The 71,509-nt window shown below is 37.5% G+C and overlaps 5 protein-coding genes across 5 annotated transcripts; 3 read left to right on the top strand and 2 right to left on the bottom strand.

The window, feature by feature from the left end:
• Window positions 1-2,789: 2,789 nt before the first annotated feature.
• Window positions 2,790-18,317, bottom strand: LOC120416485 (forkhead box protein I2-like). The gene is made up of 3 exons (XM_039578204.2): window positions 17,502-18,317; window positions 9,593-9,920; window positions 2,790-4,284 (listed from the first exon to the last, which is right to left on the bottom strand). Exons 1-3 carry the CDS (start codon window positions 17,807-17,809, stop codon window positions 3,547-3,549), a joined length of 1,374 nt encoding a protein of 457 aa, XP_039434138.1. The 5' UTR covers window positions 17,810-18,317; the 3' UTR covers window positions 2,790-3,546.
• Window positions 18,318-46,487: 28,170 nt separating this feature from the next.
• On the top strand, window positions 46,488-47,231 carry LOC120416532 (importin subunit alpha-3-like). The gene has a single exon (XM_039578249.2). The coding sequence runs from the start codon at window positions 46,488-46,490 to the stop codon at window positions 47,229-47,231; it is 744 nt and encodes a 247-aa protein (XP_039434183.1).
• A 68-nt stretch (window positions 47,232-47,299) lies between these two features.
• Window positions 47,300-49,136, bottom strand: LOC120416530 (uncharacterized). Its single transcript, XM_039578247.2, has 4 exons — window positions 48,969-49,136; window positions 48,031-48,909; window positions 47,590-47,970; window positions 47,300-47,532 (listed from the first exon to the last, which is right to left on the bottom strand). Exons 1-4 carry the CDS (start codon window positions 48,996-48,998, stop codon window positions 47,335-47,337), a joined length of 1,488 nt encoding a protein of 495 aa, XP_039434181.1. The 5' UTR covers window positions 48,999-49,136; the 3' UTR covers window positions 47,300-47,334.
• LOC120416531 (uncharacterized) lies at window positions 49,133-51,033 on the top strand. The gene is made up of 4 exons (XM_039578248.2): window positions 49,133-49,286; window positions 49,344-50,225; window positions 50,300-50,641; window positions 50,697-51,033. Exons 1-4 carry the CDS (start codon window positions 49,257-49,259, stop codon window positions 50,886-50,888), a joined length of 1,446 nt encoding a protein of 481 aa, XP_039434182.1. The 5' UTR covers window positions 49,133-49,256; the 3' UTR covers window positions 50,889-51,033.
• Window positions 51,034-56,856: 5,823 nt separating this feature from the next.
• On the top strand, window positions 56,857-59,139 carry LOC120416510 (F-box only protein 9). The gene is made up of 2 exons (XM_039578227.2): window positions 56,857-58,240; window positions 58,297-59,139. Exons 1-2 carry the CDS (start codon window positions 57,225-57,227, stop codon window positions 58,601-58,603), a joined length of 1,323 nt encoding a protein of 440 aa, XP_039434161.1. The 5' UTR covers window positions 56,857-57,224; the 3' UTR covers window positions 58,604-59,139.
• The last annotated feature ends 12,370 nt before the right edge of the window (window positions 59,140-71,509 follow it).

Here is a 71,509-nt window from a genome sequence, read left to right as displayed (position 1 = left end):
ACTTCACTAGCTGGGGTGTTGAGATGGAGCTGAAGTTGAACAAAAAAAAGCTCAGAACAAAAAATCGCGGAAAATCGATTGCTTAGAACCACGGGGGAGTGAAACATGCAGCAGGATTTTTTAGCTTCACAGAAAAAAGTGCTCTATTTTTTTATTATCACAGCGAAGCGATGGTAAAATCCCATGCAAAAGCATGCACATCACCTTCGTCAAAAAAGACACATGTACAATTTTCATAAACACAAAAAAAAAGTTGTAACCGACGGGATTCAAGCCCAGCATAAACAGTAAGGACTGGCGCCTTAGCCCTCTCGGTCATGAGACCCATGAAAAATGGAAAAAAATAAACGCACGATATTGCGCGTATTCCCGAGAACGACACGCGGCAAACCAGCCTCGAAACGACGCGCCGCACTTTCGGCATCGAATCGCCTGGAATTGTTGCCAGGTATGTTTTATATTGCACCAAAAGTGCAGAAAATCGCTGGCCACAATGTCTATGGCATATTCTGAAATGCCGCGCGGCGTCTACCTTTGAAAGAAACGGAAAATATGAGCTTGACATTTCGGTCAAGTAGGTTTCCCATACTGATGGGCTACATATTTCAGGGTGTAATATTACATAAAATCCAATGCTTTTCCAGAAATTCCGCAAAGACACCCCCTTTTTGAAAATTTGGAACGATGTTTTTGATTGCAAAAAATAAAGATTTTCGAGTTCCGAATAGTTGTAGGATCATCTGGACATCCTTACCATTCACTAAATAAAAGAACCGTCCCGATTGGTTGAGTCATGGCCGAAAACTAGCGATTTGAAGTTACCGTTCAAAAAATTTTGAGAGTTTGGGAGTTGGATATTTTGCAGATTGGTTAAAGATATTATTACAAAAATATGTTCACGAATTTCTTCAGCTCGAAATTGTGTTAACATGAACTGTTTGTTAGGCTGTTTGATTTATTCAAGATTACACCCTTTTGAAAGTTGCAGGCCAAGGATTGATACCAAAGAGCATGCAATGGCACTGATCTTGTTGCGTGCTCTTTGGTTGACGTCCAGGTAAGGAACATTCTTCAAGGAGCGCAACTAATTACATCCGTAGTTCTGTTAGATCATCCGAATTATCTTGATCAGAACAGTATAGCTCTGGTTCCTTGCAAGTGTCCTATTTTCTTACCTCCACGTTGGCTTGGTTTTCACATGATGACCTAGCTGGTGGCCTGTGGAAACGGATCGTAAACCTTTGACCACCGCGGGTCAGAGTCGAGACGGCTGAAAGAAAGGGGCGCGACAATGTGGGAAAGGGAAGTAATTTGTGATTGTAGACGGTATTGTTTTGATTCGCAGTATGTTGAGTCAACTGCTGTGGATGTACCTAAAACATCGCACAACGGGGTTTCTCTTCTCTTCATTCTCAGCTACCACCTATCTCCTATTTTTATTTTGCTCTACTGATTCTCACTTCTTCACTGATTCTTCTATTTAATATCCATCATTTAATTTTGATTCCACTAACTATTGATTCTCTTATCTCTCAAAGCTTTTCCACTCTTTTTTACCAATATTTACTGCTGTAACAAACTTAGTTTTTTCCTTAAAAATATACTTTTCCTTAATGTACTAGTAATATCAAGTCTATTTATCATTTGTCTAATCTTTTTGATTTATTGCGAATTTATTTATTTGAATAATTCTTTATCTGTCCTATAAATTATCATTACCATAATCTAAGCTTGTTTTGTATCTCTATTTATTAACTATTGTCTAATTTTACATCTAATACATCCAGCTTCTCGTTTTTATTCTTTAAAATACACTCATCATTCTCTTACTATTGTTTCTTGATTTTTATAAAATAAAGTCTCTTTTACTGTCTATTGTTTTCAATGTTCACCCTTATTTCAAACAAGTGAGGTTTTAGCCCGTACTCAATTTATGGAACGGTTAAAAGATTAACACAAATATTACTATTGTACTTTTGGTAAACTTTTATAACATGCTTAGGACCAAAAATTGTAACAAAACACCGCGACAAAGGAAATAGCAACATATAAACTCGACTCAACACTACGAAAGATTTCAGGAGAAAACAATACTCAGTAAAATAACAACTAGTGTTTGAATTCAAACTATAAATAAAACAGTTTTTGCTTTAATGAAAGTTGATAGGTACACTTTAAATGGTTAGGCGCTTATACCCTACGGCGTAGGGCTTACGCAATGTACCACCCCCGGCCGAGTTAAAATGCGTAACCGGAAAAGAAGGTGTGCATGCCTGGTACGAACACTCAAAGCGTGTTCTAGCGTGTTGCTCGTACTGACTCAGAGCACGGATGAGATGTAGGTGTAAGGGCAGTGCGTGTTCGTCGGGAACCAAGTGCATAAGATCGGTCTTACACTGAAAATTGCGAATGGATTACCCGACGGGTAAAAAAATCTCATAGATGGCGCTGTTCGTTTGGTGGTAAAAAATTCAAATTTGTTCTGGGAAATTCAGTTTTTTGCTAATAACTCAGCAAATACACATCGCAGCCGGATAAAATTTGACCTGCTGGTCTTAAAAAAAATAAGCTTTCACCAGGTCAAATTTTATGACTCTACATTGCTTAACTTGGAAAATATTGAATTTAAACTGGTTCCCCCCATACATTTTTTGAATCGCTTACTACCAACGTGACAGCTGCCGCCATCATCGTTTTTCTCTTTCTCGCCTCGCTAACTATTGTCTAATTTTACATCTACTACATCCAGCTTCTCATTTATATTTTTTTAAATACGCTCATCATTCTCTTACTGTTGATTCTTGATTTTTATTTATAAAATATATTCTCTTTTACTGTCTATTGTTTTCAATCTTCACCCTTTTTTCAAACAAGTGAGGTTTGAGCCCGTACTCAATTTATGGAACGGTTAAAAGATTAACACAAATATTACTATTGTACTTTTGGTAAACTTTTATAACATGCTTAGGACCAAAAATTGTAACAAAACACCGCGACAAAAGAAATAGCAACATATAAACACGACTCAACACTAGGAAAGATTTCAGGAGAAAACAATACACAGTAAAATAACAACTAGTTTTTGAATTCAAACTAAAAATAAAACAGTTTTTGCTTTAATGAATGTTGATAGGCACACTATAGATGGTTAGACGCTTATACTTACATCAAACCCTACGCAATGTACCACCCCCGGCCGAGTTAAAATGCGTAACCGGAAAAGAAGGTGTGCATGCCGGGCACGAACACTCAAAGCGTGTTCTAGCGTGTTGCTCGTACTGACTCAGAGCAAGGGTGAGATTTAGGTGTAAGGGCAGTGCGTGTTCGTCGGGAACCAAGTGCATAAAATCGGTCTTACACTGAAAATTGCGAATTGCGGTTACACCCTGTTGAAAAGTTACTACGGAATAAAAAAAGGCCATTGGTTTCATATAATACAGTTTTTATTCATGGAATCGACTAGCTTCAACTATTTACAAATCACTCATGGTAAAAAAAAATAGTCTCCTTTAAAAATGCACTCCCCAATGAACCCAACTTACACCACTACTTTCGCATAATACTCTCGATCGTAAAACTGCTCGACCTTAAACCGCCAGTAGCACTCTTGCCCGACCGAAAACCACCTGCTGGAACCCGCAGGCAAGTACTTCCCGTGGTGTTGATACCACTTCCATCACGTTGCAGATCTGCCTGACTCGTGGTGCCACTCTGCACCGCATTCAGCTCACCAAGAAACGCGTCCAGCGAGGGAAAATTCGATTGAAAATTATCTAAATAATTATCAGCCACCGCAGCAGTGGCCTGGTGCCCCATGTCAACTCCCGGAAGGCCCGTTAGGGCACCTTCACCGGGGGCGCCACTATCGGTGGCTTCATCAAAATCTCGTTTTACGATTCCATTTGCCAAAATTGGCGGACCACCTGAAGCTTCGAACTGCTCCGCCGGTGAAGAGCTCGTCGACGGACACGGTGACAGCGGCACTTGGCCAGGACGGTGCCCAGGTAATGAAGTCGTCCGTTGGCCGGAACTGGCCGCGGGGAACGATGGCAGCAGCGACATCGAGTGATAGCAGTTTGATACGACGCCGTCCAAATTGTGGCCGCCTATCAGATGATGAAAATCGTCCGGAATGCCGCTGGAGTTGGAGCTGATGGAACTGCCGCCGGTGGCCTGGGACGTTGTTTTAATAAATTCTGCCGTCGCGAGGGCCGCCGCCGCGGCTGCTGCGGCCACCGACGTCGGGGGGAAGGCCATTCCGAAGGGCGGTGGGGGTGGCGCGGACTGTGGAAGAGAGGAGGGGAAATGTATGTTTAGTAGCGTCGTCGTCGTCGTTGTCGCAAATGAAAGGAACCCAGGAAGAGATATGTTCCGCGGGGGAAGATGAAATTGGCAGGACTGATGGTCCACTAAGATTGGGATCTAAAATTGGAAATAATTTGCGCCATGAAGTTGGAGACGCGCGCGGAGAAGATCTGGATGGCGGCAAAAGTTGGAGGAAGAGAGCAAAAATTTAGGAATGTAAGAAAAAAATAGAAACTCACAAAAAATTCATGATATTGTAAATTCCCGGGATTTCCCGAAAAATAATATTTCCCGTTTCCCGGGAAATTTTTCAATTTCCCGGGAATTCCCGAAATTCAAGCGGAAGTATACATTTTCCTGACTTTTTGGTCCTAATTTTTTTTAATTTGCAAAAAATATAATGAGAGAACCTAACTTAATTTTATTCATTTTAATCTACTGTGCATATTGAACTTATAAGAAAAACGGGGTATCAATGATAGGATTTCATTGTGTTTTTATATTTTTTTTCCAACTGGTAAGGTTTGTCTCAAGATTATTATGTTGTAAAACATGTACTGGGGTAGGCCACACATGGTCCATGCACTATTGTTGGAAAATAAAAAGTCAACATTTTGCCTGAAAATCCTTAAAATGAGTTTTGTTGATAAAATTACGGTCTAAAACAAGTTATTTGCCATGAAAAACATAATTTCTGCATGCTTTTATTTTTTTTGTTTTATGTGTCAACGTTATTCTTAAACATATTCTTTTGAAATGGTAACAGAGACAAATTTAAAAGCAATTTTATGGTTAAGAAGCATGGATTTTACTCACTGATTCAATATTTTATTTAAAAAAATAATACTTCTTAACAAAAAAAAATCAATTAATATAATAATTTTTTTTATTTAATTTTAACTAAGTTGTATGATTTTTAAAACCAGTCATGCCATTAATTGACCCCTACACTCATTTTGAACATTAAAGTTGCAGTTTTATACAATTTTGTTGCAAAATATCAATCAGAAGCAGGATAAGATCAATTTTCGATAAATTTCAAATTTCCCGGGAATTCCCGGGATTTCCCGGGAAATTTGTTAAAAATTTCCCGTTTCCTGGGAATTTTGTAACCCCGGGAATTTGGACGCTCTCCGGGCTAGTATACCAGCGGGAAAATTTTAAAACTTGATTTAATAGCGAAATAAATGTTGTAACCATTTTTCCAAAGCTTATCATATCCCGAAAATGGGATAAATTTCGTGGAATGCAACTGAGTAGATCGAAATTGGTAAATTTTTCGCAAAGATACAGCTAATTCTCAATTCTGTGACGTTACAACGCAAGCAGAAACCCCTTTTTGTAAAAGTCTGCGTTGTAACGTAACGGAATGTAAAGCAGGTGCTAAAAAACAGCATAACTTTTTTCAAAAATTAATGACTGCATTCGATTCAGCAGTCAATTTTACGTTTAAAAAACATGAAACATGTCTAGTTTATGTTGATTATCAGAGCAGAATCACAGCCTTTTCTAAAAAATATTGAAGGAACAAAAATCTCCAACGTCACGCTAGATATTCGCTCGCAGAACACTGGGTGCTGAAAAGACAGAATGCGTAACACGATTTCTGAATGATCAAGCACGGACGACGTGGTTCAAGCTCAAGCGTGACATATTTTTGGCTGCTTAAGTGACTTGTTTTGAAACATTTTTGATCAGTTGATTTTAAAGTCCAGTGTTGAAATTCGAGCGAGAAGAAGGAAAGCATTTCTCGCTCGCGAACGAGAGAGAGAGAACTTGTAGTACTTTTCTCTTCTCGCTCGCGCTCGTATTTTTGTTCGCGTTCTCGCTCTCGCCACGAGCGCTCGCGAGCGCCTCGTGCTAGCCGTTCGTCCCAAGCTAGCAATTTGTTTATCAGTTCGTTGTTTTTTTGTTCGTTTCTAACACGTTCAACTTCTCGCGAACGGGTAATTCTGGCTCGCGAGAAAGCCCGATCGCGAGCGAAGGAGAGCACGGGCAATCGGTGAGTTTCTCTCGGCAGCACGAGACTCGTGGCGAGAACTCGAGAGAGAGGAATTTTTCTCGCGAGAGCGCAAAAGTACCAACACTGTTTTGAATTTTTTGCTGATAATTTAAGTGCTTTGTGCTTTTTTTGTTCGTATACTAAACTATGGGCGGCCAAAAGAGTCCATCTTTGCTTTCCACGTGACGAACAATTGCATCAGAAGTTGGTGGAATTTTACACCCAGAACTGGGCATCGGCATACGAGAGGATAAAGAGCACGATTCGGTAGTAAAATGGTAATGTACCGGTACCGAGACTCGAACCCAAGACCTTCGGCATATTGAACCGTGCCTTTGCCGTATGGGCCACCATGGTTCGGTGACTAAATGGCGGTCGTTTGTCCATATAAGCCACTCAATAGGATGAACTGTTCCAATGAACGAATGAACACGCGAGAGGACTGTACTCTCGCAATATAGCACTTTCCTCACGTTTCTTTTCGTGAGGACTATCCCCTCGTTCTTTAACTTTGGGTGTATGAATCTGAAGAGCAACCGAATGGAAGTTCCGTGATTTTGTAGCATTGAAGCACAGTGATAATATCGGAGTAAGTTTATTCAACATTATTAAGCTTCGAATACCTCAAAAGCTCGGCGCCCTCGACTTTTTTTATTCCTGACAAAATAAATCATAGATTGATTACAATACTTGCCCCTTCTTGGTATCATTTTTCAAACAGTTAATTGGTTCCGCTTTGACAGTTCTAAATGAGGCCGCTTTGCGGACCACTATTCTGCACCCAGGTAGAACAGCAACCAAAACTTTATCATTATTTTTAGTATCAACAAATGTGCCTGTAATTTTTAACTGACGAAATCTCGGAAACTTTTGATTCGATGTTCAATGTTAAAAAAATGAACTTTTGTTTATTGTTCTGTTAACTATTTACAAATAAATATTTTTTTCTCAAATTCAGAATTCTTCAATGATTATGATCAGAAATTTCACCAATAGTTCAATTTTCAACATCGAAAATCTTTTTAAAAATACAGGCTAATTAGGTGACACTTGGACAAAAATTCTCAGGATTGGCTCAACATAAAAGTGACTATTACTCCAAAACGCTGCACTTTATGAAAAATGTAGGGTTATTTTTCAGAGTGTAATATATATTCTGAATATATATTCAGAATAGTTGTAGAGCAGACAATCAAAAAAAATGTAGATGTGATTTTATAAAAATAACCTTGTAAAATTCCAAAAAAACATCCAAATTTAAAATGATTCTTTTTGTTTTTTAACCTAAATAGAATAAGACCTCTGGGTTACTGCAGATTAGGGTGACAGGAAAATTTGAAAATTTTGGAAAATCTTAAGAGATACCCCCTAGGGCTTCATCCATAAAGTACGTCACGCTAAAATCAGCCAAAATTTACCCCCCTCCCCCCCCCCCCCCACTTGTCACGCTTTCCCTATACTTATAACACGCAATGTCACACTTTCTCAGACTCCCCTCCCCCCTAGAGCGTGACATACTTTATGGATGACGCCTAGCTCGAGCAACTTTTGTTCTCTTGTTTTATGTTTTTCATGTTTAATTTTCAGTATTTATATTTGCATTTATCTTGTTTTGTTTATGTTTTTTCTGATAGTATTAGGCTAATTCTACCACCTCCTATCATTATTTTTTTCTATATAGTTTTTTTTTTCATATTTTTACAGCATTTTTTCCATTTTTTTGCTTGTTTTCACATTGCTTACTATAAAAAGATACCATTATCGTTGAAATTGTTTAAAAATACTTAGAGGCACAGTCTTGGACAATACAAAAGTTAAAAAACGAAACTATTGGCACTACGCCCCCCGGGGCATGGCCTTCCTCTAACGTGGGATTTCTGCTCCAGCGCCTCTGACGAGACAGGAGAAACCGGGACCGACGTTTTACTTCACCATCCGATAGAAGCTCAGTGGATAAGGCGGGAATCGAACCCGCGTCTCATAGCATCATCGGGATCGGCAGCCGAAGCCGCTACCCCTGCGCCACGAGACCCACTCTCAAAAGTTATTGTTTGCTTATTTTTGCCTAAATTTAGGAAATATTTTTAAAAAATACAGCCAAAGTTGACCCCAGAAAAAAAGACTCATTGGCTAAGCAACATAAAACAAACCCAATTTTTTTTTTAATTTTAAGAGTTTTCTGATTAGTTTTCAAAAGCCGTAAGAGCCAATGGTAAACAAAGCTTTTTTGCCTCGGTATTCTATATTCTTACGAAAACCCAATTTAAAAAATGCTTAAGATTGTTCATCTATACGCCTTTCAAGTGTCTCAAACTAAAAACAAATGAAATTGTATTTACTATTTGGAGAAAACGAATATTTGTGTCGGAGGTCACGGTGGCTCTTACGGCTTTTTCAAAACTCATCCGAGCAGTTCTTCTTTCCAATGCTTTTTGTCGTATGGAAAATTGGATGCAAATTAATTTTTTGGTGAATTTTCAAATGGAAGTCCGCCTAGAGGCGGAGTTGGGTTGTAGAGGGTCAAACCTAAACCGATTTGGCTAAAAATTGCGAAAGTTACTTAATTTTGCCTAAAGAATCAAGCAGAGGGTATCGTTGATGTCGTTTTTTATTGACACTCTACCGCAGATTCGAAAGTACATTAAATTTCCGTAAAATGGCATGTTCCAATTTTTTTAACAGTTGAGTTTTAAAATATAGCAAAGGTTTTAAAACAATTTTTGCGTGTGCCTTTAAAGTAAAAATTAATTTTCCATGAAATTCTTTCGAAATCAAGTTTCCAAATAATCACCTCACCATTATTTAAAAAAAGACGTCTTTTCTCGAATGTATAAAAATAAAAAGGGGTCGTACCGCCCTTTCGTCACGAGATATCGAAAAATGGAACTCACATTCTTGATCAGGAAAAAAATACCCCTTAGAACAAAGTTTCACGCAAAACTAAGAAGGGTTGAGCAACATTTCCAATTTCATGTGAGTTGGCAGATAATGATTCACTCATGATGCAAAATACAAATTTAAAAATCGGTGGATAATTTGTGAAAATCTGAAGAACTACTCTTGATTGATAGTCAAAAATATTTATATAATCATACAGAATTCATTTTAGTATTGGCTTTTTAAAATAGAATCAAAATCCTTCTCTTTTTTCAAAATAATCAAAAGAAAAAAAATTAAAAAAAAATTGCCCTTCTTTCAGTATATTTTAAATTCTTTTACAATTTTTTGTTTTGCCTGAATTAACAAGATAAAAGTTCTAAATATTTGTATTCTCAACAACATTACCTGATGAAAGTGCCCGTTGAGGATCATTTTGGCGCTCCGCTGGCGGCGCGTCCTTCGCCGGCGGTAATTTCCCTGCTCGAACATGTCGTTTGCCGACGGATCCAACATCCAGTAGCTGCCTTTGCCACCACCAGCACCACCACTAGAACCGTTGCTTCCACCGCCATCACTGAGTTCTGCTCCCTCGGTGGAGGTCCTACCGGACGAAGATCCGGACCGCGATGGGGACGACTTGTCACGTGGAACTTTGACGAAACAATCGTTCAGGGATAGATTGTGCCGAATCGAGTTCTGCCAGCCTTGCTTGTTTTCGCGGTAGTACGGGAAGCTGGAAATTGTGAAATGAAAATAATTAGTTTTCAAATAATAGGCTTTCAGTAAACTTAAATTCTGGAAAAAAAATGTCTCGTTTAAGTTGAAGATTTGCACTTCAAATCTGCAATCAATGGCACAGAACTAAACAACTCCATCTTTCAACAAGTTTACTATTTCAATTCGGCTCGAATAGAAACCAGAAAAAAATCCCATCAAAAAGTGCACCACCAACCTCTCCCGAAAGCTCAATCACTTCTCCGTCTGATTACGAACTGTAAATTTTCCAATTCCATTCACACGAACGCCTCTCAAAGAATCATCATCATCATCACCGTCTTCGAGATTGCAGTGTTCAGACACCTACAAACATGCACACTAGGGTGGGTACGTTTTTCAAAAAGTTCAATGATCAAGTTTTAGTATGGTTCCCCTTGTAGGGCATGCCCATAGGGACTTTCATGCCAAATATCAGCTCATTTGGTTGTAAACTGGCTGCGCGCATCAGGGTTAAAGTTTAAATGGGAATTACTATGGGAAAATTGGAAATTTTGTTCAAACGCTCCTACAGGTCTGGGAAAATCACGCGCCAACTTCTGGTATGGTCAGGCCTATGGGGAATGGTCAGGAGAACACTTTTCCTGAAGAGAGCATATGGATTTGTTGTCCCTAGACCTGGCGCATCGGCAAACAATCCGATGTCTCCGAAATCAACGGTTTTCCCCCAAAAAGCATCAAATTTTCCTTTTCCTATGAAAGCTTGATGAACACCGCGACGCCATACGTCAGGCAGCTACCACGTGGTTAAAATATTTGCAAAAAAATACAAATTTGCAATGCAAAGATTCTGAATTCGACTAAATAATATTAGGATTGCTCGAAATGATCATTTTCTAGGTAAAAGAAGGTTTGCAATTGAATATTCCAGCCGTTTCTCACCCACGTGGTAGCTGTCTGACATATGGCGTCGCGGTGTTCATCAAGCTTTCATAGCATGCTAAGGAAAATTTGATGCTTTTTGGGGGAAAACCGTTGATTTCGGAGACATCGGATTGTTTGCCGATGCGCCAGGTCCAGGGACAACAAATCCATATGCTCTCTTCGGGAAAAGTGTTCTCCTGACCATTCTCCATAGGCCTGACCATACCAGAAGTTGGCGCGTTATTTTCCTAGACCTGTAGGAGCGTTTGAACAAAAAGTTCCAATTTCCCATAGTAATTCCCATGTAAACTTTAACCCTGATGCGCGCAGCCAGTTTACAACCAAATGAGCTGATATTTGGCATGAAAGTCCCTATAGGCATGCCCTACAAGGGGAACCATACTAAAACTTGATCCGCGAACTTTTTGAAAAACGTACCCACCCTAATGCACACATATAGACAGACACATTGTTATTTTAGGATGAATTTTCCTTTATTTCACCCGCACCTCTGCAGTCACTCTTCCATAGACTAGTAGTAGATCTATAGTGGGAAATTCAACAGTGAGTGAGAGAGAGTGAAAATATGGAGGGAAAACTCCGGGAAAAAGAGATAACACTGTACTATTTCGACACCAGATTATTTTTCTAAACGATGTGTTCAGTGCTCGCAAAATGGGAAAACTATCGTTTGCTTTCTGCATTGCACTGCTGGTGGGGAAAATAAAGAAAAGTGATTTTTGAAAGGGGTAATTGAGCAAAACTTTGAACAAAACTATTTTTTGCTTTTTTTCTGTTCAATCATACTGTTAGGTGAAACTAACATCTTTAAAAATAAATTTATATCCATAGATGATACCATAAATGAGCAACAACTGTCAATCTACCCAATTTTCAAGTTTGATTTTCTCCTAAACTACTTGCGGTATAGTGACTGCATCAGCCGGAAAGTAGCAGGCCACCCGGAATTGGCCAATAACAGCCGAAGAATGGCTGCGGGCTTTGCCAAACTCGGGGTGCTCATCAAAACGATACTGCTGCCACTCTCTTCCACTGTCCATGACTGGAGGATGACGATCTGATCAGGGCGATTGCTGTGGGCGCGGTGCCAAAATCTCAACAAGTTTCTGCTGCATCGAGCAGTTTCTTCAATTCCGAAGATTGGGATCAGTTGCCCAAAGTTCGGGCACTGTTGAGTTTAGATTGATTTTGAAAGTCTCAGCTTGAAACTTACTTTTCAAATAAATGAAAAAAAATGATTAGGGTTTCAAAACAAATTTGTTACATTCAAGAGATATTGAAAATAACACTTGTTTTTTTATTTCCCCGAGTAGACGGAAATAAATTGAGAAGGTCAGTTTTTGATATTGTGAGAAGATCGGAATATATTATTGGGATGATCGGATTAGTTGTTAAAATAACAAAAATCAATAACAAAGATTTGTTCGAAGAATAACTTAAACCGTTATTATGTTGTTATTGCAATAACAAACCAATAACACAGAAGGAATCATGAAGGAATAACAAGATTTGTTATGTTGTGCGGAGAGGTGGAGCAGCATAATAACAAAAATTTTATTGAACTGGTATGTATCCATAACAAAAAAAGTTATTGTTTTGGTTTATTTGTAATTTGCAAATAAACCTGCAGTTGCCATAACTCCTCTGTACTAGTCAGGGCTGCAGAGTCGGGTACCTCCAAGCAACTTTGAATCCATACTTTGAAGACAACTCCGACTCTGGATGCAGGATATGACGTCAACGATGACTTCTGCTCTCCAAAAATACCCGACTTCACAGATTCCGACTACAAGTAAAAGTTGCTAAAAATTTGCTGAATCCGATGCAGTCTCCGAGGTCTCACTCCAGCTCGAACTTCAATGTCAGCTCCGACTTCCTGGCTCTGTGAAAATAATAACAGTTTTTGTTATCACACTTCAAAAATTCTCAATAAATAAATCAATTCCGTTAGGGAATATAACAAAATTAAAAAAAAATGAAGAATAATTTTAGCTTAAGGACCCCATTTCATGGCCAAAATAATGACCCTGACGAAATTGGTCAAAATTATCCCATAGTTCTAACCATTTTAAACAAAGTCCTTTAAGGGGTATATCAAATAATAAAAAAAAATCAACTGTCAAAATTACAACTTTTTAGAATAATTTTAGCTTAAGGACCCCATTTCATGGCCAAAATAATGACCCCGACGAAATTGGTCAAAATTATCTCATAGTTCTAGCCAATTTTAGCAAAGTCCCTTAGGGGGTATATCAAATAATTAAAAAAATCAACTTCCAAAATTTCAACTTTTTAGAATAATTTTAGCTTAAGGACCCCATTTTATGGCCAAAATAATGACCCCGACGAAATTAGACAAAATTATCCCAAAGATCTAAACATATTTAACAAAAGAAAAAATAATAACAGATTGTGTTATGGACACTTAGAAACTTTCCCATTTGTGCGATTTATGGTAACCCGGGCAGACGGTAATAACAAAATTCATGCCATTTCAATAACAAATACTGTTAAAATATTAGAAATTGTTATGGAATCTTCTTGAAAAATCCATTTTTGCATAAGGGTATAGTAACAGTTTATGTTATCATAACAAAATTTGTTATTGGTCTGATATTGGTTGAAATCCAAAACAACTTTGGAATAACATTTCTTGTTATGGAAGAATATCTCCAAATGTTATTGGGATGATCGGATTAGTTGTTAAAATAACAAAAAATAATAACAAATATTTGTTCGAAGAATAACTAAAAATGTTATTAGTCTGTTATTACAATAACAATCCAATAACAAAAAAATCATAACGACGAATAACAAATCTTGTTATAAATAACATAAAATGTTATTGGCCTAGTATTTTCAAATAACAAAAAATGTTATTCCCACGAATTTTATTTCTAAGTCAGTATACCAAACGAATAACAAATTTTGTTATTAGGAGAGTTTTTGAAATGTATAACATTTCCTCTTATTAGCGTGTTATTAAACATTTTCAATATAATATCACTTCAGTACCAAATTTTGTTATTTTATTAGAAACTGTTATTATTTTTTCTTCTTGAAGTTGAACTTCAGGATAAAATAATAACACTTTTTGTTATTTAAACAGGATTTGTTATTGAAATATTAATCATTTTGTTATTACCGTCTGCCCGGGTCGTGATGATTACAAGCAAACCCCTTTTGTTAATATATCATTTTTTTGTAATTATCTCTACAACTTTGTAGAACATTGTTACACTCTAAAAAATTGCCCTGCAAAGTTAGGAAAAACACGAAATTTTAAAATGAAATTTTTTGTTCTAGATGAAAAAATGTCCCTTCTGGGTCAATGTAGATTCAAAAAGCACATTAAATTTCCCTTTAAATAATATGTGAGCAGTTCTCTCAGATTTCGGTCGTACGATTTTTTTTGTATTTTTAATCCGACTGAAACTTTCGTGAAATTCGTGAAGTTTTCCGATCTTTTCGAAAAAAAATATTTTCAAAATTGTTAAACCAAGACTAATATTTTAAAAGGGCGTAACGTTGGATATTTGGCCCTTTTAAAATGTTAGTCTTGATTTAAAAATTTTGAAAATAGTATTTTCGAAAAGATCGCAAAATTTCACGAATGTTTCATATTTTAACATTGTAAATCGGACTATTAGTTGCTGAGATATCGACGTTAGAAAATGGTGGGTTGTTTGGGTGAGACTTGGAAAACATCAATTTTTATGTTTTTAAACCTTTTCATGGCAATATCTCAACAACTAAGGGTCGTATCAACAAAGTTCAAAAAAGCGAAATATAGAAAAAAAAATCAAAAGTTGGCAAACATGCGCACTAATTTAAAAAAATGAAAAACTGCGACTATATTCAAAAAAGTTACTTAAAAACAGACCGGGAGCATGTTGACAGCTCCCATACAAACTGAGCGTACCCCTTTTTGTGGGCCCACTGGGCCTAAGATGGCGGCCTTTGCTATCATCTAGCCAAACATTTGAAAATGGCGAATAGTTTAAATTAATAAAGTTTTTGTCGTGTTTCGGTTTAAAACGACAAAATAAGTATTCTGGAATCATTTTCTTGAAAAACTTGTTTTAAGATACGCCACGTTAAAATATTAGTCTCGAACAGTTGGAGGGAGCGTGCCGCGAAAGCCGTCACGAAAAAAAAGTTTCCCATGCAAATTTTGAGTTGCGTTTTTAATGGGCGGACTCCGACGAGGTCCACTTGCCATCTGTCGGTGGATACGCGTAACTCACGAAAACTGTCATGTTAGGGGACGGCTGCTTAAAAATGGCCTTAACTTGAAAACGGTGCCTCTTATCAAAATTTCACTACAGTCCTTTTTATTTCAAATTTGATTTTACATCGAAAAATGAAGTTGAAAAATTTGTGCGATCAATATTAATTTTTTTTGAAAAAATCAGTATTGATTAAAATTTTTAACTCGGTCAAAGATTTTTCGCAAAACCTGGAAATTTCTGAAAAGTTGGCATTTGATGTCCTCTAAAACATATTAAAAAAAAAAATTATAAATAGTGTTTTTTTTTGCAAATCAAGTTTTAGTGACAAAAAGTTAAATAAAAAATCAACAAATTTTGTTTTACCGTGTATCATTTTTTTCAGTGTGGTCCATATCCATACCTACAACTTTTCCGAAGACACCAAATCGATCACAAAATTCCTTCAATAGATACAGATTTTTGAATATTCATACATCGTTTTTGTATGGACAGCTGCCAAATTTTAATGGAAAATTATATGGACAAACTAATGATGCAAAATGGCTTCTTTGGGCATACCGAAGGCACCAAAAAAGTTTCAGTCGGATTAAAAAATACAATAAATAAAATTCTAAAAAAGACCGATTTCGTATGCTCATGTTCCAAAAAATGTTTCAGTCGAGTAACGGAAAATGGAAGAATTTTTTAAAAAAAATTTGGTGTTTCTTCAAATTTTTAGTACACTATCAGATCGGGCGTCCAATTTTACATAGAAGTCCCTTTGACACCAAATGTCTATCTCATCACCGTTTCTGGCTGCAAATTATCGAAAAACATCTATTTTTTCGCATGAAATATTTGGAGAGGAGCAAGATGAATTAAATCGAGCCAAACATTTCATTAGGACACAAAACCAAAATGTAAACATTCGAGATTGTTCCACTATTCTTTTATTAGTACATTCTCTTCATGCCCTCCAAGAATCAGATTGGAAGCAAACAATTTCCTGTTGAATAAATGAAAAATTCGTAAGGGCACATAATTATGATTGACCCAAATCACACAAATTGGTTCAGATGTGCCATTTTCTTTTGCGTTGGTTTTTCGAAGTTGAGTAACTCTGAGTGAACTTTTCATGCATTCTTAACACAAATCTAAACACTAATTCACTTCAAACCCAAGTTTGGTTTACTTTTCACCAAGGATTTCTGCAGAAAAAAAAACTTTGTCGAACTACACAATTTTAGTTGCTCCTGCTATTTAGTATACATTTGAAGTACACACCACTCTCTCACAAAACATAACCAATAATAAAAATTACCACTGAATTCCTCATTATTTTCAACTACAGTTCTCTTCTGCTTGCAAGCGCAGCGTAAAATTAACTTTATTAACTCGAATTTCGCTACTTCGAATGTCCGCTAATTGTAATGCTCGCTAATTAAAACATATTCGAATTATAAAGCACTCAAACATCAAAACTGATTTGTCTAACTGATGTTTACATTTCGACCACGCTGTTTCATGCTTTTGACAGCTGTCAGTCGTTCCAATGGAGCACCCGCAGTCGAGCAGTTTTTGACAGTTCGCTCCATAAGATATACATTGTAGAAAAAAGCAAAAACTGCTCGAATGGAAGTGCTCCATTAGCGATTTCGGATTCGCTAATCCCAATGCAGTTCCATTGGTATTAACGAATCCGCTTTGTACTTTCTTTTCCTGTCATTCTTGAATGACGAAACGGCTTATTTACATCGTCAAAAATAAAAGTACTTAAAAGTACTTTTCAGCATTCATTTGAGTGCTGAAAAGTTCAACTTTTTGAGCCTTGTACCAAAAAGTAATTCTTTTCGATAGTGATTTGAAGATTGATAATTATTTAATTTATGTGACCAAATTTCAATGAAAACGTGCACCAACTAAACATGCACATTTCTATTATTTCTTGTAAGAGAGTGTGAATTTTGAAAAAAAAAATCAATGTTTGTCAACTTTAAGCGTAACAGTTTAAAAAAATCTTTCATATATTTTACCATCGGCCGGAACAATGACTGCAGAAGTATATTGTGCAATGAAAGTTCAATAAATGTATATTCTCACTAGGATTTTTTAGCCAAACTTACATTATTTTTTATTTAATTGTTTTGAATGAATCTACAAATTAAAAGAATTGAAAATTATTTGGATTTCAAATAAGAAAAACTTTATTAATTATACAAAATTTACATTACTCGCATTGCTTTTATTATTATTTTGGTTTAAGTAAAAAAAAACTTCTCAACTGTTCATGGACCAACTCACAAGTTTTGAAAAACATAATATTTTAGTTATATTTCATTTCAATGTTAGGCCATGCTTGTTCTCAGTACTGATTCAGATTACAGTAAAAACATGCTCTAATCGCTTTGCCCCGTCGGCACCATCCCCCACTCGATATCACTCACTTGTCCATGATGTACTTGTAGATCCCGCTCAGCGTCAACCGTTGCTTCGGCGCACTGCTGATGGCCATCGCTATCAACGCAATGTACGAAAAGGGTGGCTTTTCCGGCCTGTGGGCAGCCTTCAGGAACGAAAACGGCAACGACCACTGATTCAGGCCCAGATATCCCCCCGGCTGCGGCCCAACAAACCCACCAACACCGACGTCCAACGGAAAGTACCGACCGCCGGAACTCCCCAACAGGCTCAACTCCTGGTTGATGCTGTGAATCTGATCCAGCGCTGCCGCGTACGACGAGTAGGGTAGCATTTTCCAGCTAATTTTCCACTATTCACTAAAGTATTGCCAGTTCTGTTGAAATGTTCACCGACGCATCAACGCGCGATCCACCGCGAGCGACTCTCAATCGACAACTGAGTGAGCGATCTGCTCACTGATCCTGATCGTGTGGAAAATCCACCCAGCGGAGAAAACGCGAAGAGAGACATTTTCTATTTGTTTAACCAAACGGAAAAACAGAAAGCATTTCCCCTTCCGCGCGCACCCTGAACCTCAACTTAACAAAACCAGTTTGAAACACATTTTACCCCGACAAGCGCTACTCACTTTATTTATGTTTTACACTACATTGAGAGTAATAAAAACAAAAAACGGTCCAAATTTTCTCTTCTTGTTTGGGAATCTGCGTGTGCGCGCGCGGCTAAGCGTGAGTGTGCGAGAGAAAGCGAGAATATCGCCTTGTTTTTTCTCTCCTCTTTCCGAAAAGTAGCCTGTTTTCAAACTTTTATTTGTGCGGTTTTACGACTTTTCTCCGTAAATTCGATTTATCCTTTTTGGGCCGCACGATCGTACAATGTCTGCGCCGCGGGGGAAAGTCGTCGTTTGTCACTTCGGGAGGGTTGTTTGAGATTTTTATGACTTTCAGACAACTCAAGTCCCTTGAACTTAACGGAATGTAAATACTTGAGGCCTGGAATGTTGTCTCAACTAATGAACAGTATTTAAACATTTCGTTTTGAGTAATTGTCAGTGTCGTTTTGGTATCCGTAAAACAAATCGATTGTTTAAATTCAATAAGAAACTCACGATAATTTTTGTTTTTTGAAAACTAAAAATAATAAATTAAAAAGCAGAGATGTTCTCCACAAAGTTGCAAAACAAATCCTAATTTTATTTACACGTCTCCATAAAACCTTGAGAACTGCCCATAGTCCACTCACTACTAACATTTCAAAAGAGCTCAAAACAAACATTTCCACTTTTTGGAAAAATTAATCTTGATATGAAATTAATTAAATTAAATCTTAAATTTAATTACTGTTAAGTGAATCGCTCCCATCTGTTCCTGTTCCTCAAAAACCATTCTCCACAACCAAAACTCATAACTTTTACGATTTCCTCCCGAAGATCTGCCAACCCATAAACCAAGGAAAACTCATTCCCACCGATCATGCTCTTCTCTTGCTCTTTCCTTTCTCTCTCAACTCAACCGAAAACCCGCCGCCTGCCACGATCTCCGTCGGCGGCGGCGTCGGCGATCATCTCAAAGAACGCTTGGCTCCGCCCCTTTGTTTATTTTGAAACAAAACTTCATCGACCGAATCCACACAGAGAAAAGCGCCGCAGCAGAAAAAAAGGAAAAGAAAGACAAAAATTTTCCCGCAATGGCGGCACCGCAGCGATCGCGTGGCCCCGAAGAAACGCGAAGATCGTCCCTTCTCGTTTGGCATGTGTTGGTGGTGGTGGCGTCGTCATGAGCTCGTGCGTAAACTGGCGAAAGTCAAGCGGGCGTGACGAGTTTGAAAGGCAAATCTTTGCGCGCTGTTTGATCTTTATGATTTGGTGGGACGGGTGTAGTTGTGGTGGTTTAAAAATATTAAAGAACGATTCAGTCACTGCAATTACTCATAAACAGATCGTTAACTTTTGTCGTAATGTTGAAGGAATTTTCAAATACGGCTTTGCATGGCTGGGATGATGAATTGGTTTACACATTTTGCTCAGGATATAAATCTTGGAAAATTTGTGTTGAAGTTTTTTAATGCATGGTTATAACTTGTTTAGGAAAACCTGCAATACTTTAAAAAATATTGAGTTATGAGAACTTAACATTCCAATAATTAGTGAACAGAAAAGGATGAATTGTTGACTGCACAATTTACCGTTTTCCATCATGTTAATATCGTATTGTATATTTAACACAAGACAGCAAAAAACATAAAAATGCTACCAACAGCTCAATTGATGTGGAAAAATATACAATCAAGGCACCCTTGTATGCAAGCAAACTTAATATTACACGCTGAATGTAAGTGAGATCCGGCTTCAAAAAAGTACATAAATATCACTTTAGTGGTCATATCTCGAGACAGGGTTGCCAGATCTTTGATGTTTTGGACTCGATAGAAAGGCCTAACCAATGGGTCAGACGATGGATCCGGACATACTTTATATACATTTGAGTGAGATCCAGATATATGCAAAACACATTTTTATACATAACTTTTGAACTACTTATCGAAACTTCATAAAAATCAATAGGTACGTATGGGACGCTAAACAGAACGGAATTCCAAATTTTGAGCAAAATCGGTTCAGCCAGTATTGAGAAAATTGAGTAACAATTTTGTCTACTTTATTATGCAATTAATTTTGAAGAAAATAAAATAATGGTTATTTTTCAGAGTGTATTGTTATTATGTTAATTGTATGTAGGTTATTTTATAAATATAGATTTAAGGGGTAAATAAGTCCCTGTACGAAATTTGCTGAAATTTCCGAAAAAAAATACTTACAAATGCACACATTTGAGTTTCAGGGGAAATATTGGTAAAAAAATTTCAAAACCATGAAAATCATAAATCTCATTTTTTTGTACACCCAAAACTGGCAGCGCTAGTCCGAGAGAATGATGGTCTCGAGTCGAGAGAATAGTGGTACCATTCACGGACGCAGAGAACACAGCTCGAGATGGGCGATAGAACTATTCTCTCGAGGTTCATTTGCAAAAAAAAAGTTCATCCGTCAAACAAAAAACCAAAAGTGTCGACAACGGGAATCGAACCAGAGACCTTTGACAAACCAATCCAATGACTTAGCTGCCTCGGCCACCACAGCTTGGTGACCATGGAGAAGTCAAAAGTCGATGTATGACACTTGTTGGAGATTTATTGATTCAACTAACGAATGAACTCATTTGTTATGATGGTGTGAGTTGGTACCATTATTCTATCGATTTTGGCACTGAGCCCTCAATAAATTTTGAGAGAACGATTATCTCGATTCTGAATTTTGGGTGTATGTTCTATAAAATTTGTAGAAAATGATACTCTCTTTTAAAAAAACCTATAAATCTATAAAAAAAAATAAATTGAAAAATGGTGGTTCAGGTAAAAATAATACATTTTTGTGAACATGTCTTCTATGGATAAAAAAAAATCGATGTCGAGTATGCGTATGCCAAATCGGGCGTTCAAATTCCATAATCCTTTTGAAAAACGTCTCTTTATAAAAATCCAGAAAATTAAAGGGGTTTTACTGCCCCACCGTCACGAGATATCGAAAAATCGATCTTGGTTTATTTATGATCAGGAACTAAAATTACGCCTCAGAGAAAAAAAGTCATTTTTCTTATGGGACGGTACCCAAGCAACACACTTTGTCAGATAAACGTATTTCCTAACTGGTTGTATAACCGATTGGCCTCGTTGGCACAACTTGTTCTACAACTCCTGTGCATTGGAAAAAGCGCACTTTTTTCTGTTGTATAACTTGCCAGAATAAGATGCAAGTTATCAGAGTAAGTTGTACAAATGTATTTGACAACACTGTGCTAGCTAACAAGAGATTCAACGAAAAAAAGGGGGCGTGGTTAACGGCTGTGCTGTCAAATCAAAGCGCACACTGAAAAGGAAAGATAGATTGAAAACAGTTGTCTAACCGTTACCCAACTTACATGTAAACAAACAGTTCTTATTAGAATCTCAATCAACGACGAAGCCAATAACTTATTGGCAATAAGAATAGTATCTCTGACTATTTTGGTACGCTTGTTTCTGCCCGATTTATTTAGAAAAAAAAATAGAAATTGCATGAAAAAAAAAACAATCCTTTCGCGCTCTCTAACTGTGATCTTGTGAAACCCTCTTCATGGCTAACTTTTAGATTTTCCTTTTTTGATGAACTTCGTCTTTCCCAAGATTCGATCCGATGACTTCGATGATTTGTTGTTATCTCCACGGCAGGTCCAGGCGCGCTTCCACATCTCTCCACGAGGCTTCATAGTAAACAAGCTGGCCTAAACGTCAATAAGAAGGCTGCTGTCAGCTTTGTTATACAGCAGTGAGCTATACAACTTAACTCCAGAAAAGGCTGTCATTGGAAATTATGTTATATAAGTTTGTTTCAAGTCAGTTTTTATAACTCCAATATACAACTTAGTTATAACAAACCGTTTCAACTGTCATTTCTATTACCGTACCACGGAGCAACATTGAAATCGGTGTGATTTTAATTTGTTATTTTCTCTATCATGAACTCCATAAGCTGACATTTTTGTAGCTTTTACCGGCAATAAGGTTTCAAACCAATCGGTCAACAATTACAATTATTGCAATCTTCGATAAATAAACATTATTGAAACTCTAAATACCTCACGTACAAATTTACACCACCTAACAACACGCAATGTCAAGTTGAATATGTTTGTTGATTATCAGTTATATAACCTATTCTCCAATAACATTTGTGTAACAAAGCGAGAAAACCTAAGGTTATTTATAGAATGGTTGGCCACGCCCATTTTTCAGAAGATGCCGTCACATAACAATGTTAGATAAGCAGTGAAACAAACAGTGCAATATTAGTCTTATTCAACAAACTGTTTTCGAGGAAAAAATTGCAGATGACGGAACAGCATCTTGGCATATCAGCATTTTGACGTTTAATTACAGCTCAAAAAAAGTGTTTTCGAGTGAAATAAAGTGATAAATAACTCAATAGGAAGTGAGCATGCAAGTTTCTATCAAAAGTTTTCCAAAATAAATTGTTTAAACAGTGTAAATCAGCAAATTGGATGGAGTAAGGAGCGAGTTCTAAACCTCCCAAATAGGTGAGAATTTTCCCTATGTTGTGTTTTAAAGTTGGAAAAGAGTGAAGTTGACTGTGTTTTAACACTTTTGTGGCACAAAACACGATAGTTACATAAGCCAGTTATACAAGCAGTGAAACAAACTGTTATTTAAGTTATGTTCAGATTTTTTCTCGTATGTTTATCAAAAACAATTGTCTTACTATTATTCAACAGTCGACAAGTTATGAGTGCTACTTGGGTATATCACCTTTTTAATTTTTTTATTGTTATGAGTCCACGTGGACATAATTTATGGTTCAAATCATATCATTTCTTACAGGAAATTATGCAGGGGACATTTTTTCTGAAGCGATTGGAGCTAGGGGAAAAAGTTATAATGGCTTAATTATTAACAAATTGGTAAATTTTCTGTTAGAAAATCACTACAGAAAAGTGAAATTGGTTGGGTTTATGCTCAACTGTACGTCACTTTTGAAAATTTGATCAATTTTTACTGCTTTTCATGTTACATCTCGTCACTTGTGTGCTATCTTGTGACACGTCTGCTGTAAAAAGATAAGACGTGTCACAAGATAGCACACAAGCGACGATCTGTTAGCCTTTACAGATCCTCAAAATTAGGCATAAGGTTGCACAGCAACCAAGGAAGTTGTTGTCTTCTCACGGCGTGTTTTCTAGAACAAACATTTCAGCAAAAATAGTCATCGCTACTTTCAAATACATCTTATAGGCAATTTTCTCAGCTCTCCAGCTCCAGCTTTTGAAAATTATATTTTAAGTGAGTTTTTTAATATATGGGATTTATTCAAAAATTAAAATTATAAAACCATGCTAAAATATATTTTTTACCAGAATTATTGAACTTTTATAATTTGTTTATGTACAAAGATCACGTGTCTGCTCTGATTTAGCTTGTACAACCGAAATTTTGGCAGGTTTGAGATTTTTATTGGAATCATTGGATTTTAATGAATAAATTTGATATTTTCTAAAGCAAACATTAACCAGGAACATAAATGCAAACAAGATTTAAAATCGAAAATGTTAAATTTTCATGAGTTTAAAATAAAGATAAAATTTTATTAAATGTTCACTGTTGAAAATGAATGCTGGAAACGCTGTCACAAACTTTGTTTCGTTCAAACAAAAATTAAATATAATTTAACAAAAAAAATCCAACAGAACTTCCATTCCATCATTTCATACAAAACTAAAACAATCATTTCATACTCATGAAAAGTATTTCTCCAAAAGCTTGCAACAGTATTTTGCAGTTCAATTTCGAGTATTGCACATGTTTTGTATCCATGCAACTGGTTAAAGTTTGGTTAAGTAAATACGATATTTATTCATTATAATCTAGTAATAACCTATCAATCTCAAACCTGCAAAAAATTCGATTGTATCAACTAATTCCAAGCTAAATAATCTATTTGTTCTTGTAAAAATCATATTTTAATACGGTTTTATGATTTTAATTTCTGAATAAATCCCATAACTTCAACAAATCAGTTAAAACTTCACTTTTAAAATGTTTTGCGGATTGCAACCTACTACAAAGTTGTTTCTTGTCTTATTTTGCACATTTTGATGAGTAAATGACACAAGAAAAACATCATTTGACAAGTTTCCTAGACATTTTTTTTAAAGGATTTTAAAACAAAAAAAAACTAAAATATTGACATCTTTGAAATTTCTCGATGAAACATTTTGCTCTTAGAAGCATTGGAAAGCTGAGTAATCCAGAAAACACGCCGTGCTTCTTGTTCCAAAACTGACAAACATATCGACCCAATCCCGCAACAATCTGATGTAAAAATAGGAAAATTATGTTGTGAATCGCTTAGTAGACAGAACTTTCCCGAGCAGACGGTAATAACTTGGAAATATTTTTTTTTTGATATTTGAAAATACTAGTCCAATAACATTTTATGTTATTTATAACAAGATTTGTTATTCGCCGTTATGATTTTTTTGTTATTGGATTGTTATTGTAATAACAGACAAACAACATTTTAAGTTATTCTTCGAACAAATATTCGTTATTATTTTTTGTTATTTTAACAACTAATCCGATCATCCCAATAACAGCTGGAGTTATTCTTCCATAACAAAAAAATGTTATTCCCAAGTTGTTCTGGCTTTCAACCAATAACAAATTTTGTTATGATAAGATAAACTGTAATTGAACTCTTAGGTAAAAATGGATTTTTCAAGAATATTCCATAACACTTTCTGTTATTTTAACAGCATTTGTTATTGAAATGGCATGAATTTACACCCAAAACTGGCAGCGCTAGTCCGAGAGAATGATGGTCTCGAGTCGAGAGAATAGTGGTACCATTCACGGACGCAGAGAACACAGCTCGAGATGGGCGATAGAACTATTCTCTCGAGGTTCATTTGCAAAAAAAAAGTTCATCCGTCAAACAAAAAACCAAAAGTGTCTTAAACCTTGCGGTTTCGCCAACGGATCCACAGGCGTTTATCGTTCTTTTTGCGACAAGACTCCACCTCCCGGGTCTCCTAAGTGTGAAGGTATGGCATGGGGAGAGGGCACCGGAAACCTATATGTACACTTAGAATTTTTTGCGTCCGCCTCGGGATTCGAACCGGCGACCTCTGGATTGTGAGTCCAGTGCGCGGTCCGATTGATCCACACTGGCTGACATGTTGCCACTCGTGCTGAACTTATGAATTATTCGTTAAATTAAAAATCTGTCTGTAAAAGGATTTTATAGGACGTAATCTTGTAAATCATTTATAAGTTGGTGCACAAATTTCCATACTATTACTACTCAGTCGTTGTGCTAATCAAACAGCTATTCCCTTCAAAAATTTGCAAACTTGTTTGGTTGGTCAGTATATTTTTCATCTCTTAACTACCAAACCACTTTGCTTTAGCGGTTCCGCTTTCTCACGGCCATCGTGGCGCGTCGTGTTTGTTATGATTGATTTTGAGGTGTTTATTTCTTCACCAGAGGGGGGGTCGAAAACACTTTTCGTTACAAAGCGGATCGTTAAAGATGAAAGAACGGGCCCTTTAAACCGCCTCTCCCGTTGAAGATCAAACGGCTCGTTTTAGGTGGAAATTTTGGGCCTCGTTTCGAGTATAGCAGAGTACTACACACTGTTTATTGACTAAACGCGCTAACTGATTGGCCGGTTTGCTCGTTGGTTTGATCTGTGAAAACAAGGATGGGTGATATTTTACAATTTTTAAAGTTTCTTTTTTACAACAAAAGCCAATCCAATTTCTCGCATGCTCAAGTAAGGAAAGCCTTTTTGATTTTCTCGCTCGATAAACATGTCTTAAAGTGATGAATTATTGTTTGTCCCATGTAAGATCCTCAGCTCAGATTGGAAAATCTGTTACAAATCCAGAAGATTGCTGCAGTGATATTTTCAGCTCATGCACGGAGAGACCGGCCAGGGCAAATCTAAGAAATTCTTGGTTAATTTAACTAAAAGTATGGGCTAATTTTTTACACAGCTTTTTTTCAACAATCGATTGTTGATTTTGTTAACCCGAAATTGCTGACCACCAGTAGGTAAAAGTAACAAAAAAATAGTTAGAATTGCCATTTTTGTTGGTTAAATGACCAAAAAAAAATTCTAGCAGTCGACTGCTAGAATATTTTTTTCAGAAAATTAACTATTTTTTTTTGTTTTCAGCTGAATAATTGTTAAATATTCTGTAAAAAACAGGCTGGACAATATTTTTCAACTATTTTTTAACTTTTTTTTTCGTTGTATCAACTGAAATATTTTTGCATGCAGCAAATTATTAGTGGTTTATAACAAAACATTTCTTAATTAAACATAATTTATGTTAGTGTCTATATATATTTTCTTTAATTATTTAACGATACAGGCTGGGCCGAATTTCTAGCTATATTTTTAACTAATGTCTTACTTGAATACAGAAAAATATTCGTACATGTAGTCAGTAATTAGCTGTAGTTAGCAATATTTTTATTTAATTTGCAGTAAATTTTGTAATAATGCCTCACAAATTAACTTGTTGTACTTGTACTTATTTGTATTTTTTTAATTGTTATTATAAAACATGTTATGTTTGATTAATGTTTTAAAAAAATTATAATAAAAAAAGCATTTTACAAATTTTGTTAAACATGTTCAAAAAATATGTTTAATTTCTCGTAAATTCCTTAAAAGTAGAAACCGAGCAAAAATTTCACCAAGTTTTAAGCTTATATTTTTATTATGTTGTATACAATTAGGTGTTGTATTCACTTACCATCACTGAGAAATCATCCGATAAGTCGTCATCATCTACAACGGTCTCATGTTTAGTTATTTTTCTTGAGGTTGGACACAGAATTTACACCAAGGCGAACCTTTTGCTGCAAATAGACATATGAAATTTATTATTAATCTAATAAAAAAATTAATTCCGGCTCTAAAGTGATAAAAGGAACGTAAATAAATGTAATTATAAACAGGAAATATCAATAATGCTACTTACCCAGTTTGCACTAATTAAACAACTACTTTTGGCAACATACTTTCATTGCATTTGATTCAATTTATTTAACGTACTCCGATTCCTGAAAACAATATTTTGAGTTTTACTTACCAGTTTATTGAGCAGTCTTTTTCAACAGCATTTTTAAAATATTAATATCTTTTTTTTTATATCTTTTATATATTTTATTTTTTTAGACATTTCCCACCATCGAATTTTTATTTTGATATAATGTGTACGCATTTCCATGTATTTTATGGTTGATGATTCTGAAATATCCATCGTAAGCACGAAGGTTCCTGGTGATTCAGTTTTCTAATTAAAAACACAATAGATAAATTGTTGTGTAAAATTAAACCCATACTTACATAGATTAACCAACATTTTGTTAAATTTGCCCGTGCAAGTATTGTCGTGCAAGAGTTGGCCCGCCTCTTCCTTCCACTGCCCCTCTCTTTCCTCCAAACATTATCATAAAGTCCCCTCGCATCAGAGGTCCCCATTGCGAATGTCCTCGTTTTGCTCTTCATAGTTTATCACCTGCAAAGAAATCATCAACAAACTTACTCACCAATTCCACCTTAACAGTTGCAGCAGTGTGCACTTCGATTTGCCACTTCAACTTAGCCAAATAGTGTAATTTTCACCTTTCACATCCTCTTACTTCACAATTAACAACACAAACTCAACAAACCGACCGCTCTCGTTCGAATCCTGACTTCAAATGACAGATGTAAACAAACCCAAGTTTATCTTCTAAATATTCAACCAAATGTAAATTATATTCAACCAACAAAATTTTTGATTTTCCTAAAACAAAAGCTAACAGTCGAGCACGTTCATTCGAGTTCGGGAAATCTGTTAGCTTTTTGCCTCTAGCATTTTCAACAAACAGATTATTAAATAAATACTGAATTTTAGTTATTTTAACGGAATATTGGCAGTAACAAGTACGTTTTTGTTAAAATTTACGAAAGTAAAATCAACAATTTTAATTGTTAAAATTTCTGGGCACAGTCTCTCCGTGTGACAATATTTGTTCAAGCTTAACAGGTTTCTCATAGTTCTTCTTGTAGCACACAAGTGTTCCTGGTTGTATGTTATTTAAGTTGAAGAAACTTTATTGAACTAAATAAACATCCTAGTCTATTATTAAAAGTTTCTAGTTGATCAAATTATTCTTCAAATGCTAAAACCTGTGCTAACCTCACCTTCCAAATGTAAAAAAAAATCATCTAAATTCACTTCTGGAATATTTAAAGAAAACGGAAAAAAATTAAAAAAGAAAAGCATCAGTCTGGTTGCAGCACGTGACATTTATGTGGCGAACCGCCGGCGAAGGAAAATATTTTATGTTTGGAACCAAACACTCACTGGCGGGCGCGCTGCAGGCAATGCAATAACAAATTAGTCAGTCGTTGTATTTGTTGTTCTTATGTCTTCCTAATTGTCGTTAATTTCTCAAAAGGGGTACGCATGGTTGCACTTGGCGGTTTCGAGCTCGATACTCGGGTGTTCACGCGGGGATTAAGTGTGGATTAGGTTTTGGGGTTTTGAGAATGTTTTTTTATAGATATTTTTAGAACCGAAGATTAAATAAAGACACTTGTTTCGTTTCTAACAGTTCTATCCAGAAATTATATAAGGAACATGAGATGATTGCATTCTTATAAGTGTTTTAAAATAAATTGAAAAATCACATTCTGACTATACTTAAATAATTATCAATATGGAATTTCCTATACATGAATTAAATTTATTATTTTTGTTTATTATAATAATAATCTGAAATATATTGTATACGTCTAGTGTGGATTCAAACAAGTTCAATCCTAAATATTGAAAGACACAATCATTAAGCAAGTATGAGAAAGTAACAAACTTCCATGTTGCATCCGAAAATGCATCGATTCTGTTTTTGTTTGCCTTCGTAAATGGCCCAAAAACCAGAACAACGAGTAAAATGCACTTTTTCCTTTTCTTCCTCTCAAACCACTTTCACGATGGGATTCTCATTTCGGAACTAAAAAGTCGTGAACGACTCTTTTTTTCGTTTCCGGAATTTTTATCCTCACGACGTGTGGGACCTTTCGCTTGACACTTGGTGACGGCTTTACAAATTTTTGTCTGTAACGTAAGACAAAAAATACAATCGTTTTTTCGCGCTTTCCCAAACATTTGGTTGAGTGACGAAAGCGGAAAATTCCTGATTTTTTTCCTCCTCCTTCCTGAGCGAAAACTGTCTGCGAGTTGTAAAACAAACCGCCAATGTGCCAAAACACAGTATTATAGTACAAAAGCAAAATAAAGAGATACACGACATATATTTATGTAAAAAGAATTCACGTTTGGAAAATGGTTCCATCGCAGAAGAAAAATTCCTCCCGCGTGGCAAGATTAATGGCCCACCGCAGCCGGTTGACGATCGTAGAAAAATAATCGCGCGCCAAAAAAAAGGCCCCACGGCCTATGGGGTTAAGTGGAAGCATGCCGACCACACCAGCAGCAGCAAAAGACTAAAAGTGACGCCGACTGTCACACAGCCTGGGCGGGAAGGAATTTGGCTGTCGTCGTCACAGTTTTGCAGAATTTGGAGAAAAAATAAATCCTTTTGGCATGAGAATCGGACTCTATTTCTGTCATTTTTAGGGAAATATTTGTGGATATTGAAAAAGTTACTTCTGACCTGGGTGCTGAAAAGACAGAATGCGTAACGTGATTTTCGAATGTTCCCTACTGCTCCTCACTACTACAACTGCACCACAGCTGTAAACATAAACAAAGTAGACGGGTATGTTCAAGCTCAAGCGTGACATATTTTTTGCTGCTGAAGTGACTTGTTTTGAAACATTTTGGGTCTGTTGAGTTTTTGCCGAAAAATTAAGTGCTTCGCGCTTTTTTTGTTCGTAGACTAAACGATGGACGGCCAAAAGCGTTCTTTTTTGTTTTACACGTGACGATAAATTGCGTCAGAAGTGGGTGAAATTTTGTGAATCAGAAGAGGAACCGAATGAATGTTCCAAGATTATGTATCTTCGATGCGCAGCGGTAATATCGGAGTAAGATTATTCAATATTATTTGGCAGGTGCCATTAATAATTTTTGAAAATCCGTCGCTTAAATTTTAAAATAATATTGAAATGTTAGCGAAGAATTATGCCAATCTTGATTTCATTCTTCTTCTTAAGATTTGTTGAATTTGGATATCTCAAATATAAATTAATTATAAAATCAAAATAAATTATAGATCGATTACAATACTTCCCACTTCATGGTTTCTTTTTTCGATCAGTAAATTGGTTCCGCTTTGACAGTTCTAAATTGAGGCCGCTTTGCGAACCACTATTCTGCACCCAGCTTCTGACATTTGAAAAATCCATCCACAAACCACTGGCACTTTAGAAGTGATGGGCTTTTTTTGACAATCATCCATTGAACATAGAAATAATTAAATTTTTATTTTCAGATTAAATTATTGATTAATTAATATTTGATAAACGCTAAATTTTAAAATACCATTTAATGATCAAACATTGATAGAGACTTGATTTTTTGTAATTTTTTAGATCGAAATCCGTTAAAAATCGGAATGAGCTTGTAGAGGATCAACAGATTGACAGGAGGAACAGTTTAACGCAATTTTATAATAAATTCTAAAGTTAACTGAAAATAATTTGAAATGTGCAATATTACATCAGGAACTGGTGAATTTTTATCAGGTTCCCATTTAACTCATTTTGTACGTAAAATTCAGGGCTGTGGAGTCGGAGTCGGAGCTGGAGTCGGTGGAGTCGGGTCTTTTTGAGGACCTAGAGTCGGAGTCGGAGTCATCAAAACTCTTATAGATGAAGTCGGAGTCGGCTAAATTGTATAAGCTGGAGTCGGAGTCGGAACCGGAGTCGTAAATTTCCCGGACCCGGAGTCGGAGCTTTCAAAAAAATTATTATAATTTACGAACTTATTTATTGTTCAATATTTGTTATAATTCCCATTTTTGCCTTCCTCACCTTACTGAGGAAAGGCTATAAAATCACTCGAAAACTGAACTTCTCAATTAGACCTCCTAGACCCACTTTCATGTATACCTATCGACTCAGAATCGAATTCTGAGCAAATGTCTGTGTGTGTGTGTGTGTGTAGGGATGTGGGTCTGTGCACCAAAAAATATGCACTCGATTATCTCAGCACTGGCTTAACCGATTTGGACCGTTTTGGTCTCATTCGATTCGTTTTGGGGTCCCATAAGTCCCTATTGAAAATTATGAAGTTTAGTAAAGTACTTCAAAAATCATGCTAAAAAAACGATTTTGACTAAAGTCCGGAAGATTGTAAAAAGGGTGGTTTTTGTAAGAAACCCCAGCATGTTATACATTTTTAGAAAGGTATTTAAAAGACCTTTCCAACGCCACCAATACATTGAAGATCTGACAACCCTATCAAAAGTTATTAGCAATTAAGTGTTATTTATGCACTTTTTGGAAGCCGGATCTCAAATATCACGATGAAAACGTTGTCCGGATCTATCATGCAACCCGTCGTTGAACAGGTAATCAAAAGACCTTTCCAACGCGTCCAAAACATTGAAGATCTGACAACCCTATCAAAAGTTATAAGCACTTAAGAGTTATTTATACACTTTTTGGAGGCTAGTTCTCAGATATTAAGATGAAAACGTATTCCAAATATATCATGCGACCTATCTTTGGATAGGTAATTTAAAGAAGACCTTCCCACGAGCGTGTCTATTTTGGATAGCATTACCCTTTGAATGAGAGGAAGGCACCAACCACCTAAGGGTGGATTAAGTAACGTTTTTATATTTTAAATTTATTTATTGAATTGCGTGCACTGCGCTGAAATTTTTTTGTTTGATTAATTTTTTTGGTTCAAGATATTTATCAGATGCCATGATGTTTTCGAAGCATTTTTATTGTGATTGGAAAGCTCGCTATCAGTATTTAACAAAAATAATCATGTTTTTAAAATATTATATACTATTATATCAATCTTCTACTTGGAACGCAACACGACGCAACATGCTCATTTTGTATGTAAATAAAAACAAATCAAAGTGTCGTGCTAAAAACATTTCAACTGACAAAAATATCGAAAATAAGTTGCAATTAATTTTGAAATACAGTTAAACTGGCGCTCTTATGCATCGCATATGCCACTTTACATATACGAGTCATTGAATTTATTAGATATATCGATTACCCCAATGTTTACAATTTCTCTACAAAACTCTTAAAGTGTTGATCCTTAAATAATATCGTTGAACAAGTCTATTATTTTTAAATGCCTCAAATCGGGGTGATATAATTGATATAATTTAATTTATTTTTCAAATATTGTAATTTTCTCATGATTTGTATGTACTGGGCTGGATCACACAATGTCCATGTACGTCTTCTCAAATAAATTCAATAAAGCTTTAAAAAATAGTTACTTTGAAAATTGTTCAATTCAAAACCAATTCTTTGATAGTTACTGCACACCAATTTCTCATTACTGAATTAAGTTAGATTTACTAAAATCTGCACTACTGAAATTTTCAGTAAATGAAAACTTGCTGAAAAAAAACAATTGAAAATTAGTGTAGCTAGCTTAAAAAATTGAATGTAAACTTAAAGTAGCTAAATTAAATGTTCCAATTTCTCAAACAACAAAATTCAAATTTACTCAGAAAATTGTTGTATTCAAAATGCGTTTTTTTATATTTAAAATGCAGATTAGGTGTCGGAGTCGGCGTCGGAGCCGGAGTCAACAAATTTTCGAAAGCTGGAGTCTGAGTCGGAGTCGGCTAGAGTTGGTAGGCCGGAGTCGGAGTCGGAGCCGGAGTCAACAATTTGTGGAAAGCCGGAGTTGGAGTCGCTTGAAATATGACCCGACTCCGCAGCCCTGGTAAAATTACTCAAAAAAAGGTAATATTCAACCAGCAAAATTTTCAACCTTCCCAAATTCAACTTTTTTTTGCTATTTATAAAATGAAAGTTCAATTATTTTCGTAACTTTTTACATTCTTTTAATCATGATATGGTTTTTAAGTTATTATTTTAATTCTGTTCTGCGAGTTTTTGCATTGCTTTCAACATGATTGATTCCTTTAAAATAGATTGGTTTGTCAAATAATAATTCTAAAACTTACAGTATTCTCACGAACATGACCAAACCAGTAAAAAATAGTTTCATATTCTCTCAATCAGTTTGAATTGTTTGGTAATGTGAAGTTTGTTTATTTCAGATTTTTTTAAATTCCCACATACATTAGCAGTAGTTTGTAAACAAATTGTTTTTTTTTCAATGATTTTGTTGCATTCTTTTCACTATTTCTTCGGAAATAAATTGGTTTTGAAAATAATTTCTACATATGAGTTTTATATTCATTCAACAAGAGCAGTTATAGAAAGAAAAAAAGTTTTGTTTTTAATTAAAACTGTGGGCAGTAAGACATTGCTCTAACGACCTTTTATCACATGCTTTTAAATGAGACGTAAGGCCGTAAGAGCAATGTCGTACCGCCCCTTTCAAATGTTGCTCCAGAAGTGTCAATGGTAAAATCAATATAACGTATTTAGGCTTATTATTATTATAATTACTTTAAAAAAAATCTTTCAACTCGACGTTGTCATGCACCCTAACCAAAAAGCATGATTTTCTGAGTTCAATAGAGCTTTATGACGTTTCGCGTACGCACACTAGCGCACCATTTGATTTTGCTGGCCGGACAAAATTCAACCTCACTTTATGCGCACGTAGAAACCTCTATGTCCAACTTGTTATAAGGCTTTCTATTCATAAATTTACCAACACATTCAAAGTATGTTTACATGACAGCTGGACGTTTGTTTGCATCAGGTTTCCTATCTCTTTCTAGCAAAAGTTTTTTGTCAGGCGACTTCTAGCTGGTTTTTTGACTGACTTCCCGATATGTCAGCCAACATACTTCGCAGGGCTGTGACAGCTACAGCTCGATCATAGAGTTATCTAAGCCCGATCTCACGCACACTAGCTTACCATTTGTTTTTGCTGGCGACCACAAATTTTATCCTAAAAATCCATCGTGTACGTACACGCAATAGAGTTATCTAGTCCCGATCTCACGCACACTAGCACGCCATTTTTTTTGCTGGAGGGTACAAAATTTAACCTCAATCTTTTTCGTGTACGTACACGCAATACATGCGCACGTAGATAGCTCTATTGTTTGCATCAGGACACTGTGACGAGGAGTTCGTCATTTTTGAGTTAAATTATATTTTTTTCACAAATTTTTCAGTTTAACCCATATAACCATTTTTATGGTTGTAGTACCTGAACTCAAATCATGATTTTTGGTAAGGGTGTGCTATCTTGGAGCACGTCGCTTTCGACGTTCCGAGAAAAAAAACGCATTTTAAAGTTTGACCTTGAATAAACAAAAATAGAGCACGCAATGTAAACAAAAGCAAACTCGTTTTGTTTAGTTGACAATTCGGTGCATTTTCCCGATGTTTAGTTGAATTTGGTTGCCGAAGTTCCGAGTTATAATTACAAATGTTTACAGTAGCAAGGCATATACGTGTGTCGAATGCGTTCTGACTAAAATCGCTTTAGCCAGTTGTCGCATTTACAGAAATTTTCAAGGTGTGTCGAGATAGCACGAAAAGATTAGGTTTTTATTGCATATCTCTAGATTGAACAGAATTTTGGGAATCTGTGAAGGTGAGGTGAGGTATTGAGGGCTGCACAAAATTACGTTACTCAATTTGGCTTAAAATGCACGTGCGATTTGTATGGCAAAGATTTTTTATTGATTCAAAACTGGATTCATCCAAATGTTGTAATTTTAATTTGATTCCAAAAAAGTAAAAAATATCTGCAATTTTAAATGCTGATTACAGCATCTAGATATCAAGGATTTTTAAGATAAAAAAATCTAACCTGATCATCACATTTCATCAACACAAACCCGTCCTAATTTAGCATTTTTTTGATTCATTATCATTATTTAGAGTTTTATTTTCTATCAGCCAAACTTGATTCGCTAGACCATACCACACCCCAATAAAGGTACATCAAAGAGTTCTACAACTTTTATTACCTTTCGGAAAACTCGTAACGCACATCCCGATCTCGTTTGTTCTTCAGCCGGAATCTTCAAAACACGGAAAACCGCCGCCGCCGCCGGTGAAAAAAAAATCCCCCGGGCCGAGATAATCTGGGCATAAAAATTGTACAAAACAAACAAACAATCGGTCAAATAAATAGTACAGACCACACAACAAATGCGGGTGGGCCACAACCCCAAAGAAGCCATAATATCGGCCCGAGGTTTGTGGCCACATTTCGGGAAAAGGGAAACTTGAGCTCACGGCCCCGGCACACGGCCACGGTGGAAAAACCTCCCAATGCGAAAAACCTATAAAATTTGGCCGCCGCCTAGTTTCGTTTACGAGCTCACTGACAATGATGTGGTAATTTTGTAAATAAACAGCATCATCGGCGTGGTTGGGGTTTTATAGTAAGTCACCTTTTTTTGGTTTCTTGGTTTTGTGAACAAGGATTGATTCAGAACTGCACTGACAGTGAAGTTCGTTATGGTTGTCTGCACTGTCAAATGTCAAAGATGCCATAATGACGGTTTTTGAAAATGGCTCTATAATTATAGCAGTTGTTTACACCGTTACCTTTTTAAATAATGCTAATCTTCATTTCCAGACATACCCTGACTGAAAAGTCCGTCGGACGTCCGTCGTTTGTCGTCCGTGCAATTGTACGACGTCACACGACAATGTCGTGTGACATTCGCACGAATGTCATACGTTTTTGCACCAAAATGTCGTATTTGTCGTGCGATCGATCATCGAAATTGTTCGACATTGTCGTACGACATTCGACCGACGTCGCACGGTTTTGTTATTTAGGTTGTCGTGCCTTTGTCGTGTGCTTTTTTTCAGGTTTTTAGGTTATGTTGAAGTTAAAAAATAGATATTTGTTTATTTTTAATTTGTTTTATTTTTAATGTAATTTGCACTTTTCCCCGGAGTAAAAAATCAATTAATTCATTATACTTGTTGTGTCGCGGATCTTCACGTACATCTTGGTGTCGTCTTCCGGTTGGTCTTCCAGTTCTCCTCGTTGCTCGGCAGGAATTCGTCAGTCATCTTCTCGAGCGCCGTTGCGAGTCGCTTCTTCCGATGCAGGCGGGGCAGCATCTTGGTCAAGATGGACTGTTGCTCCTCGCTGCTGCCGCAGATGCTGATCAAAGTTGGACTTGGAAACGGTCCTGGTGCTGCCCCACTGTTTTATGTCCGATGGACTGATGGCCACTGAAGTAACGGATAACGTGGGTTTGCGCACTTTGCAAGACTTTCGGCAGGATCAGATAGGAATATTTTCGAATGTCTGAAATAAGATAGGGTGATTCCGTTTAACCATTCATATTTAGAGGTTTTTGCTTACAGGAAAATACAAGATTTTAAAATTACAAGGTAAAAAATACCCAATTTTATTTAAGATTAATCGAATAAAAGATTCTAGAAATAAGATTTTTTAAATCATAGAATTTTAGAATGCTGAAGATTTCAAATATTTTAATTGTATAAATTTAGAAATATGCAACCATTTAAAAAAATAATTTGACGATTTTATAATTTAACAATTTCATAATTTATCAATTCAATAAATTAACAACTTGACAAATCAAGAATTAAATTAATCAAAAATTTCATAATTAACATTGTTACTAATTTTTATTTATTTTATAATTTCTTAATTATACAATACAAAAAATTTATTATTTGAAAATTCAAGAATTTCATAATTTAGGAATTTCATAGTAAACATTATTTTAAATTTCAAGAATTTGATAATTTAAAAATTTTATAATTTTATGATTTTATAAATTTAAAATTTTATAATTATAAAATCATTAAATTATAAAATTCCACAATTTTAAAATTATTAAATTACAAAAATTTTAAAATTATTAAATTACAAAAATTATAAATTTTTAAATTACAAAAATTTTAAATTTTAAAATTTTATAATTTTATAATTTTATAATTTTATAATTTTATAATTTTATAATTTTATAATTTTATAATTTTATAATTTTATAATTTTATAATTTTATAATTTTATAATTTTATAATTTTATAATTTTATAATTTTATAATTTTATAATTTTATAATTTTATAATTTTATAATTTTATAATTTTATAATTTTATAATTTTATAATTTAATAATTTTATAATTTTATAATTTTATAATTTTATAATTTTATAATTTTATAATTTTATAATTTTATAATTTTATAATTTTATAATTTTATAATTTTATAATTTTATAATTTTATAATTTTATAATTTTATAATTTTATAATTTTATAATTTTATAATTTTATAATTTTATAATTTTATAATTTTATAATTTTATAATTTTATAATTTTATAATTTTATAATTTTATAATTTTATAATTTTATAATTTTATAATTTTATAATTTTATAATTTTATAATTTTATAATTTTATAATTTTATAATTTTATTATTTTATAATTTTATTATTTTATAATTTTATAATTTTATAATTTTATAATTTTATAATTTTATAATTTTATAATTTTATAATTTTATAATTTTATAATTTTATAATTTTATAATTTTATAATTTTATAATTTTATAATTTTATAATTTTATAATTTTATAATTTTATAATTTTATAATTTTATAATTTTATAATTTTATAATTTTATAATTTTATAATTTTATAATTTTATAATTTTATAATTTTATAATTTTATAATTTTATAATTTTATAATTTTATAATTTTATAATTTTATAATTTTATAATTTTATAATTTTATAATTTTATAATTTTATAATTTTATAATTTTATAATTTTATAATTTTATAATTTTATAATTTTATAATTTTATAATTTTATAATTTTATAATTTTATAATTTTATAATTTTATAATTTTATAATTTTATAATTTTAAAATTTTATAATTTTATAATTTTATAATTTTATAATTTTATAATTTTATAATTTTATAATTTTATAATTTTATAATTTTATAATTTTATAATTTTATAATTTTATAATTTTATAATTTTATAATTTTATAATTTGATAATTTGATAATTTGATAATTTTATAATTTTATAATTTTATAATTTTATAATTTTATAATTTTATAATTTTATAATTTTATAATTTTATAATTTTATAATTTTATAATTTTATAATTTTATAATTTTATAATTTTATAATTTTATAATTTTATAATTTTATAATTTTATAATTTTATAATTTTATAATTTTATAATTTAGTAATTAATAAATTTTATAATTCAGAAATTTTGAAAAAAAAATTAAAAACAGCAGAAGTCTTAAAATTTTAAAACGTGTAAGATTTTTGGATTTTATATTTTTTTAAATCATAGATTTTTTAAAATTTTATAAATTCAAGAAATTAAAAATTTTTTTTTAAAAAAACTTCAATTTGATTTATGTTTATTTTTTTCAGATATTTTTTTTTGAATTTTTGAATTTTGTTATTTTTGAATTATATTTTTTGTAGTTTTTTTTTGAATTTTCGAGCTTATGAATTTATAAATATTTTTTTTTAAATTCTGAACGTTTGATTTTTTTTTTATTATTTCAAAACTCACCATTGATAATAACTTCTGGCGAATCAGAAACGCCACCGGGAGCGTATTATTCCGTCCTCCTCCGCCTTTTCATTCACCCAGAACAGTGAACAACTCTCTGGGAATTGGAAGTTCCGTTTCCTTATTTATGTTCCCTTGACCAGAACTTGGTATTTAATCCTTTTTCTCTTTTGGGAATGCACCGCAACCTCCCGTGGAAAATAAAACATCCGCTTCCTCGACCGCAGATTGATTCCTTCCCATCCCGTCTTCCGGCATGGCCGCCGGGTTATCTCTATTTCCCATCCTCCTTCGCCTCCACCACCACGATAACCGAAATCAGGAAACCTGGAACAAATGACACTATGATTCGGCCGCTGAATCTTTCCAGCAGAAAAAATAACACAACTCACCTATCAACCGGCCAAAATCATTGCGAAGCTCAACAGCAATCATGTTCAAACAAGTCCAACTGAAGAGAACTGTCAAACTCTTGCGTCGACGAAAATCGTGACGTCAAATTGAAGGAAAATCGATAGAAAAAACAATGTCGGGCATGTCGAGTGTTTGTCGTACGTTTGTCGTTTTTTCGACCAATCGATATCGAAACGGTAAAATCAAAACCGTGCGACAACTCGTACGACGTGCGACATTTTTCAAACAGGGTACAAGCTTTTACTAAAATCACCATAACACCCAGAAACACCAGTAAAAATTGGGACACTGGAGACAATCGTTCCTGGAACCGATTTCGGCGAGGAAGTCGGTATCAAGTGCCAACCGTTTACGTCTCTAATAAGCAAAGCCACTACAGACTGACAGACATTCGGCTGCTGGCGATATTCAAAATAAATAATAAAATTTTCCCTTAACGATCTCAAAAAAAGTCGTAAAACTAAATGTACTTTCTCTTTCTCCCTCGAGAATTGCTCTATTTTTGTATCAAACGGCATAAATATACAAAGATATAATTTGAAACAACTTTATTCAAAAATTATTTTAAAACAATGTGTTTCATGAATTTTTCAAAACCTAAAAACATTTAATTTCGATTAATTTTCAAGCAGAAAGCCAAACATAACCCCAAAATCAATACAGGAATGGGAAAAATGTGGTCGGTTTACGAATGGGTTCCGGGAAAAAATGCGGAACCATTTAAGGTTTTAAGTGTAACGATCCGACATCCAAAACCCAGTATGCCCTAAACTGGCTGTTGATGGGAACGAGTCGCGTGTGCATCGCTGCCCTACAGACTATTAGACGCGAAATAAAAAAAATACTTTACACCTGAAAATCTACAGACAGGTATAATAAACTTATAATTTGAGTCGTTTTAAGGAGGTGTTTATCTGTCCTTTTTTACTTAAGTTAAAATCACTCGTAAGATTTTTAAAGAAAGGGGTCACCTTTTTCAACAGCTGACAATCATCACCACTTTATGTCTCATTGTCTATGACGTTATGTTGTGCAGTTAAAAGAAAGTATAAAGGCAATCGGAGCATCGCCGCACGCAAAGGCCGACTAAATGGGATGCGCTGCTGGGATTATGTTTAACGACTTCCTAAGATGCTGGGAGTCACAATATGTCAATGAGCTATTTAAGTCGGTTTTGCCCTGGTTGTAATTGATGTTGTGGGAGTTGGGCCTCAGCTAATCTTGTAAAATTGATGGGCCCATGATTGGTTGGTGTTCTGTGGGGATATGCAAGTGCATTTTTAAAACTTTTGCTCGTATTTATGTAGGCTTAATGAATTTTCATGTTACAAGTGTTTAGCAAATATATATTTCTATCCGTCAACTAATGTTATTTTTTATTATTAAATATGTCTTTATTGAACATTCTTATAATAATTACATTTCTTTTACATGATAAGTGGTATGGCCTAATGCTCTTCATCTTTGTTGTATTTTTCGTTTTATTATTAACTGATCACATTTATTTATTTGCTTCAAATTGTTTTACATTATTGCATTGAATTGAATACATTTGGGTAAAAAAGAAAAAAAAAACACTTTAACAACTAATCCTAACCTAAAACTAAAAAAATAAATCCATTGCAATATTCAAAATCACTAGAACGAGTAAACTACGAACTGTATTTCAAGATGAATGCTCCTAGAGTTCTTACTTGTTCCTGGCGAGTTTTGCACCCACGCAGAGTTGTTGTCATCTCGATGAAAATGTTCAAAAGTTCTTGTGGTGAAAACAGGTCACTACTGCCTTCACCCGTTGATGTTGGTTGGTTTTCCCTCGGTTGCTGGCTGAAGCCTGGAGGTGTTGTTTTCTCTGCAACTTTTTGCCGCTGATTCAACGGCAACGGCTGCAGATTTGGAACCACTCGAACAGATCCCGCTCCAGGTGACGCCAAAGCAGGAAAATCCACGTCCGTGAAAGTTGGTGGTGTTTTGCGACGATTTGGTTGGTGCCTCGTCGTCGCTTGCTGCCGAATTTTTACAAACTCAGCACGTTTTGGGCAGCTTCGATTCTTGGTAGAATGGTCGCCGCCGCAATTGAAACATTTCGCTTCGATGTTCTCGTTGATTGTGTTGCAAGCTTGAGTTTTGTGCTCACCTCCGCAGGTTGCACAACGACTCTTGATGAAACAGTTCCTTCCACCATGTCCAAACTGCAAGCAGTTCGAACACTGTGTTACGTCACGGTGCACTGGACGATAACGTTCCCAAGTCACGATGATGTTGAAAATTGCCCGAACTGCTTTCAGCTCAGACGGCGTTGTCGATCCTCTCTCGAGATGAACCAGGTACAGTTGATCACGATACTTGATGTCCTTGTTGTGTCTCGTCATCTTGAAGACTTCGATCACGTCCAACTTAAGAGTTTTGAGCTCTTCTTTCAGCACACTCACATCCATGTCGTACAGGCCTCGGAGGACCTGTTTCATGGGGCGTTTACCTGGATCGTCATGGCTGTAGTATTCAATCTTTGTGTTGTTCAGGAAATCCTGAACGTAGTTGTAATCCTTTCTGCTAGGCAGCAGAATTTTGAGTCCATCAGCACACAAGCGAATGGAAGCTCGTAAAGCACCAGATTTGATAAACCCGGTCAGCCACTTTCGCACCGAATCCGATGACGATGTTTTCACAAAAATGGGTGGCAACTTTTCCCGTCGTTCAAATTCTTCCTTCTCGCTCACGTCCACAGGGAGGGTTGCGAACTGGTTTCCAGACAATTTTTGAACGTCCTTGCTCAAACTGCCTGGCTTTGCAGGTAGCGCTTCGGCATTCTTTAGCTTCTTCTAATCTGCCGATCCTGCTGGTGAGGACCGCCTCTTTTTCTTGCCCTGAGGCATTTTTGCACTTTTTAAGCACTTTTCAGCAAGGGTCCTGATTGCTCAAAATCAACCACTCCATTCGCGAGCACAAATAGCAGGCGACGCGATACTGCCCTGATGAATTCCTACCGTTTGTCACTTCTACACCATTCGCTCCCGAACACTCTCTGTTCTACTCTTCTTCTCTCTCTGATCGGCTCAGTCTCCGAACGGCTCAGGCTGGCCGAACGTCGTCGATCACTCTGAACTGAACACATTTTTTCTCTGATGCGCTGCGTTATACTCATTGATTTGGGTTGCCTAAAATCAATGTTATGAATTAAATTGTACATTTATTTTGATTTCATAACATTATAGACACCATTCAAAGAAACTTCCACCAAGAAAAAATCAAATTGATGGCAAACTGAGGGCGTGAAGACAAAAAGACTGCCGCGCTGGCATTTTGTGAGAATGGCTCTTCGCTGAGCATGTTAGTGTGTGAGTGTCGTCGAGCGACAGAGTAGGCAAATATTTTCACGATGTATTTGTTCGCTGAGTGAACAGTTCGGGCCACTCGCTAGCCTCTTGCAAGAATCAATCACTCTTGAATGCTAGCGGGTTGGAATAGGCGACGAATGGATAGGCGATGAGTGAGTGGTTTCTGTTCATTGAACCGAAAATCAGGACCCTTGCTTTTCAGGAGCTAAAATCCAGGAGTACCTCACTGAATGATGGTCCACAAGGGAATGTCAACTAATGTTGATTCATAGCATCTTGAGAATTTGCTTAGCATGGCTTTGGTATGCGCATTTGCTACTCTGGTTTTGACCAGGACTTCCAAAATTTGCTCTATAGACCACAAATCAAAAGTAGGAACCAATCATCTCCAAAGCTTTCATACGATTTTTTGGATATGGTTATATGGGTTGAACTGAAAAATTCGTATGAAAAGTGAGATATTGAACTCAGAAAATCATGATTTTTGGTTAGGGTGTGAGTTGTCAGGAGTTAGTAGTAACGATTCTATGACAATTTCCGGAATTCCATTTCCCGGAATGGACGTTTTCCGGAATGGACATTATCCGGAATGGACGTTTTCCGGAATGGACGTTATCCGGAATGGACAGTATCCGGAATGGACGTTATCCGGAATGAAATTTCCCGGAATGGACGTTTCCCGGAATGGACATTTCCCGAATTTTTTTTTATATTACCTGATATGAGAATGAATGGAATCTTGCCTACTCACTTACTTGTGGTTAAGAAATACTTAGTTTGTACTCCGTTGGTTTTGACAACAATATGAATATAAATACATGAATGATAAAAAGAAAGTGAAATGTTCGGACATGAACAATAGAAGCAAGTGTTGACTATTGAAACAATACTTTATCAACCACCACGAGATGTAACAATGTAGATCGATAGATATTAGATGTTTTTTACATTCTTTCAATTCTTTCATTTTTTTCCTTTCTTTTGTTAATCATTTGACTTATGTGACTAAATTCTACCATATCTAAATATATAAAAAAATTCGACGGTTTTGTTCGAACGCGAATCAGTTCAATACGGAGCGTCGGATCGAGGTGTTCTTTGTTGCGTTGGGTTCGAATCAGTCCAAGGAAGGTTCTTACACCAAAAAGTGACAACTTTGGTCGTTCTGGAACCGATTCCGGTAAATCTGCAGATTGTATGGGAAAAGTTACGTAAAATCAAATTTTGATCATAGGAGGCTGATAAGGTAAAAGCTAAAAACGTCAACAAACGAAAAAAGGCAGAACGAAGTTTGTCGGGTAAGGCTTGTTTTACTATAAAGCAGAATGATTATTTTCAAAGAAGGGAAAACCTCAAGAAAATAAAAAGCTTTTCAGAAAATCAATGTGTAATGTGTCCAGTCAAGAAAATAAATAGCTTGAGTGTATTTTTAAAGAATGAAAAACCTCAAGGAAAAATACATTATACATTGATTTTCTGAAAAGCTTTTTTTTTATCTTGAGATTTTCCCTTCTTTAAAAATACACGTTCTTTCATCAAAGTAATGGGATTTTATGTAAGATTTATCCCTTCTTTTGTTAATTCTACTAAATTTCAACTAGTTTTTGTTAAGGAACTCTGCACTATAAAGAAGAATGTGTTTTTTTTAAAGAAGGGAAATCCTCTAGAAAAAAAAGCTTTCAGAAAATCAATGCATAATGTATATTTTCTTGAGGTTTTCCCTTCTTTAAAAATACACGATCTTTAATCGATGTGATGGAATTTCGTGTAAGGGATTTCCCTTCTTGTGTTATTCAGTTGACTTTTGTGACTAACTTCTACCAAATTTTATTATAAAGCAGAATGTTTATTTTCAAAGAAGGGAAAACCTCTAGTAAATAAACAGCTTTTCAGAAAATCAATTTATAATGTGTACTTCCTTGAGGTTTTTCATTCTTTAAAAATACACTCAAGCTATAAATTTTCTTGGGGTTTTCCCTTCTTTGAAAATAATCACCCTGCTTTATAGTAAAATTTGGTAGAATTTGGTCACAATAGTGACCTGATTTACACAAGAAGGGAAATCTCTTACACGAAATTCCATCACATCGATTAAAGATCGTGTATTTTTGAAGAAGGGAAAACCTCACGAAAATATACATTATACATTGATTTTCTGAAAAGCTTTTCATGTCTGCCTGTGTGAATCAAACGGACCGCGCACTGGACTCACAATCGAGAGGTCACCGGTTCGAATCCCGAGGCAGACGCAAAATGTTGAAAAATAGGTTTTGGGCACCTATGCTTATGATTTTCTGAAAATCTTTTCATTTTTCTTCTTTGAAAATAAACATTCTGCTTTATAATAAAATTTGGTAGAATTTAGTCACAAAAGTCAACCGATTAACACAAGAAGGGAAATTCCTTACACGAAATTCCATCACATCGATTAAAGATCGTGTATTTTTAAAGAAGGGAAAACCTCAAGAAAATATACATTATGCATTGATTTTCTGAAAGCTTTTTTTTCTAGAGGATTTCCCTTCTTTAAAAAAACACATTCTTCTTTATAGTGCAGAGTTCCTTAACAAAAACTAGTTGAAATTTAGTAGAATTAACAAAAGAAGGGATAAATCTTACATAAAATCCCATTACTTTGATGAAAGAACGTGTATTTTTAAAGAAGGGAAAATCTCAAGATAAAAAAAGCTTTTCAGAAAATCAATGTATAATGTATTTTTCCTTGAGGTTTTTCATTCTTTAAAAATACACTCAAGCTATTTATTTTCTTGACTGGACACATTACACATTGATTTTCTGAAATGCTTTTTATTTTCTTGAGGTTTTCCCTTCTTTGAAAATAATCATTCTGCTTTATAGTAAAATATGGTAGAATTTAGTCACATAAGTCAAATGATTAACAAAAGAAAGGAAAAAAATGAAAGAATTGAAAGAATGTAAAAAACATCTAATATCTATCGATCTACATTGTTACATCTCGTGGTGGTTGATAAAGTATTGTTTCAATAGTCAACACTTGCTTCTATTGTTCATGTCCGAACATTTCACTTTCTTTTTATCATTCATGTATTCATATTCATTTTGTTGTCAAAACCAACGGAGTACAAACTAAGTATTTCTTAACCACAAGTAAGTGAGTAGGCAAGATTCCATTCATTCTCATATCAGGTAATATAAAAAAAAATTCGGGAAATGTCCATTCCGGGAAACGTCCATTCCGGGAAATTTCATTCCGGATAACGTCCATTCCGGATACTGTCCATTCCGGATAACGTCCATTCCGGAAAACGTCCATTCCGGATAATGTCCATTCCGGAAAACGTCCATTCCGGGAAATGGAATTCCGGAAATTGTCATAGAATCAGTAGTAACCTGTAATAACACGTGCAAATTGGAATAATATTAAATAAAAAGACACTCGACTCTTGAATAACATGAAGAACTTAAAAGAACTTAAAAGGTGAAAACCTTACGCTACTGGTTTAATAGCTTGTTCATTTAGTTCTGAAACTTCTGGTTGGATTCAAATCGAGATTATTTTGTAACACAACTACTCAACCGACACGCCGCATTCCGATCAACAATCTAATTAATTAAGGATTGATTTTATAACTTCTAGCGAGAAAAAAAGGAATAACCCTGCAAAGCAACCGCGTGGCCCCACTGCCGACCGCAATCGACTCCTTTCTTCAGAGAACTAGGCAAATTTTGTCTAAAACGAACCTACCCAAACTAAGGTTAAGGTGGGAAAACTAATCATAAAAGAGTTTTCTTGAATGAGCGTGTAGCAGAACTTTAAAAACGTGTTAAACAGAAACGTATTTTTGGTCAAGCGTGCAGAAGTGACGTTTGACAGAGCAAACCTCTTACACGTTAGTTTGGAAAAGATCAAGTTGGTCGTTGTGTTGTGGCTGGAAAAGTAAGTGAAAAGCGTGAAAATATTCTTATTTCTGCCATTATAATTCAACATTTTCAGTAATTTTGTAACAATGCACGACTCCCAAACCGACGCAACGATCCTCCTGTGGGTCCTGAACCGGCACAGCAGGTTTGTTGATGTGTCCGACAAAGACATGAGACAGCTGATCAAGAGCGGCCTAGTCCCGGCGATCGTTTCATCGCTGGCACACACCCAGGACCAGGTCAAGGTGGCAGCTTTGGAGGTCATCCACAACCTTTTTCGGACGTGGGATCTTGAGTACGACGTGGGAAGTCTTGTGCTACGCTGCGGAATCCTTTCGCACTATGGAGCGCTGTTGAGCCATCCGAACGACGCTGTTCGGAGCGAGGCACTACATGTTCTAACATTCGTTTGTATCTCTGAACGCTGGCTTGTTCGGGAGATTATCACCGAGGGCATACTGGGCAGGGTTGTCGACCTGCTGCGCAATGATCCTTTGACCCACGATGAGGCTGTCTATACACTCTCCCAGATTGTTCGCAAAGCGTCTCCAGTTCAACTCCTGGAGCTGATCAAGCATGGGGCCATTACGCTACTGCTTGAGGAGCTAGATTCCGACGGACGTGTTTCTAAATATGAAATACTAATGGATATCGGCGCAATGTTGAACCATAGTGAACCTTACACCGCGGACATCACAAGCATCATTCGAGAGTGCGGCGGGCTAGCTTCGATCGTGCACTTGGCAGGTCACGGAGACGAGTGGGAAGGCGACGAAGCTAAGGAAATCATTGCGAAATTCTTTCCTTCAGCGCAAAATGAAGCTGACTAAAAGTAAGAATTGATTGAAACGAACAATAAAGGTTTGAGCAAACTACAGTATTTTGTATTTATTATTTCAAATGGATTGAACCAAAAAGAACCTGCTCAAATCACTACCCAAACAGCGTCGTATCCACGGGCTCCAAATAAAAGAACTGCAAATCCGGCCGCACGCGTGCCACTTCCTGCCGGATGGTGCGATGCCAAACGGCAACGAAGATCTTCCTCAGCGTCAAAATGCGCGTTCGGAGATTAGCCAACAGCAGTTCGAATTCCGCCAGCGGCATGACCACGGGCAAGAACTGAGAATGCTGTTTATGGTATGGTTAGTATGATTCAGGTCATCTCAATGTGTTGTGTAGCCTTACCATGTTTTCGATGCTAACCGTTGGCGCTGGCAATCGCTTGAACCACTCGCCGAGCCAGACCTGCCTGGAGATGTTTTCGAAGCTTATGTGAAAGCGCTGCAACTGCGTGAGCAAGTGAATCGCACCGAATGCTGTTTCGGTTAGTTCTACGGCCGAGTGTATCTTCAGGTGTAAATCGGCAAGTTGCGGAAATCCGTTGCAGAGGCAAACGATCGCATCGTCGTCGAGAAAGGCATCTTGGTCCACGGTGAGTTTGGTGAGATTCGGAGCTCGCTGGACGAATCGGGAGTAGATCCGATCGCCGGTTAGTCCGTAGAGGAACAGATAGCGAACCGCCGGTAGCTGCGGGACATCATCTATGCGACCTCCGAAGAACAGTTTCTGGATTGGGCAAAAGTTCAACGTTAGCAAGTTGCAAGTTAAAACATTTCAAATGTCTACCTTCAGAGCCGGAAGCTTGACGCGGTCATCAAATGGAACATAGTGATCAGATCGTAGAGCCAGGACTTCGAGATTCGGCAAATCGACGACTGCGCGAGCAACATCATGGCAGGGACAATCGGTAAATAGCTCCAAGTGACGAAGCCGTTGCGCGTGTTTGAAAAATTGATCGAGCGGGATTGGATGGGCGGAAACGCAACCAGTCTCCATTCGCATGGACAAATGCGTCAATTTTGGACATTTCAGGTGGTTGAAGCTCTTCTCATAGTCAAGATGAAAAATCTCCAGCCTTTCGAGGTGATCCGCGTAGTGGCTTATGATAACATCGCCTTGATAACAAATGGAAACCTTCAAGCGGACAACCTTAGGAACTTTGCGTAAGAACCAAGTGTAAAATTGCATTGGCAGTTGGTTAAAATTTACGAAATGCAAGTGTTCCATGTTTGCCAGAGGGACCACCTTACGAGAGGTCAAATTCAATTCCAAGCCGGTGTCGTCTTGGACATTGTTCGCAAAAATGGTCAAGAACAGCACACGCGGACCCAAAGCGTCCACGAACCGCACAATCCGCTTCAAATCGTACTTGTAAAAGCGTAGCTCAACATCCGTAACGTGCATAAACCGTGCCAAAATCCACAAACCGGTACGGTCGCCAATATCCGTCGTCTCGCAGGAACTTTCAGGAAAATCCAGAGCCACTGCCTCGTACTGACGGGAAGATCGGCACAAAATGCCGCGCACGCCCCGGTCTCCGTCATCGTACAAGCCAATGCGCAGTCGAAGCGTCGGTACGATCAACTGGTCCCAGCGGCGACACACGCTGGACACGGCCTGGGCGTTGGCGGTTTCCCCGAGGAGCCGGAAGATGAGCAGGAGCAGCTGGAAGGAAAACGGGCGTTTGTGAGCTGTAATACAGCCGGATTAATTCATCAAATTACCTCGTTTGGCAAATCGTTGATTGTGGCCATCTTTGCGGTTGGAAGTCTCGAACGGAACAGATCACACGCCGGTCAAGTAAACACAGTGAACACTTTTGGCGCCAATTTGCAAGTGGCTGATTTGACAGTTTAGCATGTTCAGCACTTCGGCAGTTTTACACCGTTTTACTTAAAACAATTTAGCGTACAACTGACAGACCGATTGTTGTTTGTTTTGAACTTACACGAACCAAAGCTCGTTCGCTTGGTCGCAACTTCCGGTCCCGCAAACCGTAAATCCGCTTCAAGATGGCCACCATCAACGACCTGCCGAACGAGGTAACTATCGGCGGTTCCGTAGGTCAACCCAATTTAGAACCATTTGTTTTTTTCCAGATCCTTCTGCACATCTTCACCTACCTCCGGTGGCGCCTGAAGCCAGTGTCCTGCGTGTGCCGCCGCTGGGACTGGTTGGTCGTTCCACGTCTGCGACTGTTAGTACGTTCGTGTGATGACGTGGACCAGGGCGGGCACAGTTTTTTGCGCCGATCGAACCGACAGTATGAAAGGTTAATGTTTTCATTCTCTGGAAAAACGGACGAGGCACAGGCGGCTCAAGACCAGACGGCTTTGTGGGTGTTGAGACAATTTCCTCACGTTAAGGAGGTTTACTGTAGCTTTGACGATACTAATTTGATGCGAATACTGATGTTCCTGGATGGATTAGGCCCGAACGTCCAACGGTTGACTTTATTTCTTTCTATGTTTTCTCGATTCAGTGGCGAATTGGAACCATTTGAGGCACCCAGTGATACTGTTTCCACGCCAAACATGCAAAAAGTTCTCTTTGTTAACATGAATGGTCCTCCGTCTAAGCTCATCTACAATTGGTTTCAACGGAATGCACCCAATGTTGATGAATTGGAATTTCACAACTGCGACCAAGCTGAATTCATGATAACTCACTACTCAGGACAATTAAAGAGACTTAAAATTGAGCACTTTTTCTCTCAAGCAAACTACAATCACCTTAAATGTCCAAAATTGGTACATTTTACCTTTGAAATTGAGATTGGTTCAGCTAGTGGAAAACCGATTCAGCTTGATGCATTTCTCCAAAACGCTTCTCGAATCCGTCACTTTGAACTGCGAACAAGTCCTCCATGCCAAGCTGCGGTACGTGCAGCTAGCCAGCTGTCGAACCTTGAGGTGCTGACCCTGGGTTCTGGAATTGAAACAATCTCATTTGAAGAACACGACAAATTTGCAACTTTGAAGGTAGGAATTAAAATTGATTTTAAATTGTAGTTACTAACGAACTTGCCCCTCAACCAATGAACGATGTTCCGCAGCTTCCAGTGGCCCGGAAGTTAACCATCCTCAAACCCACGAGTGACCGGTTCTACGCTCGCCTGATCTTCCGCGCCCCAAATCTTACCCACCTCGTCGTAGAAAAGGATATCTTCCTCAACAGCGAATCGATCGTATCGATCTGCACCGGACTAAGGCAGCTAACCGACTTACGCCTCAAAATCCACCCAAAGGCCCAACTTGCCCTGAAGGCGTTCAGATCAATTCATTTGCTGAAAAAATTGCAGCACTTTTACATCAGCCTCGAGGACATCACCCAGCAGAGGTGGCTCGGCTGTTGGTTCAAGAAGCTGTACGCCCCATCGGTCAGCATAGAGTGCGAGGTAAGTCTTAAAACAAAAAAAACCATCATCTTACGCCGCCGTTCTCCCCGCCTAGTACTGCTTCGCGACCCTGCCGCTGAAGGACTTCAAGCTGCTGCTGGCGAACCGGCGGACGCGCGTTCTCCAGCTGAAGCGAATCAACGTCGCCGAATGGCACCGCACCGGTAGTGTCCGGCGGGAGACTGCCCTGTTGCGGCCGGACTTGCAGCTGCTGTATCTGGACCCGGTGCAGCGGATGTGGTATTGATGCGCTTTCAGTGAGTAATTTAATTGTTTAGCTTTTCAAGCACTTTGACAAATTTCAATCTTTCATCGTTCATAAAATGCATAATTTTTCTGCAGTTTTCAATAAATAATACAAAAATCGTTAATGTTAACATAAGCTGAGTAATTTTTTAACTGAATCTGCTTTGTAAATTCCTGCCCCGATACTTCAAGGGTGCTCCTCTTAAGAGAACTGGGAAAGATTTACTTTTTGACTTCCTCACCTTACTGAGACAAGGCTATAAAATCACTCGAAAATCGAAATTCTTAATTTGACCTCCTAGACCCACCTTCATGTATACGTATCGACTCAGAATCAAATTCTGAGCAAATGTCTGTGTGTGGGATGCTGATAAAAAAAATTGCACTGGATTATCTCGGCACTGGCTAAACCGATTTGGACCGTTTTGGTCTCATTCAATCCGTTTTGGAGTCTTATAAGTCGTGGTCGAATGGTTACGCTGTCCGCTTTGTAAGCGATTCCCATCTGCTCCAACCTTCCATCGGATGAGGAAGTAAAATGTCGGTCCCGGCCTTGGTCTCCATGCCATAAGTACAAACAACACACCAAACCAAGCCTACTCCGGTGGAATCGCTGGCGCCGGCTGGACTCGCAATCCAAAGGTCGTCAGTTCAAACACTGGGGTGGAAGGTTCCTTGGAGTAGAAAGAGGTTTGGGTGCTCTCCCCTTTCAAGCCTTCGGACTTCTAGGTTCGAGCAGAAACTTGCAACAGAGACCACAAAAGACCCGGGGGTCGTTAATGTGGATGGTTTGATTTTTTGAAGTCGCTATTGAAAATTATAAAGTTTAGTTAAGGACTTCAAAAGTTATGCTAAAAAAACGATTTTAACAAAAGTCCGGAAGATTGTAAAAAGGGTCCCCGTCATGTTATACATTTTTAGAAAGGTATTCAAAAGACCTTTCCAACGAGTTCAAAAGATTGAAGATCTGACAACCCTATCAAAAGTTATAAGCACTTAAGTGTTACTTATGAACTTTTTAGAGACCGGATCTCAGATATTTTGACAAAAACGTTGTCCGGATCTGTCATGCAACCTGTCATTGGAAATAAAAGACCTTTTCAACGAGTTCAAAAGATTGTAGATCTGACAACCCTGTCAAAAGTTATAAGCACATAAAAAAAAACGAAGTTGGCCATCATTGCTAGTACCAACGACTAGTGTCTGAAGATCTGAAGATCTGACTACCCATTCTGATGGTATGAATAATGAGTCAAGTTAATAGAACACTGAAAGGCCCGTTTTTTTGTTTCTATTTTGGATAGCATTACCCTCTAAATGCGAGGAAGGCACCAACCACTTAAGGGTGGATAAGTAACGAAATAAAAAAAAGTGATCAGAAATGGGTTTTAAAGCGTTTTTGAAGTTAAAAAGGAACGACAAACTCCAAAGTAAACAAACAAAAAAACAAATGTTCAAAAAATGAAATTCGAGTTCAAAAATAAAAACATTGGTTCACAAATTTGGGAAATCTAAAATTTAGAAAGTAAAAATAGAAATATGTAGATACCTACAAGTAAAAATATCAAAACTTTAAAAAATCTGAATTTTTAAAATTAAAAAATACGAATATTGATCCAAAGAAGTCTGAAATTTAATTCAATTCAATTGTATTTTTATTAGAATTTAACAGTTCTGATCCAAGTATTACATTTGCAATTCAGAGATTTGGAGAACCTTTCAACTGAGATGAATTCATAGGCCTTTTCGGGGAGGATACATATTTCTACGTTTAGATTTTGCTAACTGGGTGTTCTTTTAGGGAAAATAAATTTTGAGAAAAAACCCTAGATCTATGTGAAGTCTGAAATTCTAACATTCAAAAATTCAAAAAAAAAACATAGGTGTTCAACAATGTTACAAAATAAAAATCAAAGAATTTATACGTATTTCCAAAAACTTTCAAATATAAAAATGAATAAATTAATAAAAAAAAAATTAATTTAAAATTATTAAATTCTAAAATCACAAATTCAGAAATCAATAAAAATATTTAAGGTTTTAAAAATTTAAGAATTTCATAGTTTCAGAATTTAAGAATTTAATAATTAAAGAATTTCAGAGTTTCAGAATTTAAGAATTTAAGAATTTAAGAATTTAAGAACTTAAGAACTTAAGAATTTAAGAATTTAAGAATTTAAGAATTTAAGAATTTAAGAATTTAAGAATTTAAGAATTTAAGAATTTAAGAATTTAAGAATTTAAGAATTTAAGAATTTAAGAATTTAAGAATTTAAGAATTTAAGAATTTAGGAATTTAAGAATTTAAGAATTTAAGAATTTAAGAATTTAAGAATTTAAGAATTTAAGAATTTAAGAATTTAAGAATTTAAGAATTTAAGAATTTAAGAATTTAAGAATTTAAGAATTTAAGAATTTAAGAATTTAAGAATTTTTGAATTTAAGAATTTAAGAATTTAAGAATTTAAGAATTTAAGAATTTAAGAATTTAAGAATTTAAGAATTTAAGAATTTAAGAATTTAAAAATTTAAGAATTTAAGAATTTAAGAATTTAAGAATTTAAAAATTTAAGAATTTAAGAATTTAAGAATTTAAGAATTTAAGAATTTAAGAATTTAAGAATTTAAGAATTTAAGAATTTAAGAATTTAAGAATTTAAGAATTTAAGAATTTAAGAATTTAAGAATTTAAGAATTTAAGAATTTAAGAATTTAAGAATTTAAGAATTTAAGAATTTAAGAATTTAAGAATTTAAGAATTTAAGAATTTAAGAATTTAAGAATTTAAGAATTTAAGAATTTAAGAATTTAAGAATTTAAGAATTTAAGAATTTAAGAATTTAAGAATTTAAGAATTTAAGAATTTAAGAATTTAAGAATTGAAGAATTTAAGAATTTAAGAATTTAAGAATTTCAGAATTTCAGAATTTCAGAATTTCAGAATTTCAGAATTTCAGAATTTCAGAATTTCAGAATTTCAGAATTTCAGAATTTCAGAATTTAAGAATTTAAGAATTTAAGAATTTAAAAATTTAAGAATTTAAGAATTTAAGAATTTAAGAATTTAAGAATTTAAGAATTTAAGAATTTAAGAATTTAAGAATTTAAGAATTTAAGAATTTAAGAATTTAAGAATTTAAGAATTTAAGAATTTAAGAACTTAAGAATTTAAGAATTTAAGAATTTAAGAATTTAAGAATTTAAGAATTTAAGAATTTAAGAATTTAAGAATTTAAGAATTTAAGAATTTAAGAATTTAAGAATTTATGAATTTAAGAATTTAAGAATTCTAGCAAAACAATTCCAAAGGGCCGTTGTGGGTTTGTAAACAAAGAGTGTATCCCTTTCATGCCAGATGTAAACATCCTCTAGCGTAAGCAGGACACACTCTTTGTTTACAAACCCACAACGGCCCTTTGGCATTGTTTTGCTAGAATTTAAGAATTTAAGAATCTAAAAATTTAAGAATTTTAGAATTTAAGAATTTAAAAATTTAAGAATTTAAGAATTTAAGAATTTGAGAACTTAAGAATTCAAGAATTTAAGAATTCTGGAGTTTTTTTTGAAAAGGTCCAATAAACCAAATTTCCAGTTTTTGCTTTTTGGGTGTTTTTAGAACCGCCTTGAGTCAGGGGTATTGAAAAACACCCAAAAAGCAAAAACTGAAAATTTGGTTTATTGGTCCTTTTCAAAAAAAACTCCAGAATTTAAGAATTTAAAAATTTAAGAATTTTAGAATTTAAGACTTTAATAAAAATGGAATCTTAGACTGTTAGAATTTTAGAATTTGAGAATGTAAGAGAATTTAAGAAGAATTTTAGAATTTCAGGAGAATTAAAAAAATAGAAGTTTAGGATTTTAAAATTTTAGAATTTAGAACATTGGATAATATTTTTTTTAATTTCTTAAATTTTTAAATTTTTGAATTTTTAAACTTCAGTATATATTTTTTTCAATTTTTAAATTTAAAATTTCCTCAATTTTACAGTATATGTGAATTATAAATTATTTGGATAAATATTTGAATCTTTTTATTCCCAAGAACCTAAAAAAGAAGCGCTCAAACCGAACTGTCAACCTTCCATGGGAATGGAGTTCACGAAATCTTGGATGCTTCGTTGTGAACGTTAATGTCAGCAATTTAAGCTTATTTTTAGGACTTAAGAGGCAGTATTTGTAGATTCTGCTCGGTTTGTTCTAGAGGTCGTATCGAGTTGCTCCGATTTGGATGAAACTTTCAGCGTTTGTTTGTCTATGCATGAGATGAACTCATGCCAAATATGAGCCCTCTACGACAAAGGGAAGTGGGGTAAAACGGGCATTGAAGTTTGAGGTCCAAAACACATGAAAATTCTTTAAATTGCTCGCATTTCCGTAAAACTTCATCAATACCAACTCTCTTAGATGCATTCGAAAGGTCTTTTGAAGCCCTTCAAAATGTGCTATAGACATCCAGGATTGGTTTGACTTTTTCTCATAGCTTTTGCAAATTACTGTTAAAAATTGATTTTTTTAAAACCTTAATAACTTTTGGCAACAGCCTCCAACACCCATACTCCCATAGGTCAAAAGTTAGAGAATTTCATGGACTATAAGCCTACGGTATTAACTTTTTGGCCAATCGCAGTTTTTCTCATAGTTTTTCGATTTTTCTAGAACAAACATTTTACAACGTCAGTTTTTGCTCTGTAGGCCTCCATAGCGGCACTTTTTGGTCTCAATTTTGACATATTCGGAATCCTCAGAAAATTTTACATTAGATTGAGGTGTTGGAATTTTGAATTTGATTGGAAAAAATGCCATTTAGAATTAATTAAAATATTATTTAGAATTTTGTCGGATTAGGGGTAAACAAGTTTTCGCCTACTTGATACAGCATTTGACGTATTGATCATAGGGTAAATAAGATCTATTTCTTTTTTCAAAAATGTTTTATTTCATTATTTTTTAAATCAAAATTACAACTCCAATACTTCTAACTTACGTGAAATTGACCGAGGATTCCGAATATGACAAAATTGAGACCAAAAAGTGCCGTCTTCTTGGCCTACAGGGCAAAAACTAACGTTGTAAAATGTTTGTTCTAGAAAAATCGAAAAACTATGAGAAAAACTGCGATTGGCCAAAAAGTTAATACCGTAGGCTTATAGTCCATGAAATTCCCTAACTTTTGACCTATGGGAGTATGGGTGTTGGAGGCTGTTGCCAAAAGTTATTAAGGTTTTAAAAAAATCAATTTTTAACAGTAATTTGCAAAAGCTATGAGAAAAAGTCAAACCAATCCTGGATGTCTATAGCACATTTTGAAGGGCTTCAAAAGACCTTTCGAATGCATCTAAGAGAGTTCGGATTGATGAAGTTTTACGGAAATGCGAGCAATTTTAAGAATTTTCATGTGTTTTGGACCTCAAACTTCAATGCCCGTTTTACCCCACTTTCCTTTGTCGTAGAGGGCTCATATTTGGCATGAGTTCATCTCATGCATAGACAAACAAACGCTGAAAGTTTCATCCAAATCGGATCACCTCGATACGACCTGTTTCACATCGGTGAAAAACTCGCTCTTAATTGCTTCTCACTCACGAAAAGTGCTATCGAGAAATTAAAAAGAGAGATGCGAGCCGGTAACATGAAGTGAAACTTTCCCAACTGGCATGGAAAACTTCACAGAAGCTTGACAGAAAGTTTAACATCATGTTGCACTTTTAATTTCTCGATCAGAGCTAACTCTTTTCCAGCTTTGTGGCTTTGTCAGAACTCTGGCAGAATCGTGCTAAAACGCCGTGACTGGGAACCGTTTGAAGACTCTGCTGGGTTGGTGTCTCCACTTACACCTTATGTTTGTCTTGGCTCATATTCACCACTCCCCCAGTTTAAAAAAAAAAAATCGTTGCTGTGCAGAATCCCCCTCCCACCCCCTTCAATCAGCTGACTTTGACAGCTCGCTGCGCGTGCGCCCGCACGTTTGTTATTATTTTGGTCCCGTTAGGTCAACCTGCACCTGCCGCCAGGTTCCGTGTCCCGTCCCGTCGTAGGGTTGTTGCATTTGTGTGGGTGCGTCGTTCGCGAGTGTGAAGGTGGAAGAAAAAAAAAGTCCTAATTTCTAACAGCGTAATAAGTTCGGGCACACAACCGGTGTTCCGTCTAGCTTGCTCCACCCCGAGACGATCGCGTCCCAAATGGCCAGTTCCTTTCCGCCACAGTGGAAGCAACGTTTCGTGACCATTGGAAGCGCGTCGACTGCTGCCATCCGCTACACCGACCGTGAACTAGAGCGCCGCAGCGAGTACTGACTTGGCGGGCGGTTTCGACTCCGGATTTCAACAGGTTTTCGAGGATGGACGCTTCTGCCGGCGGTGGCGGAGACTCCACTGGTAAGGGGGAGGACGAAGACGAGAGTTCCTCGTCGTCCGTAGATGGGGGTGTTCAGACGACGCTGGACGAGTTCCGGGAGAGGTGGCAGCAGGAGCTGAAGAAGGAACCGGGAACGGCGCAGAACGTGGCGGTCGCCGAACAGGATCAGAACCAGAACCTTTCGGTTGAGCAGAGGGCGCGGGCGCTGTTCCTGGAAGGCTCGGAGATGGAACGCGTCGGGAAGGTTTTTGAGGCGATGCGACTCTACCGCAGGGCGGTTCAGTTGGTTCCGGATATCGAGTTTAGGGTGTACGAGAAGCGCACTCCGGCCAAGCAGGCTTCGGGTGATGTCAGCGCTTCTTCCGAAATTGACGCCCTGTCCAATGAGCTCTTGGAGGTCACCCTCGACGAGGACGATGAAAATCTGGAAAACGTAGACATGGTGCTTCGCTTCCAGAACTTGCTGGCCAAGTCGCGCAAACTGTTTGAAAGAGCGTCCGGCGATCGGGGTCTGATCGTGACTTCGGCGCACTTTTCCGATCTGCCGATGGAGGTCATTCTGTACATTTTGCGCTGGGTCGTTTCGTCGGATTTGGATCTTCGCTCGATGGAGCGGTTTGGGCGCGTCTGCCGTGGATTCTACCTGCTGGCGCGGGATCCGGAAATTTGGCGCCGGGCGTGCGTTAGGCTGTGGGGTGTCAACGTGGGCAACCTGAAAGGTTCCCCGTTCGCCAGCTGGCGCGAGATGTACATCAACCGGCCGCGCGTCCACTTCCACGGGTGCTACATCAGCCGAACGAGCTATCTCCGGTACGGCGAAAACAGCTTCCAGGACCAGTTCTACCGGCCGGTCCAGCTGGTCGAGTACTACCGGTACTTCCGCTTCTTCGCCGACGGATCCGTCCTGATGCTGACCAGCGCCGAAGAGCCGCAGAGTTGCGTCGGAAAGCTGAAGCCCCGCTCGCCAGTCCAGAACGAGATCCTCAAGGGACACTACCGGTAAGCGTCATCAACACCTCTTAATTCAACCTCTAAAAACAAATCCCCATTTCTAGCCTCCGCAACGACGAGCTCATCATCGCCGTCCAGCGCAAGCGGTCGAACGTGCAGAGTCAGCGGCCCGGCCGCAAGAAGGAAATCGAGGCGGAGTTTGGCCAGCAAACGCTGTACCTGGAGCTGGGCATCGTGAGCACGGCCAAGCGGGCCTTCTCGCAGCTGCACTGGCGCCAGTACTCGATGGTTCAGCTGCGCAACAACCAGGAAACGACGACCACGTTCGAGCTGAACTCGTCCAAGTATCCGACGTTGTTCTTTTCGCGCGTCAAAAGCTACCACCAAGAGTCGGAGGGGCCGCTCAAGTGAGCTAACAGTACACAACAGCTGATGTTTTTTTGTATGAATTTCTTCTTTATTCGGTTACTTATTATGACAAAATTGTGGATTACAAAAGGTTAATAAAGGTATATAATAGCTCTATCCGTATAAATGTTTAAAAACATAAAGTCTATTCTTATAAAATAAAGCGCACATGACTTTGCACATCAAATGCCTGTTTGCAACTTTGATCTACTTAAATTCCCTAAATTGTTAAATTTGTTCTCCTTGAAAACAATACTCAATATTGGTTAAGAAACTGACTGGAATCTATACTGTGGTATTTTGCACGTGGCTGATCTTTTACTAACTGTTTCGCTTGGCCTGATTTTGACTGTATAAAAATTTGAGTTTATTTGACAACTCACATCAAATGTTTGTTCTTTTGCTCATATTTTTTATATAGATGACAAATTATTTTTAACCTAGATTGTAGAATATTTTATTAAATACATATAAACTTTTATGTTTGAAAATAGATTTGCTCATATTTTCCGAAACGGGAAAATACTTAAGTGAGCGCTTTAATTAAATTGACATACAAAAATAGAAAAAAAAATTTAAACAAATAGTTTTTTTATTCAAACATTCTAAACATATAAAAAATCAAGATTTTAAAAATACAAGAAAGTTGAATAAAATATTTCAGAATTTTTATTTAACTTTTTAATTTATAAGTTGAAATATTTTTATTTGAGTTCGTTTCGCGGTGCCTGTCCGTCGGGACGCATTTTTTTCGCGTTCCGTTTTCGTCCATCGTCGTCGGTGTGTATTTCGGGTGAGTTCGTGCGTGTGTGTGTGTGTGTGTGAAGGTGCGGCTAGCTCTGGTTGTCACGATGACAGCAGAGCTGAGCCAGTTCGTTTCGCGGTGCCTGTCCGTCGGGACGCATTTTTTTTTTCGCGTTCCGTTTTCGTCGATCGTCGTCGGTGTGTATTTCGGGTGAGTTCGTGCGTGTGTGTGTGAAGGTGCGGCTAGCTCTGGTTGTCACGATGACAGCAGAGCTGAGCCAGTTCGTTTCGCGGTGCCTGTCCGTCGGGACGCATTTTTTTTTTTTTTTTCGCGTTCCGTTTTCGTCGATCGTCGTCGGTGTGTATTTCGGGTGAGTTCGTGCGTGTGTGTGTGTGTGAAGGTGCGGCTAGCTCTGGTTGTCACGATGACAGCAGAGCTGAGCCAGTTCGTTTCGCGGTGCCTGTCCGTCGGGACGCATTTTTTTTTTCGCGTTCCGTTTTCGTCGATCGTCGTCGGTGTGTATTTCGGGTGAGTTCGTGCGTGTGTGTGTGAAGGTGCGGCTAGCTCTGGTTGTCACGATGACAGCAGAGCTGAGCCAGTTCGTTTCGCGGTGCCTGTCCGTCGGGACGCATTTTTTTTTTTCGCGTTCCGTTTTCGTCGATCGTCGTCGGTGTGTATTTCGGGTGAGTTCGTGCGTGTGTGTGTGTGTGAAGGTGCGGCTAGCTCTGGTTGTCACGATGACAGCAGAGCTGAGCCAGTTCGTTTCGCGGTGCCTGTCCGTCGGGACGCATTTTTTTTTTCGCGTTCCGTTTTCGTCGATCGTCGTCGGTGTGTATTTCGGGTGAGTTCGTGCGTGTGTGTGTGTGTGAAGGTGCGGCTAGCTCTGGTTGTCATGATGACAGCAGAGCTGAGCCAGTTCATTTCGAGGTGCCTGTCCGTCGGGACGCATTTTTTTTCGCGTTCCGTTTTCGTCGATCGTCGTCGGTGTGTATTTCGGGTGAGTTCGTGCGTGTGTGTGTGTGTGAAGGTGCGGCTAGCTCTGGTTGTCACGATGACAGCAGAGCTGAGCCAGTTCGTTTCGCGGTGCCTGTCCGTCGGGACGCATTTTTTTTTTTCGCGTTCCGTTTTCGTCGATCGTCGTCGGTGTGTATTTCGGGTGAGTTCGTGCGTGTGTGTGTGTGTGAAGGTGCGGCTAGCTCTGGTTGTCACGATGACAGCAGAGCTGAGCCAGTTCGTTTCGCGGTGCCTGTCCGTCGGGACGCATTTTTTTTCGCGTTCCGTTTTCGTCCATCGTCGTCGGTGTGTATTTCGGGTGAGTTCGTGCGTGTGTGTGTGTGTGTGTGAAGGTGCGGCTAGCTCTGGTTGTCACGATGACAGCAGAGCTGAGCCAGTTCGTTTCGCGGTGCCTGTCCGTCGGGACGCATTTTTTTTTTCGCGTTCCGTTTTCGTCGATCGTCGTCGGTGTGTATTTCGGGTGAGTTCGTGCGTGTGTGTGTGAAGGTGCGGCTAGCTCTGGTTGTCACGATGACAGCAGAGCTGAGCCAGTTCGTTTCGCGGTGCCTGTCCGTCGGGACGCATTTTTTTTTTTCGCGTTCCGTTTTCGTCGATCGTCGTCGGTGTGTATTTCGGGTGAGTTCGTGCGTGTGTGTGTGAAGGTGCGGCTAGCTCTGGTTGTCACGATGACAGCAGAGCTGAGCCAGTTCGTTTCGCGGTGCCTGTCCGTCGGGACGCATTTTTTTTTTCGCGTTCCGTTTTCGTCGATCGTCGTCGGTGTGTATTTCGGGTGAGTTCGTGCGTGTGTGTGTGTGTGAAGGTGCGGCTAGCTCTGGTTGTCACGATGACAGCAGAGCTGAGCCAGTTCGTTTCGCGGTGCCTGTCCGTCGGGACGCATTTTTTTTTTCGCGTTCCGTTTTCGTCGATCGTCGTCGGTGTGTATTTCGGGTGAGTTCGTGCGTGTGTGTGTGTGTGAAGGTGCGGCTAGCTCTGGTTGTCACGATGACAGCAGAGCTGAGCCAGTTCGTTTCGCGGTGCCTGTCCGTCGGGACGCATTTTTTTCGCGTTCCGTTTTCGTCCATCGTCGTCGGTGTGTATTTCGGGTGAGTTCGTGCGTGTGTGTGTGTGTGTGAAGGTGCGGCTAGCTCTGGTTGTCACGATGACAGCAGAGCTGAGCCAGTTCGTTTCGCGGTGCCTGTCCGTCGGGACGCATTTTTTTTTTCGCGTTCCGTTTTCGTCGATCGTCGTCGGTGTGTATTTCGGGTGAGTTCGTGCGTGTGTGTGTGTGTGAAGGTGCGGCTAGCTCTGGTTGTCACGATGACAGCAGAGCTGAGCCAGTTCGTTTCGCGGTGCCTGTCCGTCGGGACGCATTTTTTTTTTCGCGTTCCGTTTTCGTCGATCGTCGTCGGTGTGTATTTCGGGTGAGTTCGTGCGTGTGTGTGTGAAGGTGCGGCTAGCTCTGGTTGTCACGATGACAGCAGAGCTGAGCCAGTTCGTTTCGCGGTGCCTGTCCGTCGGGACGCATTTTTTTTTTTTTTTCGCGTTCCGTTTTCGTCGATCGTCGTCGGTGTGTATTTCGGGTGAGTTCGTGCGTGTGTGTGTGTGTGAAGGTGCGGCTAGCTCTGGTTGTCACGATGACAGCAGAGCTGAGCCAGTTCGTTTCGCGGTGCCTGTCCGTCGGGACGCATTTTTTTTTTCGCGTTCCGTTTTCGTCGATCGTCGTCGGTGTGTATTTCGGGTGAGTTCGTGCGTGTGTGTGTGAAGGTGCGGCTAGCTCTGGTTGTCACGATGACAGCAGAGCTGAGCCAGTTCGTTTCGCGGTGCCTGTCCGTCGGGACGCATTTTTTTTTTTTTTTTCGCGTTCCGTTTTCGTCGATCGTCGTCGGTGTGTATTTCGGGTGAGTTCGTGCGTGTGTGTGTGTGTGAAGGTGCGGCTAGCTCTGGTTGTCACGATGACAGCAGAGCTGAGCCAGTTCGTTTCGCGGTGCCTGTCCGTCGGGACGCATTTTTTTTTTTCGCGTTCCGTTTTCGTCGATCGTCGTCGGTGTGTATTTCGGGTGAGTTCGTGCGTGTGTGTGTGAAGGTGCGGCTAGCTCTGGTTGTCACGATGACAGCAGAGCTGAGCCAGTTCGTTTCGCGGTGCCTGTCCGTCGGGACGCATTTTTTTTTTTCGCGTTCCGTTTTCGTCGATCGTCGTCGGTGTGTATTTCGGGTGAGTTCGTGCGTGTGTGTGTGTGTGAAGGTGCGGCTAGCTCTGGTTGTCACGATGACAGCAGAGCTGAGCCAGTTCGTTTCGCGGTGCCTGTCCGTCGGGACGCATTTTTTTTTTCGCGTTCCGTTTTCGTCGATCGTCGTCGGTGTGTATTTCGGGTGAGTTCGTGCGTGTGTGTGTGTGTGAAGGTGCGGCTAGCTCTGGTTGTCATGATGACAGCAGAGCTGAGCCAGTTCATTTCGAGGTGCCTGTCCGTCGGGACGCATTTTTTTTCGCGTTCCGTTTTCGTCGATCGTCGTCGGTGTGTATAGACAAATCCAGCGAAAGCTCAACGCTGCTTTTTGATGGTGAGAGATTTGACAGCTCCCATACTAAATGTCTCGATTTTCATACTTTTTGTTAATTTTCTTCTAAAATAAAACACTTAACATATGAAAACTATATATTTTTGGTGCCCAAAATTCCTGCTGAATCGAATGGTGTACTTATCTCAATTGCAAATTTTTCGAACAGTTTTTATTTAAATAATATTCTAGACACATTTTGTGCACCTAATCAATCAATACTTTAATCAGAAATAATCATTTTATTGCTTAAAAATTGAATTTTCCTGAGCTCCCTTTTTCAAATACATGGAAGCTGTCATTTCTAACACCATTGGCCACCTAGCGGCCATTTCAAACTGGATACGTCTATTTCGGGTGAGTTCGTGCGTGTGTGTGTGTGTGAAGGTGCGGCTAGCTCTGGTTGTCACGATGACAGCAGAGCTGAGCCAGTTCGTTTCGCGGTGCCTGTCCGTCGGGACGCATTTTTTTTTTTTCGCGTTCCGTTTTCGTCGATCGTCGTCGGTGTGTATTTCGGGTGAGTTCGTGCGTGTGTGTGTGTGTGTGAAGGTGCGGCTAGCTCTGGTTGTCACGATGACAGCAGAGCTGAGCCAGTTCGTTTCGCGGTGCCTGTCCGTCGGGACGCATTTTTTTTTCGCGTTCCGTTTTCGTCGATCGTCGTCGGTGTGTATTTCGGGTGAGTTCGTGCGTGTGTGTGTGAAGGTGCGGCTAGCTCTGGTTGTCACGATGACAGCAGAGCTGAGCCAGTTCGTTTCGCGGTGCCTGTCCGTCGGGACGCATTTTTTTTTTCGCGTTCCGTTTTCGTCGATCGTCGTCGGTGTGTATTTCGGGTGAGTTCGTGCGTGTGTGTGTGAAGGTGCGGCTAGCTCTGGTTGTCACGATGACAGCAGAGCTGAGCCAGTTCGTTTCGCGGTGCCTGTCCGTCGGGACGCATTTTTTTCGCGTTCCGTTTTCGTCCATCGTCGTCGGTGTGTATTTCGGGTGAGTTCGTGCGTGTGTGTGTGAAGGTGCGGCTAGCTCTGGTTGTCACGATGACAGCAGAGCTGAGCCAGTTCGTTTCGCGGTGCCTGTCCGTCGGGACGCATTTTTTTTTTCGCGTTCCGTTTTCGTCGATCGTCGTCGGTGTGTATTTCGGGTGAGTTCGTGCGTGTGTGTGTGAAGGTGCGGCTAGCTCTGGTTGTCACGATGACAGCAGAGCTGAGCCAGTTCGTTTCGCGGTGCCTGTCCGTCGGGACGCATTTTTTTTTTCGCGTTCCGTTTTCGTCGATCGTCGTCGGTGTGTATTTCGGGTGAGTTCGTGCGTGTGTGTGTGAAGGTGCGGCTAGCTCTGGTTGTCACGATGACAGCAGAGCTGAGCCAGTTCGTTTCGCGGTGCCTGTCCGTCGGGACGCATTTTTTTTTTCGCGTTCCGTTTTCGTCGATCGTCGTCGGTGTGTATTTCGGGTGAGTTCGTGCGTGTGTGTGTGTGTGAAGGTGCGGCTAGCTCTGGTTGTCACGATGACAGCAGAGCTGAGCCAGTTCGTTTCGCGGTGCCTGTCCGTCGGGACGCATTTTTTTTTTTCGCGTTCCGTTTTCGTCGATCGTCGTCGGTGTGTATTTCGGGTGAGTTCGTGCGTGTGTGTGTGTGAAGGTGCGGCTAGCTCTGGTTGTCACGATGACAGCAGAGCTGAGCCAGTTCGTTTCGCGGTGCCTGTCCGTCGGGACGCATTTTTTTTCGCGTTCCGTTTTCGTCCATCGTCGTCGGTGTGTATTTCGGGTGAGTTCGTGCGTGTGTGTGTGTGTGTGAAGGTGCGGCTAGCTCTGGTTGTCACGATGACAGCAGAGCTGAGCCAGTTCGTTTCGCGGTGCCTGTCCGTCGGGACGCATTTTTTTTTTCGCGTTCCGTTTTCGTCGATCGTCGTCGGTGTGTATTTCGGGTGAGTTCGTGCGTGTGTGTGTGTGTGAAGGTGCGGCTAGCTCTGGTTGTCATGATGACAGCAGAGCTGAGCCAGTTCATTTCGAGGTGCCTGTCCGTCGGGACGCATTTTTTTTCGCGTTCCGTTTTCGTCGATCGTCGTCGGTGTGTATTTCGGGTGAGTTCGTGCGTGTGTGTGTGTGTGAAGGTGCGGCTAGCTCTGGTTGTCACGATGACAGCAGAGCTGAGCCAGTTCGTTTCGCGGTGCCTGTCCGTCGGGACGCATTTTTTTTTTTCGCGTTCCGTTTTCGTCGATCGTCGTCGGTGTGTATTTCGGGTGAGTTCGTGCGTGTGTGTGTGTGTGAAGGTGCGGCTAGCTCTGGTTGTCACGATGACAGCAGAGCTGAGCCAGTTCGTTTCGCGGTGCCTGTCCGTCGGGACGCATTTTTTTCGCGTTCCGTTTTCGTCCATCGTCGTCGGTGTGTATTTCGGGTGAGTTCGTGCGTGTGTGTGTGTGTGTGAAGGTGCGGCTAGCTCTGGTTGTCACGATGACAGCAGAGCTGAGCCAGTTCGTTTCGCGGTGCCTGTCCGTCGGGACGCATTTTTTTTTTCGCGTTCCGTTTTCGTCGATCGTCGTCGGTGTGTATTTCGGGTGAGTTCGTGCGTGTGTGTGTGAAGGTGCGGCTAGCTCTGGTTGTCACGATGACAGCAGAGCTGAGCCAGTTCGTTTCGCGGTGCCTGTCCGTCGGGACGCATTTTTTTTTTCGCGTTCCGTTTTCGTCGATCGTCGTCGGTGTGTATTTCGGGTGAGTTCGTGCGTGTGTGTGTGAAGGTGCGGCTAGCTCTGGTTGTCACGATGACAGCAGAGCTGAGCCAGTTCGTTTCGCGGTGCCTGTCCGTCGGGACGCATTTTTTTTTTCGCGTTCCGTTTTCGTCGATCGTCGTCGGTGTGTATTTCGGGTGAGTTCGTGCGTGTGTGTGTGTGTGAAGGTGCGGCTAGCTCTGGTTGTCACGATGACAGCAGAGCTGAGCCAGTTCGTTTCGCGGTGCCTGTCCGTCGGGACGCATTTTTTTTTTCGCGTTCCGTTTTCGTCGATCGTCGTCGGTGTGTATTTCGGGTGAGTTCGTGCGTGTGTGTGTGTGAAGGTGCGGCTAGCTCTGGTTGTCACGATGACAGCAGAGCTGAGCCAGTTCATTTCGAGGTGCCTGTCCGTCGGGACGCATTTTTTTCGCGTTCCGTTTTCGTCCATCGTCGTCGGTGTGTTTTTCTCGTTAGTCATGTATTTGATACACATCACAGTCGGATTTCTTTGTTCTATGATTTGCAATTGTTTCACGGGAAGATTCTTTTTAAATTGCGTCAGCAAAATATAAATTATCATTCAATTCGACCATTCGTTTCCCGCGAATCACGGCGACAAATATTGTTTCAACGCGATTGTTCAAGTCCTTCAGATAACATCATAACTCTTCAGTCATTAATTGGTCGCTCATCTTATAATAATTTAAAAGTATAAATAGTCTCAGGGCAACTCTACGTAAATATGTTACGCTGAGTTTAATATTTCACCTTTTAATCACACATAATTTTGATTCTATCTTTCCACAGCCGGCTGTCTAAGATTGAATCATTTATGTTAAACTCAACACCAAATAACCGGGAACGGTCTCATCCGCATCATCCGATTGTTTGCCTTGAGAATACATAATACATCACCCTATTCAACAAAATTCATTGATTATTGGGCCACATCATCATCCTCTATGATGAATCCTGGCCATTACCCTTCCCCACTAACAAAATCCCAAGTAGAAGTAGTTTTCCGGCACACGCGGGGGTGTGGATATCGTATAGAACCCACCCTTGGTAGCAGCCTGTGCTAACTAACATTCCCGTCCCATCCCCTCGAGATCTACAAACTGACATGGCGGGCGCCGTTGGTGGCCAACGACTGTTTCCTATTCGCACCGGCTCTAGTTTTGATGATCGTGATGTTTTATCTTTTCAGCGCATTCATGCATGCTGTTGATAAGGGAAACATCATTTGATCGTTGAAGCGTGTGACCAGTTGTGCTGATGGGATATTACGGTCCTGTTCAGCAACGGAGAAGGACAACCATGGGTGGTCTCTCATGCTCATGCTCATGCTTATAAGTTGAAATATTTTTATTTATTTTTTTTGCTGTTTTTGAATTTTAACTTTTTTCAATTAATGGAATAGAAAAAAATACCTGAGAGATACCCACTGACTCAAATCCTAAGGCAAAAATAAGTAACTGTGAAAATTTTGAGCGAAATCGGTTTAGGGTCGCAATAGCTCGCTGAAGTTGGTGGAAAAAAAAACATTTCATACAAAAACGTCCTCTTTAAATCGCTAATAATTCGCCAGGGTTAACTCGGATCGTTTTGCGGTCTTCGATAAAGTTGTCTGTCATAAAATTTTACATAAGAAACTCACACTTGACAATGATCCGACACGTTTAACGCCAACTTTTGGCAGAGTTTTTAAATTTTAGCTTTTTGTCATACATTTTTGCCGATTTGGCTCAAAATTGGCACAGTTACTATTTGTTTCCTCAAAGAATCGAACCAGGGGGTATTTCTTAACCCTCTAACGCCCATGGTAGCACCAGTGCACCAAGACTTTGAGATCGGATTTCTCGAAGATACACGCAGAAAAATAAGGCATATTTGAATCAACAAAACGTTTTGTTGATTTGAAAATCAAATTTTTTGTTGAATCAACGCTAAACGTCAAAGCAGCTTTTTCAAAACAACAAAAGACTTGTGTGGAATCGATAAAATCAAGGTTTGTTTCAACGCAAAATCGGCGTTGATTATATTCAACAAAAATTTTGTTGATTCAAACCTCGTACAGGCTGATTCTACAAAACTTTTTTCTGCGTGTATGACAATCATTAGGTCTATTCCCGTACCTGCAGAATTGCAGAATTTCTGCAGCTTCTGCAGAATTCTGCAGCCAGCATAAGTCACTTTTTTGCAGCACGTTCCCGTACTTTTCAGCTCGCTCTCTTCATCTCTCTCTTTTGCAAAGTTCTGCAAGGAGAGAAGCCGCAAAACTTTTGCCTGGGTAGCGCGTTCCAGTACTTTTTCTGCAATATTGTACACAGTTGAGTAGATTTACTCAAATTGGGTATTAAAGTTTTTTTTTTTATTGTTAAAAAAGGGATTGACAAAAATTGAATTGAAAAAAGTTTACCTTTACCTTTGTTTTATGCAACTCAACATTTTATTTAAAAGATGCTTATGCGACGACTTATGCTTAGGTAGAAATTATACATTGGAAACAATTCAAAACTTTTACATTAGGTAAAAAATAGAAATGAGAGTTGCAGGTAAGTTCAACAAATATAATTAAAAAAAATGACGAACAAAGGTTTAATATAGAAGGGATCATAAATACATGTTTTGATAACAGACCATTTGAAGGATTTTTTATTCAGGATAATTTATTTCAGGATTTCAGGATTTAATTAATTAATTCGAAATAAAAAATCAAAAGTTTGAATATTTAAGAGTTTAGAACATCAAAATTCAAAATCTACAGTTAAAAAATTCAAAGAAATTATAATTTGAAAAAAAGTAAAATTTCAAAATTTTGTATATAAAAAAAAAAACTCAATTTTAAAAAAAGATACAGTTTGTACTCTGTTATCCGAAGACCTCTTCAAAATTTCTAATCTCTAAATCCTCTAAATATGCGTTTCTAACCTAGAATATGACTCCAACATATGTGTATTTTTTATGATTCAAGATGGCGGCAATTTAAGAATTTAAGAATTAAAGAATTTACGAATTTAAGAATTTAAGAATTTACGAATTTAAGAATTTAAGAATTTAAGAAGAATTGTGGTGCAGAGTATACCGTATATTTTTTAATAAAATGTATATCAATTTTAATAATATAAAATATGATGTGTAAACAACGTAACATATGTTTCAGCAAAAATTGTATGGTCATCAATTATATAATCAATTATATTTATTATTTATTTGGTATAGTCTAATACCTTTTTATGATTCCTTCATTGAAAGTTCAATAAAATACATTGAACATTTTGGTTCATATAAGAATACAAATTGGTAGCACCATCACAGGTACAATTTATTATTAGCCAATTAAATATACCTAGTATTTTAACAGATATATTTAGTCTGTTCAAAAACAATTTAAGATCAGAAATCAATCTTTAAACAATAAAACCAGACATTAAAAAATACCCCAACATCCATCAATTCCAAATATACAAATGTCCCTTCAAAAAGACTACTTAAATTTAGTAATAATAAAACATAAAACTTATTACAACTACATAATAATAAAATGCTTCATTTAACCCAACTTGCAAATTTTATGTAAACGTGCACTCACACCAACTTGCAGTTACTTTTCAACACGAAAGAGAAGAGAGAGCTTGCAGAAAAGTACGGGAACGGTTTTGCTGCAACTTCAGCCTCTCTCATTGCAGAAGTTCTGCCTGGGATAAAAGTTACTTTTGTTGCAGAAAAGTACGGGAACGCTCTGCTGCCCTTTTTGTGCAGAATTGCAGAATTCTGCAGTACGGGAATAGACCTATTATCTACTGTTTCTTTTTGCACATGTTTAAGAAACAATATCTACACGCAGAAAAAAGTTTTGTAGAATCAGCCTGTACGAGGTTTGAATCAACAAAATTTTTGTTGAATATAATCAACGCCGATTTTGCGTTGAAACAAACCTTGATTTTATCGATTCCACAAAAGTCTTTTGTTGTTTTGAAAAAGCTGCTTTGACGTTTAGCGTTGATTCAACAAAAAATTTGATTTTCAAATCAACAAAACGTTTTGTTGATTCAAATATGCCTTATTTTTCTGCGTGTAAAGTTTATTTTTTTTTTTTTTGAAAAGGTCCTATAAGCTTTTGTGTTTCATATGTTTATAGGACCTATTAAAAAAAACTCAAGATATAAACTAACTTCTGGACAAATTTAACCAGGGTGGCTACTCAAGATGGAAAATCTGGAAAGTCGGGAAAAAGTCGGATTTTTTTTTATTTTTTATCAAAAAGTCAGGAATCCTAAGAAATTTTTTTATGAAAATTATTTTTTAGCTTTAAAAAAAATTATTACAATTTTTCAATTAAATTCGCTTCTATCTTCTTTAATAACTTACTTTAAATTTAAGTTTCCTTTCACATTTTTAATCTACTTGGAAATTAAAAGGCTTTTAAAGGTATTAAAAATCCAAATAGGATGCATTTGACACAAATTTGCATAATTTTTTATTATTGTTTAACTAAATTTATTAAGTCATTTATTATTTTTTTTCAAGTGTAACCCTTAATTTTTGTGTTAGTATGGGTATATAACTATGAATGAAAAAAAAAACTAAACTTTTTTACGTTTTAAAAACATGAAAAAGAACTGAAATTGCTAAAAAATAAATCCAAGAAATTTTTATTTATGTTCTTGCAAATATGTTTAAAGAATAAGTCTCTTCAAACATTTTACTTAAAATAAGTGGTAAATCATGGAACCATATCAAAATGAATATTTCGTTGAAAAAAATTAAAACAGTTAAGAGCGAGTTCTTCAGCAATGTGTAACAGGTCGTATCGAGGTGCTCCGATTTGGATGAAACTTTCAGCGTTTGTTTATCTATACATGAGATGAACTCATGCCAAATATTAGCCCTCTACTACAAAGGGAAGTGGGGTAAACCGGGCATTGAAGTTTGAGGTCCAAAAAACATTAAAAAATCTTAAAATTGCACGCATTTCAGTAAAACTTAATGATTTCCAACTCTCTTAGATGCATTCGAAAGGTCTTTTGAAGCACTTCAAAATGAGCCATAGACATCCAGGATTGGTTTAACTTTTTCTCATAGCTTTTGCAAATTACTGTTAAAAATGTTTTTTTTTTAAACCTTAATATCTTTTTGCAACAGCCTCCAACACCCATACTCTTATAGGTCAAAAGTTAGGGAATTTCATGGACTATAAGTCTACGGTAATAACATTTTGGCCAATCGCAGTTTTTCTCATAGTTTTACGATTTTTCAAAAAGATATTAAGGTTTTGTAGAGCTCAAAAAATGCAATTTTTGAGATAAATAAAAAATATGAAAAGGAAAAAACATTGACCATATTTTCATTTAGAAACTGTGTATTTCGTTGAAAAGTCTGGCCACATCCGAAAACAGATAGATATTTCGAAATTTGAGCGGCAACTCGCCCAGGTTCAGCACATTAGCTTTCATCTGCATTCAGAAGAATCAATATCGGATTCAGGGGAGCTGAGAACGACGCGACACAAAATTTGGCAAAATTTTACCACATACGAACATCACTCGATCTCCACGGAATTTATTTTCTCAAAATTGGGTCCTAAAAAAATGAAGCTTAGATTTCTGATATTATTGTTTACAGCGATAAAGCTTATTTTTCTGAGTACGACCGCAAAGGATTTGAAATGGATTTTTAAATCAATTTTGAAAAATTAACCTCGCGATCCTTCTTGACAGAAAAGCTCCTACTTGACAACTCGTTCCAAGGGGACCATAGTTGATCCATCGAAAAAATGTTGTCCTGTAAAAAAAAAATTTTGCATTAAAATGAAAAAAAGTGATCAGAAATGGTTTTTGATCGTGTTTTTTACTGTTGTACATAAAAATTGACATAGGGCTTTAGTACCCAATTCGAGGGTTAGAGATAGACGAGTTC

The sequence above is a fragment of the Culex pipiens genome, chromosome 3, assembly GCF_016801865.2.
Source record: "Culex pipiens pallens isolate TS chromosome 3, TS_CPP_V2, whole genome shotgun sequence".
In the NCBI taxonomy this organism is placed as follows: domain Eukaryota; kingdom Metazoa; phylum Arthropoda; class Insecta; order Diptera; family Culicidae; genus Culex; species Culex pipiens.
The sequence above is the reverse complement of the archived record's forward strand: the minus strand, read 5'-3'. Positions and strand labels throughout refer to the sequence as shown.

Coding starts and splice junctions, on each gene's coding strand:
- LOC120416485 (XM_039578204.2), bottom strand. CDS start 17,809: ATGCTACCCTACTCGTCGTACGCGGCAGCGCTGGATCAGATTCACAGC. Junction 9,921..17,501: donor TACAAGTACATCATGGACAA/GTGAGTGATATC, acceptor CACAATTTCCAG/CTTCCCGTACTACCGCGAAA. Junction 4,285..9,592: donor TCAACGGGCACTTTCATCAG/GTAATGTTGTTG, acceptor TCTCTTCCACAG/TCCGCGCCACCCCCACCGCC.
- LOC120416532 (XM_039578249.2), top strand. CDS start 46,488: ATGCACGACTCCCAAACCGACGCAACGATCCTCCTGTGGGTCCTGAAC.
- LOC120416530 (XM_039578247.2), bottom strand. CDS start 48,998: ATGGCCACAATCAACGATTTGCCAAACGAG. Junction 47,971..48,030: donor TCAAGCTTCCGGCTCTGAAG/GTAGACATTTGA, acceptor TGCCCAATCCAG/AAACTGTTCTTCGGAGGTCG. Junction 47,533..47,589: donor CGGTTAGCATCGAAAACATG/GTAAGGCTACAC, acceptor TACCATAAACAG/CATTCTCAGTTCTTGCCCGT.
- LOC120416531 (XM_039578248.2), top strand. CDS start 49,257: ATGGCCACCATCAACGACCTGCCGAACGAG. Junction 49,287..49,343: donor TCAACGACCTGCCGAACGAG/GTAACTATCGGC, acceptor GTTTTTTTCCAG/ATCCTTCTGCACATCTTCAC. Junction 50,642..50,696: donor CGGTCAGCATAGAGTGCGAG/GTAAGTCTTAAA, acceptor CTCCCCGCCTAG/TACTGCTTCGCGACCCTGCC.
- LOC120416510 (XM_039578227.2), top strand. CDS start 57,225: ATGGACGCTTCTGCCGGCGGTGGCGGAGACTCCACTGGTAAGGGGGAG. Junction 58,241..58,296: donor ATCCTCAAGGGACACTACCG/GTAAGCGTCATC, acceptor CCCCATTTCTAG/CCTCCGCAACGACGAGCTCA.